Below are 70,930 nucleotides of genomic sequence, written 5' to 3' on the forward strand. Positions count from 1 at the left end.
CGGCCACTTCGATGGTGATCTTCATAAAATTGAGAGTCGAGTGCATCAACAAACATCCTACAAAGGAAGATGGCATCTTTAAGAGATCGTTCAATGAGAATAGCAATTCAGGGGACCAATCTCAGGATTCAACTACAATTTGCAGAGACAAAAAGTGTTCAAACCTTGAAAACATTACAAATTCTACGAAGGACTTGGTAGGCAAAACCCAACTGTGCATGACAGACCATGTGCCTCCATCCACAGGCATGGGAGGGAGAGAGCTCAAATTCTGCTTTAAGCCATACATCTTTTTGAGTGCCTCAGAGAAAGCAAAGCTTCAATAAATGACATGAAAGACATTAGGTAATACATAACCAACAGTATCGAATAAAAGTTTTTTTTTTTTGAAGCAGGGTGTTGCATTATGGGAAATAAATTAAATAATGTAGGTAGTCTTACCGGCAATTTCCAGCATTAAGAGCATCACAGAATGACCAGAAATCTTGTTTGAGTGGGTTCCTTGGATCCACATCCATACGAGCCCAAAAATAGAGTGTGTCACCATGCCTTCTTGCTTCAATAGCATCAAGTAGTGACTTTTCAGCAGTCTTGGACAATGATTGCTGTTTAAGTAATAATGTTAGTGTAGATTGTAAATCAAAATAAAACCCGATGGGTACAGTAATGCGATTTGCACTTAATACATCAAATGACTTAATTCAATGCAAGACCAAACGATTAAAAAGATGTTCAAAAACAGGTCGGCAAGTTACTCCTTGTTTTGTTCAAGGCAGAAGATAAGAACCTCTGGCCATTTAAATCTTGACAAGCTTCAGCTGGAGCAGTAAAGAAGGTAAATGGAGATAGTTGCCACCAAAACTCGTCCATCGAAAAGGTAATTCATTAGTGTTGACAAAGAGAGAGAAATCTAGACACTCCTACCCTCGTACAACGAAATCATGCTTAAAACAACCTATTGCATAAAGGCATTCAAGCCGCATCTAAACTAAATTAAGGGCAATAGCTCGTGCACTACACTCCCTTCTGTGGATATGCTATCAAATTTTACCACGCTAACAAAAGAACAAGTTAACTAAAAAAAATGAAAACAGAAACATCCATGAATAATATATACCTGTCTTGCTGTTGCTCTCCAAGATTGAAACCCTATCCAGGTATTTTTGTGTATCCTATCAATCCTGTTAGCAACAGCAAAAAAAGCTCCATATTCACCAAGAACATCTCTATAGTAAGGGTTATTTAGAAGTGAAAGCCGAGAAGGAGCATCGACATCATCATGACCGGGTCGTCGCCATTTGCTTGACTGCAAATGAGCCAATTCAGATACACATCAGACTGATGAATTACATTTTTTTTATCTACCAACTTCAAAGATATAATGAATCAGACTACCAAAAATTTTGGCAGTAAATTCACATCGAAAGATCATAACTGAATACATCTAGATGAAAATAATAGCCAACTTCCACCAAGCAGGGATAGTACAATGTCATTTTGCAAATTACGTGATATTTTCTCTCTTGCTCAGGTTGGTATCCAATTTCAATGGAGATAAAGTTATGAACTGATAAACCAAAGAAACAACCCTCACATAGAAAATTGTCAATTCAATTTTTGAAAAGATTTACCACTGAGGAATTGATAAAAGTGAAAGAAAAAGAAAACCACCAGATATATATAGCAATCTGGTGACACGCTTTACAAAAATGTCATATTTTAAAAAACATATAAAAACTATTGCTAATCTTCAATTCAGTATTCTTTCAGTAGCAGTGTAGCACAAAATTTCAGGTTTCCTTGCATATGGTTCATTAATAAATGAAAACTAAGGAGGGAACTAATACTTTTTGCTCCCATACATAACCTGTCAACAAGCAAGATATACAGAAATGTGAAGCAATTTGAAAGCAAGATAACTCACAAGTCCAAGGCCACGATAAAGTGATGTACTATGCAAGAAGGGCCAGGTCCCTTCTCCAAAATACGGCTCATAAATGCACAATGGTTGACCAGTTCTTTCAAGCTCCCCTTCATCCCTTTCATGCAAATCGTTCCTAGATCGATCAGCCCTTTTGGCACTTCTATATACTTCTTCCCATGTTCCCCGAGGTTGATCAGTTCTGCCCTTCAACTGCATTGAAATTAAATGCAAAAGATAAAAGTAACATTAATCTCCAGAACTTTCCAGTTACAAAACAACTCCTTTAGCTTTGTTGGTAGAAGTAATAACCAGTCACAAAGCCAAGTAACTAAGGGAGATCAAACAGAAGAAGTAAAGGAAACAAGGACAAGTCCTAGAATCAACTACCTCCTCGTCTTCTCTTCGCTTTCTCACATTAGCTATCTCAGTGTTTCTGTGATCCTCCCAAATGCTGTACAAAAAGTCCTCATTCTTTTCCACCACAGCTGCAAAACCCTCTCTTTGAGTCAGATTCCATTGCCTTTCAAACTCATTCAAATATCTTGAGGTCTTCAAACTGTTGTTCTGAGAAGATTTTGTCTCGATTGCTTCAAAAAGTTGCCATTGCCATTCTGTTTTTGTTTTTTCAGGAATTTTAGTGACAGCCTTGGGATATGCAACTTCGGATGGAAATCGGAGAATGTTCTCCAATAACAGAGCATACCCTTCCACACTTTCTGAAACCATAAGGTTCCTTGCAGTACGTTGTCCAACTGAAGCAGCCTGGCGGGCTAGAAGTGACAGTTCACCATTTGATACTACTTGCACCATGATCTGTGCTAAAACGTTGACATATTCTTTGGGAAAAAGATAGCCGTTCACCCTGTCATTGACCTAATAATAGTGTGAAAATAATCAGTCTTGCTTTAAAAGTCAAAAACCATCCTATCATCAACCTGATAATCGAGTAAAACATGTAGTCCCTTGCTTTAAAAGTCGAAAACATATCATTATGCATTTAAGTCAGTGAAGACATAGTGATTGTCAATTGTTGCCCGGCAAGCACTGGGTGAGATAAATGACAAAGGATAAGGATTACAATCTTAGTTATCAGTGCATGAGATATGTTTAATCCAAATGCTTTGTGCATTGGGTGTGATAAAGACAAATTAAACATGAAGTCTTGAGTAGGGTACAAGAGAAACTAAAGTTAGAATTAGGCCAAAAAAAAGCTATGAGTTTCTTAAAGAAGACCAGATACTAACCATTTGGAGTCTGCCAAAAGAACAAGTGTGAGCAGTTATATATCTAAATCATTTGTTCCATCCTTGTAAAAACTAAGTTATCAGAAGGGAAAGATTTTTTTAGGTGATCATCTTCAAACACTTCCCCACGCACGGGATGAATTCTTGTAGTTGAGCTAAGTGTGTCATGATGATGGATGAAATCAAAAATTGATTCAAGGAAGCCTCAAAAATAACTTGACAGTAGTAATACATGTTCTCAACCACATCGACGAAGATGTACATGTCAACCAAGAAAAAAAATTGATATCCACTGAACATTTAATGAGTTAAGATACCTACATATTTTTTTATCATTGGTAGATCTGGAGCTACTATAGGTTTCCCAAGGCACATTGCCTTTAGCAAAGTGTTTGGAAAAGATTGCTCCTCACGGAAAGATGCATATATAACAAGGTCAGCCACACTCAAAGTTCTCTCTGTATCTTCGGCAAGAACAATGTGCTTCACCATTCCCTCGGGATATCTTAAGTTCCGCGCAATAGCCTATGGAAATCACACTGCCATGTTACTACAGTACATATGAGAAGAACAAAAAAAAGAACTTTAAGGACTTTCAAATTGCTAAATTATGCAGAACAAGAAAAGGAAACAATTTACTCAAGAAAAAGAAAAAAAAGATCCTTTACCTCCACAACCACACTGTGGTTGGTATTTGAACCCTCTGTCAGTACAACAATCTTGAAACGGGAATTTGAATTGCCATCATTCGTTAATTCCGGAAATACAGGTAATAAAGCTTGTAAAACAAGGGCTTGTTCTAGCCAGAGGCCTTTATATAAAAGCTGACTCCCCACAACCACAATAACAAAGTCTTCAGGTGCATAGTCCATCTTAGCTCGTGAATTATCATTGGATACAGCCATGAAGGTATCAACTTCCCACACTTCCTTAGGAGAACCCGGAATGATAAAGTAGTTTCCAGTATCGCACACTGAATAACCTATCTAAATAATGTACGACTCGTAGTCAGCATACAGATAATACTGATTCCTCATTAACGAGAACTAAGAATGAGAATGCAAAAGGGAGTATGAATAACTCACCCATTTCATCAGGAGAATAATTTTAATATTACATTGATGACGAGAACATACAAATTGTATTTACTTAGAAATGATTGAGCTAGGCAGAAATTAAGGATATCTAATAATTACTAACTCCGTCACAATTTATGCGACACTCTTGCCTTTTTAGTCAGTCACAAAAAGAATGCCTAGTTTTTATGCGATTTGCACTTTGTATTTTATCCTTAATGAGATAACTTATAGCGAGACAAGTATCTATGCCTTGTTTTAGGCCACAAGTTTCAAAGGTCTTTCTTTCATTCTTAAACTCCCTGCCCTGTCAAACATCTTCACATAAATTAGAGGGAAGGAGTATTACTTTTTTTTTTTTGATGATGATGTTGTCTGGGCCAGCTTACCCACACCTAGACTATTTCACCGTGTTCCTGCTACCATCTACCAACACAAGTACCGGACAACTCTACCCACCAAGTCTTAGACAGAAAGGGAAAAAATCACCTAGTGTCTTTTGCTTCCATTGAACTTGAACCTGAAACCTCATGGTTCTCCTCTCACTTCATTGACCACTAGACCATACTCCTAGATGCATGTTACTTCCTTCTTGGGAAGGTAATATAACGTGTCGAGTCGGTGAGATGACCTCTACCAAGACAACTCTATGTGAATTACAGAATACCAACACATAAAATGAGTGCAAATCATCTTTCACCCACAATTTTCAGTATTTCGACATGCATGGAAACTAGACTCATATCAAGACAAAGGAGAGATCTATCTTTGATTAAAGAACAGTACCGGCAGGATGTAGTTTGGGAAGACCACAACGTTGGCACGACTAAAGACTTTTCTCCAGTTGTCCACAAAATCGTTCTGCTCACTTGAAATATACTGCTCCAACCGAGAAGCAAGTGTAAGTTCATTAATAGTCCATACCAGAGGTACATTCTTGAAAGGCTCCTGCATTACACTGTCACAAATATCATTGGAAAAAGGCACGAGAAAAGCAAGTGAAGAGAAAGGAAAATGAGGCACATCAGACTTCTTATCACCATAGTTAAGAAAGTGCAACATAAATACAAATGCTTTGAAAAAGAGATATGCAAGAAATTGGCAATACTTATTAAAACATGATCATTTTGAAGTGACAAAGTTATCTAAGAAGACTTCTATGCCTATATCACATGTGAGATACATTGACCAAAAGTTCAATCTAAAATCAAACCTATGTCTGGAAATCAAAAATTATCAATTCTTCAGAACAAGACATAATAGTTTGTTTTATAAATTAAAGCAAGGAAAATATACTAGTATATACTAATAAACATCCACACTAATTCTAAAATGCATGGTTGTACAGTCTAGGATCACACCATATATTAATAGGAACTAGCCTAAAGCTTGAGAAAATCCAGCCCTAAATATTTAAATTAGAAAATTACACCAGATGCACCTCACAAACCAAAATCCAGATTAGGTCATTTTCCACCTAAACAAAAGGGAGTTGAAAATCTTCAGCCGACGAAATCACGGAAACACCCACAAAATCACTCCTGAAGAGCCCCAAATTGGAAATCATCAGCAATTCCGGCAACCAGAACCAGAACATAAATTAACCTGAATTCATTGTTTGATACTCTTTTGTGTATCTTTGGTAATCTCAAACAATCATGAGTTGAATTAGTTACATAGATACTATCAGTATCAGGTAAGACAGCAATTTGCATGCTCCACAATGAAAGAAAGAAAATCATAAAAGCATCTAACCAACAGGACACTTAAGAAAGATATCTGATACTGAAAAGAAAAGAAGTGCTTACCAAGACAAGACATGGACAGCTTCAAGAGAGTTCACAAGTAGGCCATCGTAGCTACAAAGAGCATGTAAAATAATCAGAAACTGTGTCACTCCAATTTTTTTGGTAATAGATGGATTCTTAATGGTGAAATATTTTAAATATCTAAGGCACAGGGAACTACAACTCAGCATGCCAAGTACTCTAAATAGATACCTAAGGAAAAGTAGACAAAATTACGTATGAGAATTTCAAGAAGCTTCATAAAGTTATATAACAAATAGAAAAATGATTCTTGAGCTACAGACAAAAAGTTTTCTTTCATCAGCAATCACCAACATTAATGAAAAGTCATCCACTTGTTAGAAAATAAAAAAAGATACACACTTTAGCCAATCTAAGGAGATCTTTGTATGCCCATCGGTGTTCATGATGATGACTGGAACTCCTACATCTTTCCAAATGGACCTCACTGGACCATCTTCAAGTGAGAGCACCTGCAGATTTTTGGAAGGTCATAAGTGCCCAAAGAAATGATCATCTCTTGTAAGAAGGGGCAAACTTTGATTTTTTCTGTAGCTTCTGATACTTATAGCCTAACAGGGATGCCAGATGTAAAAACCAAGCAACATTCATGCCTTCTTTGTGGTAGATTTTTTTTAAGGAAACTAAACAGTAACTTTTTTAGAACATACATTATTGACATGAACTCATGTAAAGGTCCTAATGTATTGCACGAAGCATCTTTTACAGTGACAAACATAAGTTGAACAGTTTCAGGTTGCTCATTCTTAAACCATCAAGTGTCAAACAGCTGAAATTCAATTATCAAGCATCTTCGTACAATAAGCTAAGTTGATGTTAGTGAATTCTGTCAGTTTTTATTTTTCTAGTGTTCTAGCAAAGTCTTCTTCAATCCTTTTTTACCAACTGCAGATACTTGATCATCTCTCCAAGTATATACAACAAATTTGATCACTTCTTCTTTGATACTTGATTTTTGTATCACACTTCTGATTCCCATGGATTACAAGATTTGAATGTTAACCTATTTCAATAAGATTGCATAACAATGTCCCAAACCACGCCCAAATATTTCCCTGTGTAATTCTCCTTGCAAGCTAAAAGAAAAGTTGATACAAAAAAAACCTGGAAGTACTCTTCAACAGATTCAACAAATACTACAGTTCAACTTCTGCAGAAGATGAAACCAGTATCAAGATAATATTTGTCTTTGATTTCAGTAATCAATAGTACTCTGAGTTGAAACATGTTGCATCGATTACCAGTTGTACATGAAGAATATTATATCCTTAATTAGAAGTCTAAAGCTAGAGGAAGAAAGAATCCAACATCCCTAATTGTATTATCCACGACATCCACAACCTAGTTTAACTTCATAGAAGCTGGCATTGCCTCCATTTTTATGAGCCTTCGGTACTAAGTAAAAAACACAAAAGTTACCTCAATTTCATAGCCAATCTCCTGTAATGCAGCTGCAACATTAGCCATCATTATTTGATATGGATCAACCAGCAGATTTGCAAATACCTATATGTAGCAAACAGAATAAATCAGAAATTACTTCAAAGGAACAAAAAAAAACACAGAAATACTTAACCAAGTACACAAAGATTTACTTTACAGAAGTAAGAATTGAACTGGAACACTGATGCTTACCAAAGCCAGCTTAGGTTTTCTATAACCAAATCTGACAACAGTCCTTGAAGCAACAGTTCCATTGGCTTCCACAGCCTCTTCATGAAATTTAGCTAGAAGCTTCAAAGGTTCAAACTTGACATCTTCCCCAAAATCCAAAGCCCCCAACTCTTTCAATAAAGCTAAATCCCCAGACCCCACTTCACTATGTTGAGTTAGATTCCCAGATTTTTCCATCACAGAACCAGGCAAGAGCATCTGGAAGAGAACAAGAAAGAAGAAAAAGACAGCCACAGTACAAATCCATTGTAGATAATTGATCTTCTTAACAAACAAGAATCTTGCAAATCTCGATCTGACTTGTCTTTGACCAAATGCATTCTTCCCAGTTGCTGATGAAGAACGAAGCAAGTTCTGATCTTTCTTCAAAGAAACCCCATTTTCAAGAGACCCCATTTACATCCCGTCAAAAAAGAATCACAGACCAACTCATACAAGCAAAACAACCAAAGATTCAAAGAACACAGTTACACCCACTTCACCTAGTAGTGTTCTGGTTTTATTTTAGTCCTAAAATATTTCTTGTGATGTCAAAAAAAAGAATTAGCAGAGTGTTGTTTGTTTTCTACCATTAAAGAAATCAAGAAGATGCTTGTGAGTTTTATCTTTTTTCCTTTTTTAAAGAAGTAGCTTCGCATTAATTCAATATATAATATAATTAAAATTAAATTTAAATATGAATAAGGAAAGAAAGAGAAATACAGCTATTTATGTCTATGCAAGAAAGATGAGGAACAGAGCAGAAGAAAATATCAATAGACTAAGATAGACCCATGCGGCTGTTCTGCTACCGTGGCATTGTCGTTATCGTTTGATATTCTATTTATTAATTTATATACGCAAAATACAATATAATTTTGTAAGCTATTTTATAAGAGCCAATGTACAATCAACGCAATAAATTATCATAAGTAATTTTTTAAAAATTAAAAGTGAGTTTATATTTATATAATAACCAAGAAAAGATGAAGGTAATTGAAGCTTCAAATGACATTATGTATTGGATATAATTCAATCAAATTAAAATTAGAGGAAAATTATTTTGCTAAAAATAGAAAATTTAGGACAAAAGACTGTAATAGATGAGAAATTGAAATGGACGCGATATTTTGGATTTCTCAATGCGATATGAGATGGATTTGTTTGTCCGTAAAGTGAAATTGAAGACCTATTTTCTTGCTACATATATATATATATATATATATATATATATATATATATATATATATTAGGAAATAGACTAAAATACACTCCTTGTGACTACTTTTAAAAGAAGAAAAAAAATATTATGGAAATTCTTGAAGATAATAATAAAAAAATACCCCATTTAAAGAAAATGCCAATTTTTACATTTTTTTTGTTTTGCAAAGCCCATTAAATAATGAAGAAGGAGGGATGAAAATGACGAAAACATTAATTCTGCGTACCTTTAATAATTATTGAAAAAATATTTGCTAGTTTATTTTTGGGTAAATATTGATTGAAGTTGGTGAAATTAGATCCTTAGAATGTGAAAAGTTGACCCCCATTAAATGTTGGAAATGCATTTAAAAAATTGTCCATTACATTATGGATAATGAAAAAAACTATTACAACATGCATCTATTTAATTTCATCTATGGTAAAATGATTAAATTTTTCATTAGAAATTGAGTGAAGTTGTGGCATGAAATAATTTCCATTCATTCATTCAAAAGTACCTTAATTTTACAGGGTACTTGAAGTTGAATCTAGGTCCTTTCTAAATATTAATAATGTTAAAACTCAAGCTATTAACATGGGTTCATTATGGTAGAATAATTAAGATCCCTTCACTTTTATCCGGAGTCTCGGCTTCAAGCCTTAGAAATAGAAAAGAAAATTGTTGGGAGTCTCGCCTTCAAATAAACCCTGCAACGTGCAATTCAAATTAGTTGAGTTTTAATATAAGTATCGGACATCGAGTGAAAAATTAAAAAAAAACACTCAAAATTTAATAAATAATAAGTAAAAAAGTTTGGAAAACTAATAAATAATGAAAAAATAATAATAATAAGGTAGTTGAACTTAATGTGCTATCTGAATTGAGTAAAATTTTTGTTGATCTTAATTTGATAAGGTAAACAAAGAAAGACGTTAGGTGTGATACCAAATATTAGCTAGAATTTCAACCATGAATTTTAGAATACATTTTTTAATGATTAATAGAATCTGGAATATTTTACTATTAATTTGCATACAACTAAAATAGCACATTTAGTTAGTACAATCAAGCTATTAAATTAAAAGAGTGTTGAAGTGACAAAGATAATCATAATATTGTATGTATATTTATAAGTTCGACTCTCTCTTTCAAATTATTAACCACCCAAAAAAAAAACTTTCCACATTTTGTATCTGCAACTTTTTATTTTGTGTAGCTATCATACTACTAGTTAACATATAATTTTATGTCCACCGTCAAAGATTATATTTAATTATAATTGGAATGGTAAATACTCATTCGTCGATTTTAATTAAAGATTGAGATTTGAATCCTTGATATGGAGTCAACTTTGATAGGAAATATTTTATTTCGAAAATAGGATTTCTCGATGCAATTCTAAACTGCTCAAGTCCCAAAACAGATAGTTGATGGGAAATCCAAAAAATATATAGTTATAAGTCGGATGTTTTTCAATTCTTCTTGTTTCTCAATAATTTAATTAGATATTTTAAATTTTATGAGGTTGATATTTGTCTTCAATTTATTGAGTACAATTCTACAAATCATTTTGTTAATTATGTTTGTTATAAATAAAATGACAAATCAACTTAAGAAGAGGAGGAGAGACCAAATGAGTAATTTTATTGTTTTCTTCTCTTTTGTGTGTTCATCCATGCTTACAAGAATGCCTATTTATAGGCCTAAAAGAAGAAACAAAATGTGGTGAAAACACATAGTAGTGAAAATAAATTATGGTGGAGGATAAGATATAGTAAAAATAAATTATGGTGGAGAATAACATGGACATATATTATTTTGTAACATTCCCCCTTAGATGTCCATATAAAATAAAGGTTCTAATGAAATAACAAGTATTTATCTTTATTCCCGATACACATTATTTGCTGCCTCATTAAAAATCTTATCAGAAAAAATTCATGGGATAAAAACCTTAATTAAGGAAAAAAGAGTGCAACGCGTATTTACTCTCCCTGATGAGAACATCACTTAATATCATGAAGACGATGCATTCCAATTTTGTATTTCATTTTCTCAAAGGTTGAAGTCGGCAATGCCTCGATAAACATATCTGCTAAATTGTCACTTGAAAAAACTTGTTGGACATCTATTTCACCTTTCTTTTGAAGATCATGAGTGAAAAAGAATTTTGGTGAAATATGTTTTGTTCTGTCTCCTTTGATGTATCCTCCCTTCAGTTGAGCTATAAATGCAGCATTATCTTCATACAATACTGTTGGAGCGTCTTTTGTGAAAGGAAAAGTCACATGTTTCTTGAATGTGTTGAGTTATTGATCTTAACCAAACACATTCTCGACTTGCTTCATGAATGACTATTATCTCTGCATGATTTGAGGAAGTGGCAACCATAGTTTGCTTTATTGAACGCCATGATATAGCTGTACCACCACATGTAAATAAATAGCCTATCTGCGACCGACCTTTATGGGATAAATATCCTGCATTTGCGTAACCGATCAATTGTGACATAGATTCATTTGAGTAAAATAATTCCATATCAATGGTCCCTCGGAGGTATCTAAATATATGTTTAATTCTATTTCAGTGTCTTGGTGTTGGAGAAGAAATAAATCTTGTTAACAAGCTTACAGAGAAAGCTATATCTGGTCTAGAATTGTTGGCAAGATACATTAATCCACCAATTGCACTAAGATATGGTATCTAAACACCAATAAGCTCTTCATCATTTTTATGAGGTCGAACGGATCTTTATTAATATCAAGAGATCTCACAACCATTGGGGTACTAAATGGATGTGCTTTATCCATATAAAACCTCTTTAAAATATTTTCAGTATATGTTGACTGATGGAAAAATATCTCATTTGTAAAATATTCAATTTGTAGATCAAGACAAAATTTTGTCTTTCTAAGGTCTTTCATTTCAAACTCCTTTTTCAGACATTTTACTGCCTCTGAAAGTTCTTTCGGAGTTCCAATAATATTCAAATCATCAACATATACTGCTATTATTATAAATTCAGATCTAGACCTTTTCATGAAAATACAAGGGCAAATTGGATCATTTCTAAACCATTCTTGTAGCAAATATTTACTAAGACGATTGTATCACATGCGTCCTGATTGTTTCAACCGTATAAGAATTTCTAAAGCTTTATTGAACAAGTTTCTCGAGAATTCTTGTATGCTTCAGGCACTTTGAATTATTCAGGAATTTTCATAAAAATATCGTGGTCCAATGAGCCATATAAATAGACAGTGACCACGTCCATTAGGTGCATTTCAAGCTTTTCATTAACTGTCAAATTCATTAGATACCTGAGGGTAATTGCATCCACAATAGAGAAATATGTTTCCACATAGTCAATGTCAGGCCTTTGCAAAAAACCTTGGGCTACAAGTCATGTTTTATATCTTACGACTTCACCTTTTTCATTTCGTTTACGCACAAAAACTCATTTGTACCCTACTGGTTTGACACCTTCAGGTATTCAGATTATTGATCTAAAAACTTTATGTTCTTCGAGTGAAGTTAACTCTGCTTGAATTTCATCCTTTCATTTTGTCCAATCATTTATCTGTCTACATTCATCGATAAATTTTGATTCAAGATCCTCATCTTGTTGCATTATTTCAATGGCAACATTATAAGTAAAAATATCATCGACCACAATATCATTTTGGTTCCACTTTTTTAAAGACGAGACATAACTTATTGAGATTTCTTCATTCTCATTATTTTCAGGTATTTGGACCTCCTCGGTGGTATCATGATTTGTTATGTCTCTGGGCTCTTCTTGAGCAATTGCCTCCAAATTATGATCATTTATTCTTTTCTTTTTTTTCGATGTTTTTTATCTTTGGAACCAGTTGGTCTTCCACGTTTTAAGCGTGGCCTAGACTCATTTTCCTGAATAAGTTATTCTACCAGAACATCAACTCAAACTTGAACATTAGTAGCTGGAATATGCGATTTAGTAACCCGTGGAATGTTAGTAAATGCATTCGGTAGTTGATTTACAATATTCTGCAAAGAAATCAACTTTTGAACTTCTTGCTCACAATGATTTGTTCGAGGATCTAAATGAGATAGTGACAATAAATTCCAATTTATCTCATTTTCCAATTGCTTATGTTCTCCCCCTAATGTTGGGTATACTGATTCATTAAAATGACAATCAGCGAATCTTGCCGTAAATAAATCTCGAGTCATAGGTTCTAAATATTTTATAATAGAAGGAGTTTCATACCCAATATATATTTTCAATATTCTTTGGTGACCCATTTTTGTGCGGTGCGGTAGAGCAATTGAGACATATACCGCACATTCAAAAATTTTAAGATAAGATATATTTGGCTCTCTTCTAAAAGTCAGCTGTAATGGGAAAAATTCATGAAAATTTGTTGACTTTATACGCATAAGTGCTGCTGCATGCAAAATAGCAGGCCCCCATACCGAAAAAGGAAGTTTTATCTTCATTAGCAATAGTTTAGCTATCAATTAGAGACGTTTAATCAATGACTCTGCTAAACCATTTTGAGTATGAACACGAGCGACTAGATGCTCAACTTTTATTCCAACCGACATACAATAATTATTAAAAGATTGAGATGTAAATTCACCTGCATTATCAAGACGAATTGTCTTTATTGTATAATCTAGAAATTATGCTCTTAACCTTATAATTTGAGCTAACAATCTCGCAAAAACCATATTGCGAGTTGATAATAAGCACACATGTGATCATCTTGTAGATGCATTTATCAAAATCATATAATATTTAAATGGTCCACATGAAAGGTGAAATGGCCCACATATATCACCCTGTATACGTTCCAGAAATACAGTTGCTGATAGTTTAATAATCAATTTTTCTTAGAAACAAGCAATACAGAGAATTCTTTAGATTGAAGAATTTTCCGATTCTTCAAAGTGTGCCAATGTGAATTCTCAATAATTCTACGCATCATATTATAACCGGGATGACCCAACTGGTCATGCCAAATGATAAATTCATTGTGGTCAATAATTTTTTTATTTACCATGGCATGATTCAACCAAATCAATACTTCTGTGGTATAACTCAGAAGAAAGTGCAAGTAATTTTCATGCACAAATCTTTTTTCTGCTTTTATTGTAGTAATATAAAGGTACTCAACCTTTATTCATTAGCAGTCTCAATATGATAGCCATTTTGACGAATAACCTTGAAACTTAATAAGTTTCTTTGAAACTTACTACTATACAAAAGATTATTAATAGCCAACATCGTTCCCCAGGTAGTGAGAAGGCTGCTCTTCCAGAGCCCTCAATTATTTTTGTACTATCAGATATTGTATTAATATTGACCCTTTTCATAACCAAATGAGAGAAACATTTCTTTTCTCTTAATATAATGTGCGTTTTAGCACTATCCAAAAGGCACATATCTCTATTACTCATCTTGAATCTAATTGAAGACTGAGAAATTTATTTATCTTCATAAAATAAAAATACATTATAAGAGATAAAATAAATAGCAATATTGCTAGAAAACATAAGCCTTTTTTTTTAAATAGATAAAAGTAAAAACATGATAATCAAAAGTATATAAAAACGACAACATATTATAAATCATACAATAAAATTAAACATCAATTACAATCCCTAAAGAAGTCTTCAACCTCCAAATGAATAATATCATTGAGGTCATTAAAATCGTCATTCTTCAAAGCCAAATTTGTTTCAATATTATCATTATGCGAAGGTCTTGCCTCAACATTATTTTTAAATGTCAAGTGTGACTCTATCCGAACATTAGAAGAAGAGGCACCACCTTTATTTGCCTTTCTTTTGAAGAAATTTTGATAAAGCCTCACAAAATGCTCAAGCGTCCGACATTTATTTTTTCAGTGGCCTTTCATGCTACAACGATGACAGTACTTCTTGAAGGACAGCTTTGAGAACTCATATTGTTCTCCCTTTTATGTTGACCACCACTACGACGATTATTAAATCGTCTTATACCATTGCCACGTCCACGCACATTATTGTGGCGTCAGTTTTTATTTTGTCATGTGCTTCTACCATATTTGCTTCCGGTAATGGAGCAGTTCCAATGGAACGGGCTTCATAATTTTTCATTAAAAGAGAATTATGTTGCTCAGCCATCAGAAGACATGAGATCAGTTCAAAGTATTTATGATTATTTTTTTCACGGTATTGCTGCTGTAATATCATATTAGAGGCATGGAAAGTAATTAGTGTCTTTTCCAACATGTCCTCATCATTTATATTTTTCCACATAATTTTAATTGGGACGTTATTCTAAATACAATATAATTTTAATCAATTACAATTTTAAAATCTTAAAACCGTAAGTGCATCCACTAATAACGAGCCCTTGGCAATACCGTTGCCCTGAGGTGGTCATACCTTCCTTTAAACGTTTCCACAATTCAAGTGGATCATTCACTGTCAAGTATTCAACCTTCAGGCTATCATCCAGACGATGACGAAGAAAAATCATAGCCTTCGCTTTATTCTGACTTGATGCTGTATTTCCTTCAATTATAGCATCATCAAGACCCTTAGCGATAAGGTGGATTTCAGCATCAAGTACCCATGATAAATAATTTTTTTTAGAAATATCAAGTGCCACGAACTTCAATTTTGACAAGTTTGACATGATGAAAACTATCATAAAAATATTTAAATTAGATTAAACTTAACTATTGAAAATTAAGAACAACTTATATGGTATTTTAATAAGAAAATTGATTTTCATTAATTAATAAAGTCTACTACCACCTTATATTATATGAATAAGTGAATTACATTTCAAGAAAATATATCTCAAACTCCATGTCATTTAATAAATATGTCTCCTGTAACACCCCAATTTTCTTTTTATATTTTTTTCTAAAGGATTGTCATGTGCTAGGTTTATACTTTGACTTGTCATTATGCACAAAGGAAGATAATAGTTTTGAGATAATTACTAGTTTGAGTTTTGTGTATTTTATGGACCCGCAATGGTGTTGAATTGGAAATGGAATTTCAAAACAAGTTTTCTAAATGTGTTGACTATTTGAGATTATAAAAAAAAACTATCTTTTGCTTCGTAAGTGACATCCTCCCAAAGGAGATGCTACATCTCCAGTATTAATAATCGACCTTTAATTTTATTTATCTTTTATACTTGTCATAACAATTTATTGCTATGCATAATTGGATATCTTTTTTTATCATTCTTAGAATACACTAAATCTCGTGCTTCTCTTATTTTGCACTTCATGCAGTATGCAATGAATCTTCCATTCAAAAATATTAAAATGAAGATAACTTCACATACCTTATAAGAAATTTCGTGCTGATAACGCGTTATAAATAAAATAAAAAATCAACTTAAGAAGAAGAGGAGAGAGCAAATGAATAATTTTATTGTTTTCTACTCTTTTGTGTGTTCATCCATACTTACAAAAATTTCTATTTATAGACCTAAAAGAAGAAACAAAATATGGTAAAAACATATAATAGTAAGAATAAATTATTGTGGAGGATAAGATATAGTAAAAACAAATTATGATGGAAAATAACATGAACATATATTATTTTGTAACAATGTTCTCTTTAGACCTTTTCTAAGTGGATACTACTTTGCTCTGAGGAAGAATCTACTAACATAATTGCACAAAGTCAAGCTTAGTATTTAATAAAATAATAAATAAACTTCACATTTTATTTGTTGATAGTGTTCACAGTGTCATGATTATCTTGAAAGTCACTAGTGGCCATGTATATATATATGCGCTTGATTACCTTCGTTTTCTCTTGAAATTTCAACATCTTATTGGCTGTATTGCAGATTAAAAAAAAAGGACCAGTAAGGAAAAACAGGCTCCTCATTTCAACTCAAAATACACTTTTTCAACATTAATATTAAATATATACATTAATTTCAATTAAATATTATCCAAACTCCTAAATTAATTAGCAATTGACAAATTGAGTTACGTTGCTTAAGAATCTAACAAGGAGACGTATTTAGTTTTAAATAATAGTGGGCAAGTCGTCAATACGATTTTATCCAGTAATTTAGATATAATTCTCTTAAATAATTATTATTCTTCAAAAATATTTTTTCAAAAAACCTTCTAACAAAAAGTAATTTTTAAAATAAGCAAATAATTTTAATTAGAACAAGTAGTTAGGTTAACAAATAAAATATTTGAACAATTGGGATATGACAACTCATATATATAAATATATAATATGATAATTGATATGATGTATAATCAATCTTTGTGTGAACCGACCCTAGTACTCTACACTACACGTATAGTTCAAATTGAGTGCATGATAAAAAATCTATAATTAATTAATTATCATACATTGATTCAATAGCGACCGCATTTTGCTAAGATATATTCCCTATATGGCTATATCTTTTCACAATCATAATAATAATATATTTTATATAATTTTAGAAGTGAAATTTGAGAAAAAATAATTTATACATAATTTTAAATTTTAAAGTGTTATTTTAAATAAACTCTCTGTATTTTACTAGAAATGATTGAAAAAATATTGATTGGTTGGTTAGCCTTGTGAACATTTGTAGAGTTGTTGATAACAAGAATAAAGAATTAATTAAGATCCGCCACTATTTGAATGAATCATTTGCTTTATGGAAAAAAAAGTGCATTTTATAATGATTTATAGTGTACATAATGTGTAATAACATATTCAGTAGAAGTATACAAGTGAAAAGTATATTTGTATTATATAATAAAACATGTTAAAATCTGTAGTCCAATGGTTAGGATAATTACCTTCCAACCAATATAGGACCCGGGTTCTACTCCCGGCAGGCGCAGTTCCATAAATATTTTGAAAGTTATTTATTTTTAAAAAATAACTTCAACCCAACCTTCTGTTCATACATAATATGTACCAGTTGACATCAATAAATATTCATTTAAGAAGTTTCAAATTCAGGTCTCCTTCAAATGACAAATTAGATGTCTAAAGAAAGCCACGTATTCTTAATCATTCATTATAGGTAAACGAAGTCAAAAAATATTTGAAATTAATTAATAATGCTAAAGAGCAATATTACAAAACATTTCATTCAGTATTTCACGAAGTTACTGTCTTATACACTGAATAGATACAAATCAATACTGGAGTAAAAAAAGAAGAAGAGGAAGAATAGAACAATTTTGGATTCCCTAATGCAGACTCATTTTATATGAGAACAAAGCAAACATTAGATAAACAATAGCAGAGTTCTCAATAAATATAAGGTGTAATTACAAAAGGGATAATTACGCCACATAGCCATTCGGCAAAAATAATTACCAAAAAAATGGCATTCGCTGTATAGGTATGTATAATCGGTGTATATTTCATGTATAGTTAAGCTATATTCAGTTTTTGAGTGTATCATAATGTATATTCAGTGTATAACTCATGTATAAATAATGTAAATAAAACATGACTATATTTGTTGTAAACTAATTAGTTTATTATATATATTTGAAATTGTCGCATTACAAAATCTATGCATTTAGGAAGGAACATTCCGGCGTGCTTCGCTTACCAACCCAGAATATCAACTCAATGAAATGATTGAGATACTGGTAATGCATGTGCACCAGCTGCTAAAACTTCCAAAGCCTCAAGAGGAAGAGAGAAATTTCGCCTGCTGCGGTTCAAATTACTGCTCCGGTGGTTTGCCAAAAGGACATCATTGGGTCTTTTTTATTCTTTCCCTATCTAGTCTAATCTGCCAAGCGGGGATTCAGAGCTAAAATCATCTACCAACCGAGACCATAATCACGGAAACGGTTTGAAAAAGTCGGTTGTCGAAAAAGTTAGTGAGGCTTTCTCCCAAGGGGGAGATGTGATACTTCATTTCCAAGGTCGCTTGTGTGTCCCTAATGTGGATGGTCTAAGGGAATTGATATTGAATGAGGCCCATAGTTCTCGGTATTTGATTCATCCGGGATCCACTAAGATATATCGTGATTTGAGGGAAGCGTATTGGTGGAATGACATGAAGAAGGACATAGCGGAGTTCACGGCTAAGTGTCCTAATTGTCAACAAATGAAAGTTGAACATCAAAGGCCGGGAGGTCTAGCTCAAGACATTGAAATTCCTATTTGAAAGTGAGAAGATGTGAATATGGACTTTGTCACGGATTTGCCTTGTACTAAGAAACAACATGATTCTATTTGGGTTGTTGTGGATCGAATGACTAAATCGACACATTTTCTACCGGTTAAAACTTTCTATAGTGCTGAAGATTATGCTAAGTTGTATATTCATGAGTTGGTAAGACTTCATGATGTCCCCGTGTCTATTATATCAGATAGAGGTACTCAATTCACTTCACATTTTTGGAAGTCGTTCCAAAAGGGTCTTAGTACAAGAGTCAAGCTAAGTACCGCTCAAGCCGGAAAAAAAATTCAAACTTTAAAGGATATGTTGAGGGCATGTGTCATTAATTTAAAAGGAAGTTGGGATGAGCATCTACCGTTGGTTGAATTTGCATACAACAATAGTTATCACTCAAGCATTGAAATGGCTCCTTTTGAAGCTTTGTACAGGAGAAGATGTAGATACCCGGTCGGGAGGTCTAGCTCAAGACATTGAAATCCCTACTTGGAAGTGGGAAGATGTGAATATGGACTTTGTCACGGATTTGCCTCGTACTAAGAAACAACATGATTCTATTTGGGTTGTTGTGGATCGAATGACTAAATCGATACATTTTCTACCGGTTAAAACTTTCTATAGTGCTGAAGATTATGCTAAGTTGTATATTCATGAGTTGGTAAGACTTCATGATGTCCCCGTGTCTATTATATCAGATAGAGGTACTCAATTCACTTCACATTTTTGGAAGTCGTTCCAAAAGGGTCTTAGTACAAGAGTCAAGCTAAGTACCGCTCAAGCCGGAAAAAAAATTCAAACTTTAAAGGATATGTTGAGGGCATGTGTCATTAATTTAAAAGGAAGTTGGGATGAGCATCTACCGTTGGTTGAATTTGCATACAACAATAGTTATCACTCAAGCATTGAAATGGCTCCTTTTGAAGCTTTGTACAGGAGAAGATGTAGATACCCGGTCGGGAGGTCTAGCTCAAGACATTGAAATCCCTACTTGGAAGTGGGAAGATGTGAATATGGACTTTGTCACGGATTTGCCTCGTACTAAGAAACAACATGATTCTATTTGGGTTGTTGTGGATCGAATGACTAAATCGATACATTTTCTACCGGTTAAAACTTCCTATAGTGCTGAAGATTATGCTAAGTTGTATATTCATGAGTTGGTAAGACTTCATGATGTCCCCGTGTCTATTATATCAGATAGAGGTACTCAATTCACTTCACATTTTTGGAAGTCGTTCCAAAAGGGTCTTAGTACAAGAGTCAAGCTAAGTACCGCTCAAGCCGGAAAAAAAATTCAAACTTTAAAGGATATGTTGAGGGCATGTGTCATTAATTTAAAAGGAAGTTGGGATGAGCATCTACCGTTGGTTGAATTTGCATACAACAATAGTTATCACTCAAGCATTGAAATGGCTCCTTTTGAAGCTTTGTACAGGAGAAGATGTAGATACCCGGTCGTGAGGTCTAGCTCAAGACATTGAAATCCCTACTTGGAAGTGGGAAGATGTGAATATGGACTTTGTCACGGATTTGCCTCGTACTAAGAAACAACATGATTCTATTTGGGTTGTTGTGGATCGAATGACTAAATCGATACATTTTCTACCGGTTAAAACTTCCTATAGTGCTGAAGATTATGCTAAGTTGTATATTCATGAGTTGGTAAGACTTCATGATGTCCCCGTGTCTATTATATCAGATAGAGGTACTCAATTCACTTCACATTTTTGGAAGTCGTTCCAAAAGGGTCTTAGTACAAGAGTCAAGCTAAGTACCACTCAAGCCGAAAGAAAAATTTAAACTTTAAAGGATATGTTGAGGGCATGTGTCATTAATTTAAAAGGAAGTTGGGATGAGCATCTACCGTTGGTTGAATTTGCATACAACAATAGTTATCACTCAAGCATTGAAATGGCTCCTTTTGAAGCTTTGTACGGGAGAAAATATAGATACCCGGTGGGATAGTTTGAAGTAGGTGAGATAGCATCGATCGGTCCTGATTTGGTATTTGATTCTATGGAGAAGGTAAGGCTTATAAGGGATAGGCTAAAGACTGTCCAAAGTTGCCAAAAGTCCTACTCGGACAATAGGAAAAGAGACCTTGAGTTTAGTGTAGATGATTGAGTCTATTCGAAGGTTTCACCCATAAAGGGTGTAATGCATTTTGGTAAGAAGGAAAAGTTGAGCCCTACAAAATCTTAAAGCATATTGGTAAGATGACATATGAGTTAGACTTGCCATTTGAGTTGGCTATGGTTCATCCGGTGTTCTATGTACTGATGTTGAGGAAGTTTGTAGGCGATCTAAATTCTATTGTGCCATTGGAAAATGTGGGTATTGAAGAAAGCTTGACTTATGAAGAGATTCCGGTGGAAATTCTAGACCGGCAAGTGAAGAGGTTAAGGAATAAAGAGGTTGCATCCGTCAAAATATTGTGGAGGAATCAACAAGTGGAGAGTACTACATGGAAAGTGGACGCGGACATGTTTAAGCGATATTTGTATCTCTCTCCTTCCACTCAAGCTTAAGGTATTAGTTCTTGCTCAAATCACCTAAGTTTCTACGTTTTGGTTTTTCTCATGCCTTTCATATGCATGCATGTTCATGAAGTTGGTTTTAGAGACACATTTTATGTTGAGTTGAAAATCTCATGGTTTATACATTTTTGTCATTGCATTCATAATTGGGTTGCTAGTCCTCTTTCTGTGTCTTTTCCATGCTAGTTGAATCTCATTGAGGACGAATGTTCCCAATGGGGAGATATTGTAAGATCTCCGAGCGTTTAAAGGTAATATAATGTCTAAATGACCTTGATGGGTTTATTGTTGGGTCAAGTATATTTTTGAAAGTAATAAAATGAAATGGAAAAAAGTAGGTTTTCCAAGTGTGTGTATATATATATGTATGCATTAATATATTCATTAAGGATATTATGGACTTTTTCTCTATTTTTTTAGTAGGGAATGAATCTAGACAGTTTTTGGACTACATTCCTAATCTATATAATGCCCCAAAACCCCACCCCTTCTCATTCTCTCCCAATCCTTCTACTACAAAAATCTTCTCTCTACAAAAAGGCTTTCAAGACCTTCATTGAAGACCAAGCTAGGATCCTCTCAAAATCTCCGTTGATCTTCAATTTTCCTCAAGCAATTTAATTAAGGTATGTGGGTTTCATCTATGGGTATCTTTCACCATGGAGATTAAAGAACTCTTCAAATCTTCCATGAATTTCAATTTCATCTTTGAATCTTCTCAATTTCAATTTTGATTGCATGGACTGTGATGTATCTTGTGAATGTAAATCTATTTTTGGCATAAATTGATAAATAATTACTTGGGATTGATAGATTCTTCATATATATTCATTATATTACAAATTAGGTCTTAGGATCTCATTATAAGGGATGAAAACTCATAAAAAACGATAAAAAATTTAGAAATTTTCTTGGGAACCCATGGGGCGACGAGCCACCATAGCTCCAAAGTAGTCCCTTTGAAGTTTAGAGGCTGAGGCCGTGCACCAACAGTGCTCCATGCCCTGGTCTCTGAAGTTTCAGGCCTGGGGCGGCACGCCAACAGTGCGCCACCGCATTTGAGTCCTACCCCTCATCTACTTTTTCAAGTGCATGAATTATGTTCCATTTATTGTTTCAACTCTCATCTAAGCATAAATTACTACCTGATTGCATGATGTTATCTTAGTTTACAAAGATTCATGCATAACGATTTCATTCAAGTATGACTATTCAAGTGTAATTTCAAGTATGTTATGAAGTATGATTATGAAAAGTTATGATTTACGCAAGTATGATCTACTACTATAATTATGATTATGATTATGATAGTATTCTGTGGGTTGATATACTTAGCACTGAGAGAATTTGAGGTGGGGGCTCGATCTAAGCCTTAGTAGCAATCTCTAATCCCTTAAACTACGTCGTCATCATAGGTTGATTTTATGACCTAACTAGTGGATCCACATATAGCACTTAATGATGATAATGATTGGACGGAGCCTACCTTGGCAAGTAGTCCCCCCCTTCTCGATATGGGGATCATCGAATTTTATGTTATAGCTCGCATGGTCTTAATATCGGTTATGGTTATCTCCCACATATGTATACTCTCTTGTATGCTCTTGATGATCTAAATTATGTCTCTTAATATTTTGATCATTACAGTTTCTCTCATGACCTTACTTATTCTCTTCAATATCATGTAAATTATTTTGATCATTGCATCTTATGCTTTACGTTGCATGGCATGTCCGCATACTTAGTACATTCAAATGTACTAACGCATACTTTATTACCTATATTGTATCAAAATGTAAGGGTCGAAGATCATATCTACCTTTCCAAATATGGCTAGTTGAGTTGCTATCCTACGAAGATTGGTGAGTCCTCATCTTATCGAGGGCGAGTTATGAGTTTGTTCCTTTCTAAATACTTTCGTTACTTTGATATGAGGGTGAGCTAGGGACATGTCTTGGCCCCTGCTCATCTTGATTAGTAGAGGCATCGTTGGACAAATTATGTAGAGTCTATGTTGACATACTCCTATACTTTTATGAACCATGTGTTGAGATTTTCTTACGTCATTTCTGATTTACTTTACCTTATGCATGCTTACGATATGTCAAGAGGCTTGGCTGGAGCTCTTCGGGGGTTCGATCGTCGTGTCACAGCTTGACCCTAGTTCGGATCGTGACAAACTTGGTATTAAAGCAAAAGGTTTAATAGTGTCCTAGAGTGTGCAACATGCCGCGTCAAGTAGAGTCTTATTCATGGGTGTGAAGCGCGCCACATCTATGAATAGGAGGCTATGAGGCCTTTGTTTAGGAAATCCTCACTTCGTTAATGATCTATGTCGTGCGATAGAGTATATTATACTCTTTAACGATTGTTCTTTGCGATTTTCAGAGAATGCCTCCAAGAAGAGCACCTATGCAAAGAGGGGTCGATGCTAATGGAGACCAAGCTCCTCCGGTCCCTCAAGCTAATGGTCCCCTCCCCGACCAAGTGACTAATGCGGAGTTTCGGACCGCTTTTACTATGCTATCCCAAGTTGTGGCCAACCAAGGAGTTGTTGCTCTTCCTAATGTTCCTACTCCGGCTTTTAGGGTGAAGGACTTTGCAAGGATGAACCCTCCCGAGTTTCATGGTTCAAAAGTTGATGAGGATCCCCAAGAGTTCATTGATGAGGTGTATAAGGTAGTGAACATTATGGGGGTGACTTCGGAAGAGAAAACGGAGTTGGCGGCCTACCAACTCAAGGGTATTTGTTATGACCCGTATTTTTCACATTAGGACAATTTGGGGATAATGGTAATAAGTCAAGGGCAAGGCTATGCTTGACCTTGTTGGATACAAAATTCTTAAGACTAAATTGAGATGTGGAAATATTGAAAATTTGTTAAGGGTAAAAATTGAAATTTCTCATGTGGAAATACCATAAAAGATTAAGGACAAAATTGGAATTACTCATGTGGAAATACTATAAAAGGTTGAGGACAAAATTGGAATTTCACATGTGGAAATACTATAAAAGGTTGAGGACAAAATTGGAATTTCACATGTGGAAATACTATAAAAGGTTAAGGGCATAATTGGAATTTCAACTTGGAAATATTAGAAAAGGTGAGGGGCAAATTGGTAATTTCACTTAGAAGTCTTTATGTCTTCCAACTCTTAGAACTTTCAAGACAATTCAAGAAAGAAGAAAAAAAAAACAAAGGAAAAGAAAATAAGGGGAAAATCGATCAAGGAAAAAAATAGGGAGAAAATTGAAATCTTGCTCCAAAAATTATTTTCTCCTAGTATTCCTACTAATTCAAGGATTCTCTACAATATGATAAAGTTATTTTGGAAAATAGGAGGCTTGTTTGGTTGATTTGAAGCTTTGGTAAAGTGAAGAAGTTGGAAGGAAAAGGTAAGAATTAATCCAATTTCTTTGTGTTATGAAGGTTGTTTATGTTGTAGTATGTGGAGATGTGTAGAATTTATGAAAATATGGAAGTTTTCATGGTGGGTTTTACATATGTATAAATCCATGTATATGAAGATTGTGGGGGGAGATGAATTAAATTTTTGTGTAGTATTTTTGTGTAGTATTTTTAGTGTAGTATTTGAATAGTAGTATGATAAATATTTGATGTTGAAAATGGAAGTTGGATGAAATTAATTGAAGTTGGAAATATGGGTTAGGTGATGAAATGGAAAAAAAAAAAAAGTTTGTATAATTTGTTAGTTGTTGTTATGATTTTTGGGATATAAATAAAGTTTATATGGTGTAAGTTGGTATTAAAATGGTTTGTAGGAATTATGTAATTTTAGTATGATATTATAAGAATATGGAGGTAAGTTATTAAAAGTATGGATTCTTGTTGTTGATTATGAAGTTGAAAGAAGGAAATGAATTTGATTATGAAGTTGAAAGAAGGAAATGAATTTGATTATGAAGTTGAAAGAAGAAAATGAATTGTAATAGTTTTGTTGCATTTATGGAATTTTTGGGTGAAATATGGAATTGATGAATATTGAATAGTTTACTTGGAATATTTTTCACCTATGTTGGAATGAGTTGAAATTAATTATGAACATGAAATATTCATATTTATTTGGAAATGCAAAGTTTGGTTGAAAGTTGTTACACTAATTGGAAAATTACATCAATTTATGTTATGGTGTGTTTAAGTTGATTATTGATGGAATTGGTGTTGATGTTGGCTTGGTTGTTGATATTGTGGCCGAGTTGTAATCTCGGGGTTGTCATATATATAGGGGAGATGCTGCCGAAATTTTTGTAGACAAGTATTGGAAAAATTGAGTTCTTAAAGTCTTATGAATAGTAATTGGTAAATGTGACCAATTGTAGATTTTGGAGGAAACGGGAATTGAATTTGGACAACCGTAAAACGTCAAAAAGGTATGTAAAGTTTTACATTTTCTTCTCTTGGCATGTCCTAGATGTAATAGGAGTGAATACGAACCTCGGGGATCAATCTACTCTTCGAAATCGACGCTCGAAAATTTCCCTTTTCTATTCAATAGAATTGAATTAGGTAATTATGAATAATTTTTAAAAAATTGTCTAAACTTCTAGATTTTGCACAAATGAATTTTGAATACCTTGAAACTCTTCTAAATAATATTATGAAGTCTAACGCACGTGATTTGTATGTGCCACCTCATTTGACCGAGGTGGGCCCCACTATTCCGAATTTTTCGTTGTTATTACGTTTGGATTATGTTAGGGAAAATTTGAAAGAAACTTTTTGCTATGCTTCCTAATATTATATAAATAATTACTCCGTTAAATTTCCATAATATATTTGGAAGTATTTGTACTATTATTATTATTCAAGTTTCCTTTTATGATTTGTTATCGAAATTATGCCATCGAGTCTGTATAAATATTTTGTAATTTAAATTGCATTTAGTTTTTCACTACTCTATTCGTGCATACTGTAACCATTCTTTCACTGAGCCTGGGCCAGGATATGTTTTCGTGCGTATTTCTCTGCATTATTCGCCGTGTCCCGACGTGAGGGGGCAGGTATGACATGTACATGGGGTGGTAAATGTTATGCCACGGAGTTATGCTGTGCCATGTACATATATGTTTGTGATATGATATGATTTGATATGGCCATCTGATATGATATGATTTGTTACGGAGATATTCCCTACTCTGATGTTATGATGTGTTGTGGCGCCAATGACAGGAGGGCGACCACGTTTTGTTCACCGAGTCCCATAAAATGGGGCCGGATACGGCATATGTATTTGCATATATGATTTGGGATTATGAAAAGTATTTTGAAATTCTAAACATTTATTTTATTTTTTGCACATACTATTTAGACTATGATTTTATTTATTACAATTCATACTTTACATATTCGGTACATTTTTCGTACTGACCCCCTTTCTTCGGGGGGCTGCGTTACATGCCCGCAGGTACCGAAGTTCGATTTGCTGATCCACCTGTTTAGGATATTTGCTGCGTCGTTGACAGTGCTCCCTTGTTCGGAGCTTGTATTTTGGTACTGACTTTATCTCTGTATATTTGGATATGTTGGTCAGGGGTACGACGGGGCCTTGTCCCGTCATATGACTATGCTATCATCTGTAGAGGTCTGTAGACAGAGTTATGTTGTGGGTTTTGTATATATGGTTTGGGTTTTGTGTGTTTTGTGATGGTCTATCAGCCCTCGTGCCTACATCTATTTTTTTTGATCTATTTAGCAATTTTTTTCTAATCACTACCTTTATTTATTCGGTTAAAAGGTTAATTTGGGATAAGGGTACGTTTGGGTGCTCAAAATTGGGCACCAGTTGCGGCCTACGGGGTTGGGTCGTGACAGTATTGCCCAAGTTTGATACACTCAATGAAAGTCCGAGAGAATTGATGAAGGTCCTATTGATTGGGATGTCTTCAAACTTGCTTTTCTTGATTGTTTCTTCCCACTTGAGCTAAGGAAAGCAAAAGTAATGGAGTTCATTAATCTCAAGCAAAGCCGTGAGGGAGTATGCCCTCAAGTTCACCAAGCTATCTAAGTATGCTCCTTCTTTGATTGCCGATCCCCATGCCCGAATGAGTCAATTTATATCGGGAATGTCCGACTTAATTGCTAAAGAATGCCATCAAGCGATATTACATTGAAAGCATTCCACGCATATCATTTATAATTTCATCTTCTTGTGGATGTATTTAATAGATGCACTCCATGAACCCTTACAAACTTTATCAAATGCATAATATCACTTTCATATGATATTTTAAATTGTCTGTAGTTATCCTTGGCATGTAAAATAACATGCATTGGCAGGTCTTCTATAAAAGTCAAAACTGATCTAAAAGATCACGATTAGCTAGAAATGTAAGATGAGTTTTACCTAGCACCTAACTTCTTAAATGTCAATATTTGGATGAGTTCTCCTAAGCCATAATGCATTTTATTTGGCTAAATATAATGCAATTGCAAGTAGTAGTTTGGAGCATGAAGCGGTCTTGTGGATAGTTCTCCGGTTTGGGTACCAAGGAAACGGAGCAAGAAAACGTTTGGAGATTTGATCGATAAAAATACAGATAAAACAAATAGTTGCATCTAAAAAAATACATTATTTTAGTTAAAACTATTTTTATTTGTCTTTGAAAAGTGAAGCTCCAGCCATATATATAGTTTTAGCCGCCTAAAAATATAAAAATAAAACGCGCAACATGAATAAATAACCATTGTATCTAAAGAAGAAATAAAAGAATACACGTTTATGAAAAATATATAGTATATTAAGAAGAGACAATAAGCATACATAATATAAAGAGATGAGTGTCAAAAATACACTTGAACTATGAAAGAGAGAGTGTAGTACACATACCATGAGAGTGGAATAAAAGAGCGATGTGTGTTTCTCAAACTAATAAATGATAGTTTAAGTATGAAACTCACACTTCCAATAGTTTAAATATGAAACTCAAAAAAATGGATAGTTTAGATGTATTTTTGACAAATAGATAGATCATTATCTAAACATACAAGTAATAGTTGAGAAGTATCTCATTTGAAAGATGATTTTTCACTTTTTTTCTTTCATGTATACCCACTCGCCTAAAAGAGATTGTAGTCACACTTCTTGCTATATCAATGGGGCGAAGGTATCAAATTGCCAACTCAAAAAGAATAATTCATACATGCGATAATTAAGATGCGCAAGAAATAAACATGCACAAATTCAGAAAGATATTGATGTGTTATGCCTTTTACCAATTTAGGTGTTAGTTCTTTTTCGTTTCGATTGACCATTATTGGTTCCAAGGATTCGACTTTCGATTGACTTATTAGTGATTGCAATACAGATTTCTCCCATTTCTTTATCAAATATGAAGTTGTGAATTTGTAACCGATTGGGCATAGTTTCCAAAAATTTAAGAATAAAAGACTTTTAAAACTTAAAATTTAAAACAAATCATAAATATTTATGTGACTACCTACTATTACTTATTTAGAGTAATTGGAAAGTTTTGAATTAAATTGTTTCAAAGTGTTTATTTTTTTTTTGGACCAACTTAAAAAGTGTCACATCATTTAGAAGTGGAATACTTAAAATTATCAAACTTGAAGTGTTACCCGATACTAGAGCTCTAAACCTACCCAGCGTCGTGCAGGAGATAACAAACTGAAAAATCTGAAGACTTGAGCAAGGATGAGCGTCAAACTATCCCTGTATAACAATCTTTTAATTCTTCTAGTAAGAATTTACCTACTAGCTGGTCTAACCCAATACATGAAGAACGCAGAAGAGGAAAATGTAGACTGACTTCATGATAACTACCAACTTGTTACAAAATTTGAATCGACCAATCATCTGTAATACGCACATTAGGCTTGCGGATGGTGAGGACAGATCCTCTATTTCCTTGAATGAAGAGTGGCCCAAGCTCAATTTCCACTTTCTTATTTCCTGGTTCAATAAGGGCTGTTTTAGCTCCAGTGGACAATCCTAACAACATTATCCTCTCTACAGTGCACTCGGAAGAAAATAAGTCACTGCCAGCTGTAGAAGGGGCTGCATTTGAAGATATAAGCTTCCCATTTGAGAATGTGAAACGCCGATGTATAAAGGCACCTTGTTTGAACTCAAAGCTCTTCCCATCATCGATATAAAGCTCACCTTCAGCTGCCTGGGAACTATTAAGAGCTATAACCTGCAGTACAAAACATGCTGGCTGTTAAAGATGCTCCAAACACTATCACAAAAAGTAGCAAAAGAGTAACATGGGACCACTAATTGATGATGTGGCATGACCATAAAAAAATATGTTATTGGTGGGTAATTCCTCGTTCCTAGTCCGGAAAACAAGGTGCCATTGAAGGAGGAATTTTGGATTGACAAGGAAAATGCATTGAATTGGATATAACGAGAGAGAAGTCATTAGCGAGTTTTTCTTTATTCAGTCTAAAAATATTAGTTATGTGCTTAAATGTCAGAACTTCGGATTCATAAAGAAAGATATAAGTAAAATTAGTTACATGCCCTAATGCCAGTACAAAGGAAAATATATCAGTTAAAGAACAGATATTCCCGAAAGATTCAAGATATAGATGTTACCAGAGTATAAGGATCATTTTCCATCTGCGTCGAGCTCCGACGTAAACGATCTTTCCTTGGTATGATAGTTCCGGCCCTTTGAAAAGAAGGAATACTATCTTCTGAAACCTCATACTTGTGTGTACGACCTCCTTTGTATGCATATGCACTTCTTAAATCATACCAGGATTCCTCCCCTGGTAGATATACAAAAACATGTTTTGCTCTCTGTATGGAAGGATATGAACTTTCAGGTAATAAAGAAAAGAAAAGAGGCTGATTCAAGAAAGAACACTACTGAGAATGAAAATGAGTTGCTCCCTGCATTTTATTTTTTGTGACTGTTCCACTGGAACATAAGAATTATGATGTTAATTTGACTTTAATAATATGCTAGTGATAATGAAAGAGAATATTAAAGTTGTGGTTGAAAAGAGAGCAAACATCACATCAAAGTTAGAGTGACCAGTTTCATGAATTTAAATTCTTGCAAGTTCTATCAAACATTTTGGGATGTCGCATAATGGAAAGAGTGACATAAATTCGAACGGAAGGAATAGTTGTTGAGTTAGAACAGAACCTCTGTATAAACTCCTTGCACCAGAAGACCATTCCCAACCATGAAAGCCTCATCATTGCTAAAAGATTTTTCGTCTCCAGGGAACTCCATCCAAAGCGGACGAGCAACTGGAGTACCACTAGAATTTGCTTCTCTAAATAGAGTGTAGAAATAAGGAAGATACATGTAACGGACATGGATCGCTTCCCTCATCAATTGTGTATTTCTTTCTCTGTAATGGACATAACAACCTTGATAAATAATAACATCTTACATAACATGTAGGTACTAAAGCCCAAAAAGATTGTATCAGCATTAAATAACTACTAATAAACATTATACATTGTATTAGACGAATCCATATGAGATGATATAATTCCTTGCAATTATTAGTACGCATCAAGAGTTGTTGCACAACCACCAGATGTTGTTACAGGTTAACAATTCGATCACTACTACTATATCATTTGCAATCATCTATGATAACACTTAATATCAGCTGACATGACAAAAATAAACAAAAACCTTTCTGACATAAAGATATTGCTTTAGCTGGTTTAGCACTAACGTTTGGATCAATAGTAATAAATCTGTTAAAGTATTGAATATCAAACATAAATATATTACATTTTCAAGTTGAAAAGATGCACGGGAATATTACATGATAAACTTCATCAATATTTACACGTTGATCTCATATCAAATGGGTAAATAGTAAAGAACTGACAACAATCATGCATGATAGGTGACCTCTATGTTTTTTTTTCTAATAAGTGTGGTGTCCGGGCCAACTTGCGCGTATGTCGACTAATTTCACGGAATACTTGCCACCTCCCACCAGCAATAGGTCTCAGTTAACTCTAACCACCTAGGCTAGGACAAATGAGAAGAAATCATAGTGCTTTTGTCTATATTGGAATTTGAACCTAAGACCTCATGGTTCTCAATTCACTTGATTGACCACTGGCCACACCCTTGGCTAGGTGACCTCTAAGTTTGTGGTTCAGCACGGAATGAGCTACAGGCTGATGATGATGCATCAAGTTGTTTTTGAATTTTTTTAACTACAGGATTGACCTGGTTGACTCAGTCATCCCCTTGCGGGTAAACCTTCCACAACGGCTACAACCCACTAATGCAAGTGTCAGGTAAACCTGCCACCAAGGCTAGATAGATGTGTTTACATGAGTGTTATATAGCTGAGTGTCCAACCTAGAACAACAAATTTTTACTTCTATATCTCAATCACTCAGCCGTCTAGTTACGGTTCTTACAAGCAATTTCTGTTTTTTTAATAAATAGGTTTATTAACAGAAAACTTATGTGGTGAGAAGTTCCACATGACCCTATTTTTATTTGGTAGCGACATACAAGAGCAATTGGTAGGAATTTCATCCATATAGTGCTACATGGAACCAGAATTAAACCAGAAGCCAGCACAGAAAATTTTCACAAAAAAGAAACCCATTTCTACTTAGAAAACCAACTTTTGCAAATTTCTAAAAGAGCAGCACATGAGTTATACAGCTTCCCTTAAATCTCGTTTCGGTCTCTCTGGGTAGTATTCATTCCTTTTAGAACAAGTCTAGGGGGGGTGAAGTGTGTGGTTGAAAAGTGGGACACATTGGAGGGAGGTTTGTGTATCAAAACCAAATGAGAAATGTAATGCTGACATGTGGTGTATAACGATCACAGAAGCATCGGAGAAATAAAAGACATAAATATAAGAATTTGGAGAAAATAGACAAAAAGCACATATGTATTGTATTATGAACTTTTTTCATAACCACGGTATACCAGTCAGGTTGCGCACCTCGAATTATTCCACGGGATACCTACTACCCCCGCCAACACAGGTACCGAAGAACCCTGCCCCTCGAGGCTTGGGCAGAGGGAAGAAAGCACCTAGTATTTTTACCTCCATTGGGATTTGATTATGAAACCACATGGTTCTCAATCCATTTCATTGATCACTAGGTCACACTCTTTGGTGTTGTCTTGTACTCTTAGGGGTCGTTTGATAGGGGGTATGAAAATAATGTTAAATAGAGTATATTAATAATGTTTGTATTAGTTATGTTTGCATTAATTATACATAGATTATTTCTTATGCATTGTTTGGTTTGGTGTATTAAAAATAGCATGGATTGCGTAGTTTTTTTTAAAAAAATATTTACAAAGATACCCTCCACAAATATGGTGGAAAAGATGTAAAAAAGATTTTGAGGGGCAATTGAGTCTTTAACCATGCTAATGCATGCATTAAATCCCATTGCATTACTAATACCATGGATTTTCCATGTATTAGTAGTATACTCCTTAATACACTATAGAGTATTGCATTAGTTATACATATCATGAAAAAGTATACCAAACAAGGTACTACTAGTACATAGAACTAATGCACACATTAGTTTTTGCTAAGGCACTCTACCAAACGACCCCTTATATTATAAGCTTTTAACATTAAATTGAAGAATCATACCCAAATAACCAAGGTTCCCGTCTTTTAGTGTCATGGTGTGCATGCCCCCGGAAAAAGGGATAATATGCACCTAATTGATACCAGCGAACCAACAACTCAGTATCAGGATTACCAAAAAATCCACCAACATCTGCACCTGTTAAAGAAAGATGGTGCAAAACATTCATGATATGAGAAAGATATGGCTGCCTACTCATTGACCAAGAAAAGAGAATATCAACTAACCAGAAAATACTATTCCAGAGATGCTAAGAGTTAACACCATGGGGACTGAAACCCTCAATTGTTCCCATTCTGCTGTATTATCTCCAGTCCAAATTGCTCCATATCTTTGACTTCCGGCAAAGAAGGCCCTTGCCAAAACAAAAGGCCTATCTTTTCCATCTCCGCGCTTTAGAAGCCCATTGGATGTGGCCATCTGAAAATAGTAACCATATGAATTGTGCAACTCCCTGTGCTCTACTCCTCCATGATGTAAAGCATCTCTTGGCATTGTTACCTAGCATTGAGAAAGAGTGAATTTCAATAACATCAATAAATCCACCTGGCTTTCCTAATCATTATCGAGTAAAATAGCAAACTTGTTGAGTACCTGAGAAACATAGGCACGGAAACTAGTTGCAGTTCTTTATCAAAGAAATATTGGGCAATGCCAAACCACTTAATCAAGAACTAGCATGAATGATAGTTTTCATACTGAAGTACATCTAGCCCCGGGGTTAATTATTCTTTTCAGATAAAACATCTCCAACTTCTATCTCACCATTCAAGGTTACGCTCATTCATAAGTAACAGAACTTATGCCTCATTTGTTTTCAATAAGATTAAGACGTCTGAATCTGAATGCACATCTAAATGATTAAGATGTTGTCTCTATATCTAGACACTGAATATTAAGACCGTTTGTTTTTCAATATCTGAATATGCATAATTTACTAATTTCAAATTAATGAATATAATCAAAAAGAAAAAACAATACAATCTCAACTTTAAACCCTAGCCTCCAACACTGGCACTTAGAAATATCCCAACTGGCACTGCTCTTGTAGATCCCAACAAATTCAAAACTTTCAAATATCCACTAAAATCCTTTTTTAAAGCTTCAAAACTCAAATTTCAAACAAAAATAACTAGTTAGATTCAATTTTTAATTTCTTTATTTTTTCAATTTCGAAATCCATCTCGCCCTACTCAAACTATCTGACCCACCATTTTTGCTACTGCAAGTCAACGAGAACCACCACTGTCAAGGTGGTGGTGGGTTACTCCTGTTCTACTAAGGTGGTAGATGATTAGAGAAGATATTAGCGGTGCATTTTTGAAAGAGTTCATGATTTTCTAATCTTGTTTTGGGTTGTTTTAACGATGCAAGTTAATATATGGAATTGGAAATAAGTTGTTGTGGCCATTTTGATTTCTAATACAGAAATTGTTTCTTGTATCATTTGTGTTAGAGATTAGATGATAGTTTCTGTTTATATTGATCTGACGTTGAAGGAAAGTGAATTGAAAAGGCATGTTGGGAAGTCCTGCCATGGATGACATGCTCATGCAGGTAGGGAGATTGATTGGAGAATATTTTTAATAACTAAATTTAATGTTAAAGAGAATAAAAGAGCTAAGAATAGGGTCTGAATGATTTTCAGACTTGGTTTAAGGTCTGACCAAATCAGACATTCAGATGTATTAAGTGGCAAGATCTGGAAAAAAAAATGCACTAAATGGTCTGATATCTAAATCATTTAGATTCAAACCTCCATTAAGTGCAAACAACTGAGGCCTTAGTAGCATTTATACAACCCAGGCACTTATGTAACGAAAAAATCTAAACACTCAGTGGCAACACATCAAGGTACCTGTGTATTTTTGGAGAACAAATCATTTACAATTAGCATGGTCTTTAATAGCTTGAAGATCAAAAGGGAAAATGTCAAACAATAATTAGAAAAACCAAAATGAATACCTTAGAATCATCATTGACAAATCCTATTCTGATTAGCCCTTGTTCCCTTTACTTGCTGCCTTAATTGGTTTTAAAAAATTCCAATAGTTCATGCCTAGTTGGTATGGTACTATTTTGTATCTTCTCTGTTTTCTAACTTAACTTACATACTTTGACAACAAGCATTCAGTTTCAAGTTTAACACATAAAAGCTATGAGGTCTAAATCTACGTCAAAACTGTTACAGTTCAACTCCTCATTATTCATTTTTGTCATAGAATCTTATTTCTAATGCTTTCCACAGGCTATCCTCACAGAAATTAAGATCTTTTTTTATTTCTCTGGCTAAACACGCTTCAAATTAGTCTGGAAACAGAACAACTGTAAGGAAATAATTAAATAAAACAATGGGGGCCTTGAGGGCTCAACCAAAAGAGATATCTTAAAAAACGAAGATGCAAATGGTGTCACACAACTTTTGCCACAGTAGAAATATTATAAACCAATGTAGCAGGAATGATCTCAAATTAAGATTTGAACCAGCAATTCAAGTGATTCATCTGAACCATCTACGCACCGGTCTAAGAAACCATGGAGTACTCTATGAGTTCAAATTATTTTGGTTGGCTTTGCCAAACAGAAGAAGAAATACATAGCTGAGGATTTTGTATGGAACGGGTTGATTCGCTTTGTTAAAACAAAATGTCCATTGATTGTCTGGTGTTGAATTTGAGATATGAGGAAACAACGTTGCCCAACTATTATAAGCATATTACTCAGGATCAAACATGAAACATCTTGCTTCAGGAAGCGTGTTCTCATTAAATAAATTTCTGCATAGTTAGTTTTGGTGTACATTAGAGCATGCAGGAGTTGATTATCATTACCACCTTTGTACTCTCAACCACCGCAACATATATTGGCATCAACTCCAATAGAATGTGTCTACCTGTAGGCCATGTCTCTCCTAATTGACCTCCTAGATAACATATGCAATCATTATGCAGACAAGTCTTGTGTAGATACATCTACTCAACATTCTTGCAAAGGAAAACACATTAAATATATTGGAAATTCTTGAAGATTCAGCAAACAGTATACTCTAAACGGGTGCTTCAAATGACAATACTTATTATTACAGTAGTACTCTACTATTCGACTATTATCAAAATGAACCCGAGACGTGGACATTAGCAAGTGAAAACTGACAAATTAACTGCATTTTTGAAGAACTGCAAAAAATTCTACCTTGCAAAATTTGAAAGACAAATATAAGGAATCTATTTTCTATGGACGGAAAAAGTATAAGGATAATATGCAAGGGACAGAATAATAATCGGAATGTTGGTCCAGCATAACTGGAAAAGCATCAAAAACAGCGAAACAAAATAATCACAGGTAAATTGTATACCTCTGGTCCATTGAAGACGGAAGGTTCATTCATGTCATTCCAGATGTACAAATACTTTGTTGAGCCAACATAGCTATCAAGTGAAAATTTGTCACTCCACCATGACCTAATCTCGGGATTCAGCAAGTCGGTATATGATGAGGAACCAGGCCAGCACCATCCATCATAATCCTTACCAGTAGCATCCTTAACATAGTATCCCTTTTCTGAGGCCTCCTTGTGTATATGGTAGGACTCATCCCTCTTGATATGAGGATCCACAATGGTAACCATGTGTCTACCCTTTGCAGCTAACTTCTTCTGCATTTCTTCCGGGTTAGGAAACAACACTCTGTCCCAAGTAAAGTATTTCTTCCCATCTGTGTGCTCAATATCAAGCCACAAAACATCATAGGGGATATCATGCTCATCAAATTTTGAATCCACATTATAAACATCTTCCTCGTCTCTATAATTCCATCTACATTGATGGTATGCAGTTGCGAATAACTGTGGCATAGATGGCCTTCCCGTTACACTAGTATATTGCCTAACCACATCTTTTGGCCCAGGACCAATGAAAAAGAATGTATCCACTACACCAGACTCACTCATCCATAAAGTATCAATCCTGTGCTTGTCCGAGGGCAACATTATCTTTGAAGACTCATTGGAATTCCAACCAGATCCCAATACATCAATTTGCATTTCCGCAGCATTCAACCAGAAAAAACCCGTACTACCCCTGGTTTTCCCATGCGAAATCATGAAAGGAATTGAACCATAAAGCCCAAAAGGCGACTCATGAAGATACTCAAACACATCAAGATTAAATAACCTATAAGGCTCAGAATATTCGTCCACATTAGGCCCCCTAGTTGATTTCAAAGCAAGACTAGTAGCATGTTCAGGAATGCCATAAACAAAATCTGCACCGTAGAAAGATACATCAAAACTAATTGATTGCGGACCATAAGGCCTGGTATCAGTGTGACTCCTAAACCTCTCCTCCCAATCATCTCCTTCTTTCTTCTCCCTCAACTGTTCAAATTCAAACAACCCATTTGAATTTATGGACAACAATCTCTTCCCACTTCCATTCTCTCTGGCAAAAACCTCAAAGGGGTCATGTCTCAACACCCCTTCATACCCATCAGACAAGTAAAAAACAGACGAAAAACTCGAATCCCCGTCGATTTGCTCCTCCTTTACTCTCGTTAACCACAGCTTGGTGTTGAGGAAATCTTCCTCAATCACCTCAGGAACTTCAAATCTTTTCTTGGGTGGATTCAGATTTTGATCTTCATCAATTTTCACCCTCATCACACCATCTTGGTACACAGAAAGAGTGAGAACCAAAGGCTTATTGGGTTGTTCACTTTCTGGGTTTTCTTCTTTGGGGACAAGTTTGGCTATAAGATCTCCATCGGAGATGGACACATCGGCGACCCGCAGATTGCACGATCCGGGTTTTCGGGAACGAGCGCTTTTGCAAAATGGGGTTTGGTTGCAGTTTCGAAACTCTTCCTTCTTCCAGGAGAAGGCAGAGGTAACTAATAGGAGGAGGAGAAGTAGTGGATATAGGAGTGGTGGAGCTCTCATGGTTACAATCGGAGATCAAGGTATCATAGAAGATCGGAGGGAACTCTGCAAGACTACAACCAAGAGATGAAGTCGTGTATCGTTGGTGTATTTTGCACTGTATACAAACACTAAGGGGCCGTTTGGTAGCTTCTTAAAAGTGATAAAGATAATCATAATATTGTATGTATATTTATAAGGACCAGTAAGGAAAAATAGGCTCCATTTTAATTTTCAATTAAATATTGTCCGAACTCCTAAATTAATTAGCAATTGACAAAATGAATTACGTTGCTTAAGAATCTAACAAGGAGACCTATTTAGTTTTAAATAATAGTGGGTAATTCGTTAATACAACTTTATCCAATAATCTAAGATACAGTTCTCTTAGATGATTATTATTCTTCAAAAATATTATTTTAAAAAAACTTCTAACAAAAAGTAATTTTTAAAATAAGCAAATAATTTTAAATAGAACAAGTAGCTAGGTTAACAAATAAAATATTAGACCAGTAATAATATATTCCCTATATGGCTATATCTCTTCACAATAACAATAATAGTATATTTTATATAATTGTATAAGTGAAATTTGAGTAAAGAAATATATACATAATTTTAAGTTTCGAAGTCTTACTATGGATAAACTCGCTATATTTCACTAGAAATGATTTGAAAAAAATTGATTGGTTAACCTTGTGATAAAAGATTATTCAAGTTGCTTCAATGGGCATTTGTAGAGTTACAACAACTTTACTATAACAATCAATTTACAAAATAAAGAATTAATCAAGATCCGCGACTATTTGATAGTGAAAACTGCATATATATAATAAGGAACTTGTTAATCAGTAACAAAGGCGTCTGTAGTCCAACGGTTAGGATAATTGCCTTCCAAGCAATAGACCCGGGTTCGACTCCCGGCAGACGCAGACATAATTTTCTTGCAATTTTTTATTTTTATTTTCAAAAAACTTCAACCTTCTTGTTCATACATAATATGTAACAGTTGACATCAATTAATATCCATTAAGTTTCAAATTTAGGTCTCCTTCAAATGACAAATTAGATGTCTAAAAAGCCACGTATTCTTAATCATTCATTATAGGTAAACTAAGTCAACAAAATATATGCAACTAATTAATAATGCTAAAGAGCAATATTACAAAACATTTCATTCAGTGTTACTGTCTTGTACACTGAATAGATACAAATCAATATTGAAGTAAAAAAACAAGGGAAGATTAGAGCAATTTTTGGAGTCCATAATGCAGACTCATTTTATAATGAGAACAAAGCAAACATTAGATAAACAAAATCTAAAGGTGGAATTACAAAATCTATGCATTTAGGAAGGAACATTCCGGCGTGCTTCGCTTACCAACCCAGAATATCAACTCAATGAAATGATTGAGATATTGTTAATGCATGTGCACCAGCTGCTAAAACTTCCAAAGCCTTAAGAGGAAGAGAGAAATTTCGCCTGCTGCTGTTCAAATTACTGCTCCGGTGGTTTGCCAAAAGGACATCATTGGGTCTTTTTTACTCTTTCCCTATCTAGTCTAATCTGCCAAGTGGTGATTCAGAGCTATAATCATCCACCAACCAGAGACCATAATCACGGAAACGTTTTGTCTTCTTCTCAAAACCAATAATATAGTTATTATGAATAATAACATGCATTCCCTTGGTTTCCTTCACCCAAGTCTTGTTTCTAAAGTATAGACCACCCGTTGGGAATCCTGACTGAGGAAGCAGATACATGTCAACCTGCAACAGCATCATGTATACACAAACAAGTTAACTGCCTATCTTGATCAAAGGTAACAAAAATAGTATCCAAAAGAAAAATGAAATATAAATAATAATAGAAACAATGCAAAAGTGCGAAAAACTAAAATAAACAGCCCAACAAAAATTGGAAGAGCTGTTGCATATGTCGTGCCCACAAAATAGAAAAAGAAAATGGACAATTGAAGGAGCTATTATCATACTCTGTCTTGCTTTTATTTAGCTTTTTTTTCTTTCAGAAAACCAAATCTGATAATGTTAGTGCGTGCGTTGAAGGTTAAAAATAGCCATATTTATGTTCCAAGACTGTGATAACTGGATGAGATAAATTCATGTGGCCTTTACATAGGGTAGATGCCTTACAACTTTCATAATCTGGTCTGAGATATCCCACTTTTATCTGTGTATCTATTTTGTGATGCATTGTATCACACTATTACTTTAGCTTTGATCCCATCTAATTCCAGTTTGATTCCGTTGAGAGTTGAACAATCTAACTTATATTTTCACAGAAATGGAGCGCCCTGCAGAAATAACATAATAGAAAAAGAGAGGACTAAACGATTCCTAGTTTGGCCTAAAACACAATTAAACTAATCATTTTCATTCTCTTAACCAAACAGAATCTAAATATCCCAAGTTGGACAACATTTGATCCAGTAATTTTAGTTGCATCAGTCTGCCAATAAGTTTAAAGCTAGTTCCATTTCTCTCTCTTTCATCAATCTTAGTATGACTAGCTCACATGATAAATGGAAATAGGATCTCTTATGTACTTTTTTAGCCAGCATGCTGATGATCCATAAGCAACGAGTCGCTCCTTTTTTACTTCTAAAGCTGTCGAAGGTCTCTCGGCTCCTAGGCGAGAGGAAACATCCTCTATCATAGCTTCAAGTCAATTTAGCTGCTCTTCAAAGTAGTAGCACATAAGGCTTTAGCACTTCACTAAGTCTCACAGCTCACCACATGAAGTCCTCTTTTGGCTATTATAGGCATGAGCATACTAAGGCTCAAAAGATTCCTGCGAGTTGCATGTAATCACCAACAACCTATTTGGACCTACATTACAAGTATAACCCTAATAATACTAGAGGTGAGCTTTCTGGAAAAGTTAGAAAAGCTAAATTGGCGCAGATCATTAAAATAGTAATCGTTTTTTCATGAAGAGTTGAAATATCAATCATTATAAAATAGCAGCAAGTAAACAGCAGCTTATTTATTTCAGAAATGCTGCCTAATGCCACAATCAAATAATTAGCCTTCAAAACGAGATCCAAGCAACTGCATTGAACAGATTATTTTCTTACATCAAATTTTCAAATCACTTCTCCAACCTCAATCACGTAAAACTCAGCCTATAATTGTTCAGCCAACAGGGACACACTACAAAGAGAAAATGGGGGGTAAAAACAAGGGACAAAAGAAGAAAGGGAGGGGTTAAAACATAAAAGGTTGGTTATACCTTCCTAAATCATTGGGCTTTAAAGAATACTAGTGCTACTTGAGAAACTAGCTTAGTTTTAAGTTTTGATCATGCTTAATTTTGGATCTGAAGCCTGAAATTTTTAACATGTCCTACCGAAACCACTCAATGACCCATGGAAGAACCAATGCCTACAAGTCATGAAGTGAAAAAGCAACAAGATATTCCAACACAAATGAAGTTTCTTGCAGCAGGTGCTGAAGCATGGAAGTAGAAAATGAAATAAAAAGAAAGCAACACACCTGTTCAACAGTTTTGTTCAATGCCCAGTTGAAAGCAGGCTGGTCATTAGATTTCTTTGCTCTGGACCATGGTTGAATCTGCATTTCCTCAATCCACTTTTTCATAATTAGTTTTGCTCCATTGGTGGGTCGCGCATAGATCATGCAGCTACAGATGTAAGGCCGACCCTTCTTCCCTGGAGGTGGCAAACCATGAGAGTGATTCAGAGGTTTTACCTGGTGTTCCAAAAGAAAGGAAGAGAGCAGACTTTTCATCACTAACAAATCAATCCGCAATGTCAAGATAATAAATATAAATTGATGGAACCAAATGAAAATTATCTTAACTATCAGAGAATGACCTATCTTCCAAATAAAAAAAAGAGAGGAGAAGTTAAAACTTAAAAGAAAAAGAAAATAGTAGTTTGCCACAATGCTTAAATCAGATAATTTTAGAGTGAACCAAGAAGATGCAAGTTAAGAACTTCCACCACAATAAATTAAGCCAGTACATTCAATCATGCACCATAACATTCTTAGTTTAGCTTCTCAACCATTTCTTTCTCAAAAAAAAAAAAAGAACCTTTCTCAAAAAAAACTTCTCAACCATTAGACTTATCAAAACTATACAAGGAAAAGTTAAAGCATTTGCATCCTCTTCAGCACTCACCGCAGCCATGTCATCCATGAAGTATATATCATGCTTTCCTTCCAAATATGGAAATGGATCTGCTAACCAAACCATATCAACATCGTTGTACATGACATTATAACCAAGCTCCAAAATTTGCAGAAGATGCCGAGGCCTTCTGGACGTAAAATTGAAGAATCCCTTAAAAATAGAACCATCAATGTTATTTCAGTAGAAACGAAGTAACTACTTAAGAAAGTACAGATTTCAGAAAGCTCTTGTTCCCTCTTTAATCTTTTAAGAAGGTTTCCTCTCTAAATCTAACTACAAGGTTGCAACTCAGGATAGTCAAAGACAGATAGTGAAGGATTAACGGAAACACAATGTTCATGATTATTATTGCTAGTCTCAAGCGTCAATCATCAGCACTCCAATTTTAAGGCATTAATCAGCTGAATAATGAAGAATTGATAATGCAAGGATCTCGTCACTCTCAAACACATTCTACCTACAAAACTGTAAGTATCTAAATATGGAGGGGGGAAAAGGCATTATGCAATAACTTTACATGATGGACATAATTTTACTTTATTTTTTGAGAAAAGCTTAAGGAAACATGATAAATAATGCCAATCTGCTACACTCAAATTCCAAGTATCTACTTGCACATTTGATCACAGACAAACATAATAGAAACAGAAACTAAAAATTATTCACACCACTGGAAAAACAGAGGGAAATACAACAAATCAGCTGTAAATAAATCAATCAACAATGGCCAATCTCAAATTAGTTGGGGTTTTACAATATGCATCTTCTGTATATTCTGGTTTATTTGAGCCCATTTCATTCCAAAGCTAGAGGTTCTCTAAACACAACAAACCCAAATGTAAATCAATCAACTACCTGCTCCTCGAAAATTTGTGCTCTATTCGGGCCTATTTCATTAGGAATACTGCTAAGTAATTTATTATTTTTAGGTATTAGGGGTTCTCTAAACACAATAAAACCCAAAATGCAAAAAGCTCCTGAAAAGGCACCTGAGATCCAAACTTATGAGCAGTCTGGGACTCCAAAACAGGAGGAATGATCACAGCATGACCAGGCCACCTTTCATTAACCTTAAACAAAGTAGCATAGTCCTCAGCAATGACAAGCACTTTCTCATGATGTTTTTGCCTCACAATGCTAATCAACCAGTTATTCAAGAAGGGTAAGTAAGCTTCACTAACAATACAGACTATAAGGGTATTATTCTTGGCTACAAAGGCTGCAGCTTTAGGCAAGGAATAGTCACGCCACTTGGATTCAAAAGGATTGGATTTTGAAGTGTAGGAGAGAAACCCATTTTGAGGAAACTGAATATATGGATAGAAAACTCCGAGAATTACCACAAGAGAAAGAAGGAGCAAAAGGGTAGTACGACTTTGAAGAAATGAAGTGGATTTTTGGGAAGTTTGAGTAGATGGTGGGGATACTGAATTTGGGTCTGTGAGAGGATTGTGAAGAGGTCTTTGGTGTAAAGATGCTGATGACATTGTTGCTAGATTTAGCAAAATTGAATCCAAGAAAATGCTGAATTATGAGATACGAGCTAGCAAAAAGGGGAAGTTAGCACTGTGAAATTCAATTTCCAAAGAAGGAACTTCGCAAAATTCTATAGATCAGACGCAGATCTCAGAAGGGGACTCGCTGTGTTTAATTTCTTGGTGCTGCCTCAAAGCCATCAAATTGAAAAAAGATTTGCATCAGTGACGGTGAGTGCTAAAGGAGGAAGCGATGAGAAAATATTTTTGAGTTAATGGGCAAAAAATACAGTTAAATTTTATTTTTTTTGAATTTCATAATTAACTATTTATTACTTGATTTATCTACTTAAATTATGATTATTTTTTTCAGGATTATGTATCTCAACTATCATTTTCTATGCATTAAAATATATCTCAATGGCGACTTGCACGCGCCTATTATCGATTGAGAATAAATATTTGATCAACTTAGTATTGAGATGTGTTTTAATATAAAACTGGTAATAATTTAGACTAGTAAAGAATAATGAAATAGTTAAGGTATGAACTTTGCGAAGAATTGATAATTTAGATATGTTTTTTACTTTTCAAACACAATGTTTTATGGAATTCTTGTTTTGTTTGATACTTTGATCAGATTTTCTAGATACAAGTTTTCAGTTCAATACTGTCTCAAGGTATTATATAGAAGATATCAATTATATATACGCTAATATGTACAAAGTTTTACATTTTTCTGTTTTGACAGTTTTGGCATGCTAACAGTCTAACTTTTCAAATAATCAATCTCATTTTTACAACAATTACCCGTAGTTAGTCTAAGTAACGTTTACATTACATGTATAACTGGGTAGAAGTGTAACAAAATAACTACATCTCAAACAAATTAGGATCAACTGTATATGATCCTCACTTCTCTATTTAAAAATATCTTTACATAATTACATAAGCTTTCGAGAAAATAACAAATAGCTAAATACGTTTTTATGTTATTTTTCTCTGGAAATAATTTTTCAAAAAACTTGTCTAAAATTTTCCCACAAGAGATTATCCAAACGGGATTGACATGCAACCATTGAGGAATGATCACTCGGCTAAAGAATACTGGACAATGCAGTAAGAGAATTATTTTTCCAACAATTTGTTCTACAAGAAGACAGATATTAACATCTCGTTTACCTTACAAATATACACACTGCTCTTTATTGATTCTCAAACCAAACAAATTGCCTATGATTATGGGAAACTTGTGAATGATCCTAAAAATAGGTGTTCTCCAGGTGATGGCTTAGTACAACTTCTCCTTTACAGATGGAAAGTTAGATGGATGCACCTCCTGCTCTCATTTTAGCGTACATTACGAGACAGCACTGGTCTTCAACTTAGTTGTCTTATGCTTGGCAAAGAAAGCTGAGAGCATACTCCTGCTGCGATTAGGTGCACGGATAATCTCCCGTCTTGGATTATCAAATGATCTGTATGGTGTTAGAGGTTTGCTACCCTCCAGGGTACCCTGCAAAGGCAAAATTTCATTCAAGCTATAAAAAAGAAGCAATTCAGACGTGCAATCTCGATCTGGTCCTACTAGATGCTCCACATGCAAAGTACGTAACTTCAAACAGACATTAAGACCAAACAAGGTCCAAGACCAATGATGCAATACAAACCAAAATTTCAGAACATACAAGATATTTACATATTAAATTAGACCACGAAAGAGAAGAGGCAAACTGTCTACGCATATAGACAGACGGTCACAAATGTTTTACATCAAAAGAAACAAAATGGCAGACAAACCAACTTCAATACCAAACAAGTTATAGCTCTCTCCAGCAAAAGTGCATATTTACCTCTTGGATTTTTTTTTTAGGACAGATGAAACTGACTAATTGAAATATTGTTAATTGTTATGTTGTCTGATTGATTAACAAGTAGAATGACAGATTGCAAGACTTCGACCAAACTACATGGATGCTCATATTTCAATTATCTTATGATCCTCAGATAGCAATGTTAAACAATGATACTCACATCTATATATTCACCAAGTTGTCTAATACTCTTCCCACTGACTTATATTTCCCATTCTGAAATCCCATAGTTATCACACAATTATCAAGGTAGATAAAGAAAAGTAATAGTGAAGTGGAAAAAGTTGGGCCCGTTAACTTCCTCTAGAAAATAATACATTGTATAACGAGCACATATATCTTTTAGATTATTGGTCATATTTTTGTTGATTGGTAAAAATACTTATTTGGTTATATGTAGGGAAACTGTAGAATGGAAGTAGATAAAAACAACAACTGTGAGAATAAATGTATATTCATAAAATAATTTGTATATTCTTTCTCTAGCTTTAGTTTTCCACCCTTCAAGTGGTGCTTTTAAAAAAAGGGGAAGAAGAAACCAGAGTTTAAATCCCGATACCTCTACAATAAATGAAACTAAATCCTTCTGTTCACCTATCATGCAATGCTTTTGAGGGAAATAAAAAGGAGGAAGAAACCAACTAAATTACAGATTTAAATAGCTAAAGAAAGAAAGAAGAAAATCCCTGGTCCCCTCTATATCCCCCACAAGGGAAACAAGCCAAACCAAATTTTGGAGAAAACCCAGAAATTTTAACACATGAACATCAGTTCTGACCACTACTAAGAGCCTTCAAAGGAGAATTTACTTATGTAGGTGCAAAAATTTTCTGAACAAACTTTGAGCTCAACATTCAAGATCATGCTGCCTATAGCATCATAGAACTTTTAGTTAGACCCTTTTGTTAATTGCATTGCCAATGTTAGACGAATAACATGTGATCACTAACTTTATATGTGAGCAAAAAGACAACTGTTGAAGTACACAGAAAGATAAAAAGAATGCCGAAATTGATACATTTTGTTACTACTAGCACAGAATTTATGCAACGACAGCTATGATCACCATTAATCTTCCTGTACTAACGGAGGTATAGGAAGTGGATCAACATCATTTTCTTCTAAACTACTCATTTAAGTTACTCTAGGAAGTATCAATAATCAGTGAAAGAAGGGCAAGTTGATGTGTCTGATAACAGGATTGACAGCTATATAAAGGCGTTTTATAAGCAGCTGGCATATAACAATACTTGGTGCAGTTTCGGGACGGATAGCATGTAATATAAGGAACAGATAGCATGATATAATTTTTTTTGATATAGATACAGATAGCATAATATATGGAACTGTTCTTCCAATTAATGAAGCTGGCATTACCTGCCGAGTGACACCCAATCTTTGCATAGCTAGACTTGATGCAGGACCAACATTGGGTGACTGTGGACGAGCTACATATGATTTCTTCCGGGTATTCTCTTCATCTGCTGAATGAAAATTCATAGTGAGAAGCCATGAGTCTAATGCATCATCAAGGAAAGAGCAAGTGAACACGGAACCTTAGCATACCTAACAAGTTGAACGCGGCAGATGTTTTTTCAGAACCTTTTGCTTCCTCAGGACTGCAAATGTAAAGATAGATCAGTTTTCTACAACCTCTACAAATTATTTGAGAATATTATCCAGAAAAAATGATAATTATCTCCTTTCCAAAGCTTCTAGATCAATAGCACCACTCACCTCATAAAAGTACGTGAAGTCCCTTTCAATGTCGATTTGGTTTCTGTTGCCAGATGCCAAGAAAGAGTTTTTGCAGCAGGCGTACCTAATTCATGACATATGATAAGAACGATGAGATACAATGCCAAAGAGAATACCAAAATGAGACAGTATCATCAAGAAGTCAGGCCACCTGAAGGATAAAGGTGGGATCTTGCTTGTAAATGTTGCCTCGAATCCATCTTAACTTGAGGGCTGAAGTGCACCTTCTTACCAGCAGAATCTAATTGTGCATCAATCAATCAATCATGAGAGAGAGAGAGAGAGAGAAGTGTGCAAGTCATGCAAAAAGGATGAGGACACAACCGCAGAAAACAGAACGAGCTTTAACAAAAATGCAACAAGGACTAAAAAGTAGCCGTACTTGGTAAAATATAATGCTTGTGATGCCTTGGGATGATAGCTAATAGCTGTTGCTGCCTGAGGCCTTCTTTCTCAGTGTATGTTTTGCATGTCAGAAGTCGCTGAAATAAAAAAGCTAAGTTCCATTCTATCCTGTTTAATTCTCAAATAGGCAATTTGTATTAAGGAAAGTTCCAAAAGTTACCTGATCAAGACAAGTGACCTTTAGCTCCATGGTTGTGACATCCAATGTTTGTTGCTCAAGCAAGTCGGTTAACTTATAAGCAACAGTTCCCAGGTGGTCGACAGCATTGACAAGAGCTCTTACAGCATAGTCTTTCAGGTTATCAAGAACCCTGAAAACGTATCAGAGTATGAGCACAAAGTAGCAACGAAAGAATACAGCATGACCAAAAATAAATGTTACCAGCATTTTGGAGATTGCCCTAAGCATAGGAAAGATGCTTGCTGAGAAGGCTAAAAGAGCCCATACAGCTAAGGATCAAAGAGCCTACACACATAATTTGTTTCTACCTACTTTTGTTATGACTTCTGTAAAACCAAGGAGAAGCATAAAAAATTGACTGGAAAATATTATGTTCATGGAAACACTCTTACATTTGTTTCTGCTCGTTTTGAAGATAAGACTTTTCACAATATTCTGCAGCAGAATAGAGTTGAGGCCTCAAGTTCTTGAGTTCCTGATACATGAGACAGGCAACACGTGATCATTGAGTTAGAACGCGAAGGTTGACAAATGTTAAAGATGGAAACAGCCTCTAGAAAAAATGCAAGGTAAGGTTGAGTACAATTGACCCAATGTGATCGGGCTCTTCACTGAACCCCGCTATAGTGCACCGGCTATCCTATATTATGACTAACAATCAATCACTTATCGGAAGAATATCAATATCAATCAACCAAAAAGTCCTCAATCCTAAAACAATAAGGTTGGTTTGCCAGTTATATGAATCCATTGTATCTATTCAGCCATATTTAAGCCCATTTTTTAACATGTCCCAATGGATTCAAAAGATGCCCATAGCTATAGGATATACTAGCCATCAACCTACCACAACCCTCATCTTTTAGCCTAACTTTGAACCGGCTACACTTTTTTACGAAATGGTTGGAGCTAAAAGTCTATACACATGATACATACAAGTAACTAAACAGCGAAGAACACCCTGAATCAGTCAGATTTAAGGTACTCTAAACTTGTAAAGAGTATTCTCCATCAACTGAGCTATCATCATAGTAACAATGTATTTTATGGTTTGACCTTTTCGTACAGCAGGCGAAAATTGTCATTGCAAAGTCAATTATATTATTTAAATAGATAAAATATTGTAAGCTACTACACAACTAATATTGTACTAGCAAACACTGAACAATAACCAGATCTGATTTCGAATTTGGCAAAAGAGTTTGAGAAAGGAGAAGCGAAAACCTGTAATGCCTTAACGAAACTCTTGCTTCGCTCCATTGACACTTCATCAAACGTCATTGCCGGAGAATTTCCAAGCTTCAATTGTTCTACTTCCATAACTTCTCTCTTTCAACAATCGCACAAATTCTCAAAAAAAAAAAAAAAAAAAAAAACACCACTGGCTTCCAGATCAGTGGATCAACAAATCATATGGATATACATTTTATATTCAAAAAACGGTAATTAAAGATTGAATAATCGTTCGGAGATGGATTAGGAGTTAAGGAAAGGGGGTTCCGGTAGGCCACGGCGGTGGGAGGTGGTGGTGGTAGGAGAATTTATGAGTGTGTGTGTGAGTGAAGCAATCCCGGGAATTGTTTATTATTGCTGGAATTTTGAAGGAGTTAATTGCAAGTGAAAATGACGTCGTATTTATTATAGGCAGATAAGAAGGTGGTTCAACTGATACTGTGCTGCTCCTCCCACCTTGACTCGGGTGATGTTGGACCCCAATTTCAAAAAAAAATAATCATCACCCTCTTTTATACCAAACTAATAATTAAATAATACTACAAAATATTCACTCTGATTTTATAATTATGCAATTTAATAATTACCAATTACTACTCACTAATTAACTTGAGAAGTACCATTCATAGTTCTCTACCTGCTAGTAATATAGCCATAACGACTTTATTTTCTACTTGAGGTGATAATAGCTTAACAATTAAATTCTTGATGGGAATCATCAAGGGAAAGAAAGAGCCGGAAAACAATAAGAAAATATTATCTTTCTCACTTCATTCGAGTTGAATTCATTGGTATATGAAATAGTCTTATAAGGTTTTCTTTTCACCATTTTTTTGGAGGTCCATTGAAATAATAAAATCAGCAACAAAAAAATATATATATTATATTTATTTAATTATAAACAGGGAAGATGTTGAAAAAAAAAAATGAATAGAAAATATAAGGTAAAAAATCAAACTCTCACCAAATAAATAATAGTCCATCAACTAGACTATTAAAAATTTTCAAATTAGCAAATCGTTTGACAGTGAGAGGAAAATAGTCTGCACAAATTAATTAAACATAATTAAGTGCAATGTTTATACGAAAAACACATCTCATACATTTATCAATTCAACCGTTTAAATAATTAATTCTTCAACAATTACTTTTAAGTATTTGTAATATCAAATGACCTCTTTTATACTTTTACTGAGCGGGGGTCTTTCAAAAATAGTCGTCCTACCTTGTTAGGAGTAAGATCTGCGTACATTTTATCCTTTCCAGATCCCACGTAGTGGAATTTCACTGGATTGTTGTTGTTGTTGTTTGTAATATCAAAAAAATCATTTATAACAATTTTCATATGATTTTAATATGTATTTTTTTTTTCATGGATTGTCTTGGTCTTTGAATCTATGTATTTCAAATCTTATATTGTATTTTTAAGATGAAGGAATCAATGGAATATTTTATTTATGAGGTAAAGGGAAATATGTCGTTTTCGGCTTTAGAGCATCCACATGGCTAACATGCATATATGAACTAGTTGGTGAAGATACTGAATTATCATTAACAACCCTATAGTTTATGGGAGCATTAAAAGCACCCCGACATTCAACTAACCTTCTTGACATTTAATACACCTCAATTCGATTAACTCTGAATGTGTTGAATGAATGCAATGTAAGTTGACTGACTAAACCGTACTCTATATACTTTTCTTTTTTAATTATTGACCATACGCAGTGTGGGATTTATCTACATTTAATTTTAAGTAATTTGAGTGTAAATTATGCTTTACTAAGCTCTAAATCATATGGTCACTGATGGTTTAGGATTTTGACATTATTAGTTGGTTGTTTTTGTGCTCTTTCTACGGCTTTTTAGACTGCCGTAGCACCGAAGAAATTACAACAATTTTTTTTGTCAAACATCAATGCTTTGTTATTAAGAATGGTACCTAACTTTTTTTTTCCTTGTGTAAACAATCATGCTACGCAATTCCATTTACTGTTATAGCTAGGTACATATTTGTTTTTCCATCTCCAACCTCGGGAGGATGAATATTGTTTTCACTTATCGGTGTTCAACACTTGAGCAAGTCTCACTCAACAAATACATACTATTCGATAATCAAGCAGTGAGATTACTCCAAAAGTAGTAATATTTATCTTTTACTTTAATTTGACTGTTATGAGGAGAATTAGAGTGTGTTTAGATATGAATATGAACTGCATATAATTTGCAACTTGCAAATGCAGCTCTACATCTGCCAGTATATTAATTGCTTGGTGTCTATGATCGAAATTGGGCTGTCCAAACACGGCTAATATTGAAGGGACCCTTGGAGGATGGGGTGTCAAATCATTCATTCCTTAGTTTCTAATTCATTAAGGAGCGGCAATATTGACTCAAAATTTGGGTAGAAAGAGAAGACATGTAGTATATAATTTGCGGGGATGAGTAGTACTTCACAAAATGCAGAGTAAACACACCGCAACGGGAAAACAACCACGTGGTATGCTATATACTATACACATATTTACAACATTCAGAGTTTACAAACACAAGCCAGTAGCTGGAGCTCAAATGAAGCATACAGTAGAGAGAAGTAGATGCCCTCCTGAAAGAAAAAAAGAACACCAGATATGTTTTTCTGCCTGCCGGAGTATATTAGTACATATATACTTGTATGTATGGATTATTCAATTTTGGAATCTAGACTCTAGAGCGGAAATTCATCAATTTTTTTGGCACTTAACTTGCTATGTTTGGTGGTCTGATTGTTCCTCTTCATTTCTCGTTAAGGAGGCTAGAATTGATCCCAGGTGCCGCCTCAGCCATGAAGATTTCATTACTGGAGCAATGTTTCTCGAGGTAGGGGAAAAGATTTCAAAGAAAGTAGGCTTTGGTGTTGAGGCACCGCTAATGTATTCGATTAATTCCTGCACAGCAAGTACATGGAACTTTGGAGGTGCATTCAGAGCAATATTGTGAACCCGGTGCTCATAAATCTTCCCATCTTTATCAAGCTTATACTCTGAAGTGCCATCGAACCGACCGTGGCTCTCCCATGGAACACGGGGAATGCCATGAACAGTCCACCGAACTATTATCATATTTTCCACTGGCTGCCAAACACTAACAATGTCAATCCACAAGGTCCTAAATAACATCCTGCCATGGAATCGTAGGGCCCAGAAGATTGATTTATAATTATCAATGCCAGTAAACGTGTTGATTGGATCTTTGAAGACAATATCATCCCTGCAGAGAGCGGAAGAGCACTATTAGCACCTAAAACATTATTTCATTGAAGTCACAACTGGGTACAATGCCATCACACTTGCAATAATTCACAACTAAATTAAGTTTCATAGTACACAATTACAATTTACGCAGCATCAAGGAGGTGGAGCAAAATAAATGAAGGGTAAAAACTTACCCATACTGGATATTTTCATCAAACCAATAAATGCATAACATGTGTTTACACATACATTTCTATCACTTAACCATGGTTAATTAATGCAAATTTACTGTAATATTTTTCCCTAAAACTGCTTCTACAGCATCTAGATAACAATAATCTTAAGTTGTAATTACATCCTAATTATGTAACCTCTGAAGTAAACTACTAGAAAGGGGCCTAAGCTGAGACAACTGCTCAACCCAAGCTAACTGGAGTGCAATCCAGTTCAGAAGAAAAATATAGAAGATGTGAAAGAGATCATTCTTTTAATACTTTAAGCCACGGGAAGTCTCTCTGTGGGTTACTGGATGGAAGTGTGACGGGTGAAGCCACAGTGGTTTCACAAAGCAGCTATTGCTCACCCGCCATGATCATACAACATGAAAATTCCCCCAACATGAGAAATTCCATTCGCCATAATCTCCAAGAAAGGACTACCATGATCTGTTTGTTTGCAAATTTGTGTTGGAAGAACACTTATTTGACATGATCAAACTAGAATCTACACGATCCTCCTTACGAAACTACGTACATCCCAAATGGTTCAATCATCACTCTTGTTATCTTTATTATTATTTGTTTGATGAAGTGATGTTTGATGAACTCAGCTTAGGCAACCCCGTTCAGGTGACCAAAGCCCTTAAAGACTTCTGTAATGAAAGGACTTAGTTCAACTGCTACAATTTATACTGAAAGTGAACTGCAACAGATCACAATAAACTATCCCAAAAATCAAAATAGCATTTTTAACCCAATAAGCTTAAAATGCACTAAGCCATTAGTTCATTAGACTTCTCGCAATCTAAAATCTTCAAACAAAATAAGAAGGAAAGAGCCATCAAATTGAAAATTCACAAGAACCATATAAATGACTTGAAAAGGGAAAAGTGACTGTTTACTTCTCTCCCACTCGTATAAATTCTCATTTTCATAGGGAGCTTGAGTTTCGAAAAATATGCAAATTTGAGTTGTAAATTATGGTGCTACTTCTAAATAAAAATCCTTTTTCTTTTCTTTTGCTTTGGTGACTTAACGCTGAATTTTTTTGGTCTAGTTTGCTGCAAATGCTCCTCCATTAGATAGTTGTCTAAGACTCTGAGTCACTTCTCACTAGGATCTTAAAATATTGACATTTTTTCAAATATTCTTGGTCACTTCTTTCATAGAAAAGTTCCTTTCCTTTGTTCCAGATCCTCAAACAAATGTAAGAGACCGCTTTACTGAAAAAAGAAAGGGTAGCTAATCTCACCATCCTTAAGTTCTGCGGATACTTTCAAATAGTTTAATGATTCTTGCTGCAATTCATACAAATCTAAAAAACTCAAATTTTCATTTCTCACCTCTAGAGTTATTACTAGCGCAAGAAAACCAGATCAGCAGCTGCATCAATCTACTTACGCGTCATTTTCAAGATAGTTAAGGTCAGCTATACGAACCTTATGAATTTTCGGCTTCAGTACACATGTTTCATCATAATCACACTATTTTTTTAATACTAATTGTCAACCTATTGCAACTAAAATAAGCTGAGATTAGGTCAGAAAGCAGGGATATTTAAAAAGAATGGTAACATCATTATTAACAACTCCTAATCACAACAAAATAGATGATTAAAAACTCAAACCTGTAGATATCAAAGCTTAGCTCCTTATAGAAGAGGAAAGGAAACTCCTCTCGGATTGTCCTAATAGCATAACCCGTATTCAGATAGTAATTCCGCTTCTCCTCCTCCTCTTCCTCGTTCACTTCCGTCGATGAAGACGTGGTGCTAGTCTGCACAGGAGCAGAGAACTGTGCGTAAAACCCCAAATTATTCTCGGAATTCAAAGGCGGGGACTCCTCCAAATCCTTCACATACGAAAAAACCCTAACCCTAGCACCCCTATTTCCAAACCTGGAAACAGCGAGCTTCTGCGTATTTCTAGGGTTTATGTAAGAAGAAATCCTCAGAGGAAGGCGACCGGCGGGGAATGATGAAACTTCCAGCGACGGTAAAAGAGTGGCCATCGGAGATTAGATTTTGGAAGAATTTTTAGTTTGATATGTGCAGACATATTTTCCAATTGGATAATTGAAAATAGTTATGGGGTTTGGATCGTAGAAAATTCTCCTATTGGTCCATGAGGGGATATTTTACACTTTCTATGATTGTTGCGTATTATTTCATAATGTATCATATCATATTGTATTCTGTTATATTGTATCGTATTGTATTGTTTTAATAAATATAGTATTTGAATAGATTATATTGTCCTCCATCGTTATATAATGTCACACATTCATGATAAAATTTATAAGAAAAATAGAGTATAAGGTACCTTGAAAAGGTAGCATAAATGATGAAATAATAAATAAATAAAAAAATTAGAATAAAATATTAAGGTAACGAGTGAACACACCAAATCGGTCGTTACATAAAATGGATCTTTTCGTTGTTACCTAACGATGGATGTAAACAATATGATACAATACAATTTAAGTAACAATCAGAATAAACATTGTATTTAAACTAACAATACAATACAACGGGTAACAACCATCCAAACAAGCTATTAGGAATTAGGACTGTTTTTCCAACGTAAATAATAATTATCTTGAAAAAATGTCCAAGATGTTATGAAGGTGGATTGTCCACCTTGTAGGCATCATTTTCACATTGTTCTTTTCATTCCTATAAATGTCATATTTTGACATTGTAATAGAATGAACAAGAAAAACAACTTAATCTTCCTTTCTCATCTTCATATTTGCTACTTCTTGAATTATGAAGTTATTTAATCTTTTGCTTCTCTATTCTCCTCCTACTTTCTCTAAAATATTTTGCCACAATAATTTTTATAACACAAGAAGAACTTTTAGGTAGCTTTAATAGGATGGAGAAATTATCAAATGGCTAGCAATAGCATTCCATTAGGCTTGATAATTTTTATTTGAGAGTAAACAAAAGATTAAACTTTCGTCATATTAACAGTAGCATGACTTTTGCACCAAAAAATAGCAACAGATTTTACATTTTAGCCAATTTTTAATCTAATGAAGATTCGACCCAACTTGGAAAAAAAAACTTAGAAAATGACTAGAATAGTCCCATGTGGTTAAGTACCAACGAGATTATGGACAAAACTTAAAAGTCACAAGTTATTACACAAGCTTTAATTGACAATGAATTTCCCTTTAGATACACATAACACATGAATAATTACACAGGCTATTATATTATATATGTATAGTACCAAATCATATTTGGTCACAAATAAGGGTTGAGATATAGCTCAGAACTTCAGACATCACTCTTGATTGAAGAACTATAATTGGTCTGATCATCATAGTATTTTGACCACAGCATCACACCACCATACTTGGAAGAGTTCTTTATTGATGGAAGAACCTGAGAAGTGAGGTCATCAGCAGGGATGAATCCGCTTCCCGCAGCTGCTGGAGCTGCTGGCAATCCAAGGAAAATCTTTTTGGCAGGGATATCTGCTGTCCATTGTTCCCATGCAGCTTCAAGATTGCTAATATCACTAGAACTGTATTGACAAGGAGGGTTGTTATAGAATTGAACCCAAACATAGTCGAAAAGGCCTGTTTTTAAGGCGTTTCCAATCCAAGCATCAGGGAATGGACACTGAGGTGCTGCTGTTAAGTAAATTTTCTTTCCCATACTGCTATATGCAGAAAGAGACTTGGCAAGAACATCCCAGTACAGATTTGTTCCTCCTTCAATATCAAAGTCTATTCCATCTAAAACAGCATCACCAAGTGGACGTGTTGTCGATTGTCCCCCCAAGAAGTTGTTCCAAAGATAAGTGGAAACTTGCCTAGCATCATCAGCAGAAGCAAGATAGTAGCTCCCAGCACCGCCTCCAATTGACAGCATGACTTTAATACCTTTCGCTTGGCAGGATTTTATATCTGTGCTTAATTTGGTACACTCACCAACATTTGGATTACAATGACCAGATAGATCTATCATTGGTTGTTGACCATTTCCAAACGTTGGCAAAAAAGCTATATTCACAAAATCATAGTTCCTCGTGGCACAGGTTTCCGCCAAAGTTCCTTCACCTCCATTCTGACCCCAGTAAATAGCTATTCCACCAGCATCACAAGAAGCTGCTAGTACTAGAATTACCATAGAGAATAATGCAAGTGATCTATTGGATTGGAGTTCCATTCCTTGCTGATTTTTTATAAATGTTGAAATGACCTCTATAGGAAAAACTAAAAAATCTGTTCTGCTTTAGAGAGCATTAGATCATTGCTTTTTATAGGATGAAAATTTTCTTACTCAGACTGCAACTTTGTTCTTATAATAAGTAAACCGTGGCTTCACGGTTAAGTAGTTATCAATTTTATTTAAATTAGAGGATTAATCTGCGGTTTGTGCTTCTGGATTTGCTATTATGTTGTCTTTTCCCCCTTGTCTTATCCCAAAGTCTTGGTGATGTTAAAACAAAGGCAAAGTTTGTCCTTCTAAATAAAACTAGTTCACTTGAAAAACTAGTTTTTAATGTTAATTCTTATAAACTATGAAAGAGAACTATGAATTTAATAGGGCCATTAGCCTAGTGTATTGACTTAGTGCTTACATATTTAATTTACTACTATGGAAACTTATTCTAATTTTCTACATCCACTGTTATCATTAACTGTCTGTAAATTAAGGAATGCAATATTGGTGTAGTCTTCTGATGTTGACTCTGTAAAATTAAAAATCAAATGTTGAAACAAAGCTTAAAGATTTAGCATAGCACAGGTGGGATAATTGTTGAGATATGAATTCTTGAATTGCATACAGACAGAAGTATATAATACGGAAAAGGGCCTAAAATGCCCTAAAACTATTGGAAATGGTACAAAAATGTCTCTCATTCATTTATTGGGCTTAAAATACCCTTGACATCCACCTTTAGGTCCAAAAACGATCTTTTCTTTTAAAGGAAAAGGATATGAGGGGCATTTTTGTACCATTTTCAATAGTTCGAGGGCATTTTAGGCCCTTTTCCGTAATTAAAATTCTGCTAAATAAATTATTTTGATTTATAATTAATTTTAAATAATTAAATTGTAACCAACAGATGGCTGTCGTTCTAAAATATTTCAAAAATCCCTCTTTTTCCTCCAAAACCCCACAGATCCGGATACATCACTTCCTATTTTCTCTCTTTCTATTTTCATTCCTCCAATCTTTCCTATTTTTATTCCTCAATCAATAGTTACTTTATTCATTACAATTTTAAATTTCAAATTTATTTTCTCTCAAGTCAATTGATTTCAACTTCTTGAATAAGTAATTTTTCATCTTCTCCAAATGAAAATTCATACATTTATGTTCTTTTTTTTTGATTTTACGTATTCTACCACTAGACCCTGGCAGAAATGCAAGGCAAGGCTGCGTACAATAGACCCTTGTGGTCAGGCCCTTCCCCGGACCCCGCGCATAGCGGGAGCTTTAGTGCACCGGGCTGCCCTTTTTTTTTTTTTTTTTTTTTGATTTTACGTATTCAAGTCTTGACACATAGGGATGATGCTCCTTCTTTTAGCATTGGGAGTACCCAGTTAAACTTACCTAATATTAATCGTATTTATGATTGATCTGACCAAGAAGATTGGGCTGAAAATAGATCAAACAATTGCACGATCCATTATCAATGACGAATCAGAAAGTTGAGAAGGTGAAGTCGAACAAGGATGTATCTTCATCCTTTAAAGTGACTGTGGAAAAGACTCCCCCAAAAAGGGGTAGAAAAGTTGATTTTTTTTTGCCTTCAACAAATCAGTTTTTTTTTTTTTGATTTTTGTTGTTCATCTTTTTATGACTCGTATAGATTCAAATTTTAATGTATCTGGTTGATTTTGTTCCTTAAATTAATGTGTAATGTCTTCGTTTCAACATTATGATACATTAAATATGAATTGTTTTTTCGAGATGGATAGCTTTATCATGATACATTACTATTTATGTATCTTGTTTAAATTGATAAGTATTATATCTCTACTAGATACATAAATAAGTAATTATTGGCCATAAGATGTTAGATTTGATATAGATACATTAATGTGTGATAGTCGCTATGTATCAGATACATTTATTATAAATTTAAATTTACGTATCATGTCCAAAAAAATAGTGCATGGTACATTACTATCTATGTGCGTTATTTTGTTTGAGAAATATAATTGTTACCAATAACATTTTTTTTGTGTGGTACATAACACACTTGTGAGTTCATATGTATATGATACATGTAATAAAGTTTGAAACTGTTGAATTTTAATATATATTATGTATCATGTACATATCAATTAATTTGATACATAGTGCTTTAGCTATAGAACATTATGGTTTATGTATCAATTGCATTTTTTGGGTAATGTACACGGACACTTAACCTTCTAATTTGATTAAATCTGAACAAAAATTAAAACTACAGATACATAACAATAACTGATACATGATAAATTATACAATATTTAATAATTATGTATCAGGTAAATAATTAAAGGCATGAATACATAAGTTTAAATATGAAAATAGATTAGAACTCATATGTATCAGAAAAAGATTAACAACAAAAATCACAATAAAAAAATCAATCAGTTGCTCTATTAATGTTGTTTCATATACATAACTATGAATATGATACAAACTAATATTGTTATAAAAACATTAATGTTTATTTATCAACAATTATGTTTGATAATGTCTACATTAATGTTGATAACTGATAAAGTTGCTGCCATGTGACCAGGAGGTCACGAGTTCAAGCCTTGAAACAGCCTCTGGCAGAAATGTAAGGTAAGACTGTGTACAATATACCCTTGTGGTCAGACCCTTTTCCGGACCCTGCGCATAGCGGGAGCCTTAGTGCACCGGACTGCCCTTTTTTAATGTCTACAGATACATAACATTCTAGTTGGATAAGTTTGGGTGTATGTATCGGTTAGTAAAAGATAACAAATTTTTTAATAATTATGTATCAAAAACATATGAACATGCTAATTTGTGTTTCAATAAATTAAACATATTAAGGTTATGTATCAAAACTAATATTTGAAAACGATACATTGCGCATGATAAAAATATAATGTATCATAGTGTTGAAACGAAGGCATTATACATTAATTTAAGAAATTTTTTTTGATACATTAAAAATCTGAACCTATATGTATCACAAAAAGATGGACAACTTAAAATAGAAAAAAATAATTAACAATCTGATCTGCTGAAAGCAAAAAAAAAAAGGATGATGAAATCCTTCTACACTTTCTTCTTGCTCTGTATCAACTCCCATATGTTATTTTTCACTTTCAACAATAGCGTCATCCATAGATCTCGACTCAAAGTCTTTATTGGAGCCACCAACAACAAAACTTTTTACGGATAAAACTTTGTAATCATAAGATATAATTAAGTTTCTAGGTTAATTCAAAATATTATTTCTAGATACATAACCAAAACTTATCCATTTTCGTAGAATTGAAAAATAGGTATCAAGGAAAACAATGTAGAATTAAAAAATGCAGCCGATTTGGTCAATTTTGAGCTCTGAAAAAGTTGAAAATCAAGATCTCAATCGAATTCAATAATATGAAAAAAGAAAAGGTATATTTTCATATTATCAAAATTTGTAGATGAAAAGCTATAAAAAAAATTGATAACTGATGACTAAAAAGAAAAAAATGGATGAAAAAAGAAAATTTGTTAAGATTTGGGATAAATTGGGGAGAAGAACATTTGAAATTTGAATTGTTTGAAGTTCTTAAAATTTTGGAAGAGATTGTTATCAATTTGTTTTGCATGATTTGTGGAATTAATATTTAATTTTACCTTTATTTTTTTTTTAAACATAACAACCAAGCTGTCTAATGTATCAGGATTAATTTATCCGGATGGCTCCTATGTATTTGGATGATACCAATTTGAAGGGACTTTCGTAAATTAAAAAAGAATAGGGATAGAATGTAATTTGCTCCTTATATAAGTTATACATTATTTTTTTCTAATCCTTTTCTACGAATGGTTAGGACTCTGTCTTTCCATATCAAAGACTGGTTCAATACCAAAAAGGAAAATTTACTCGTTCAGGCTACTTACTTCACGGATAGTAAGTCTGGTCTCTGGAATGGATCGTAGTAATTTAAGAAGGAACAATTGTAATTTTACTGAACGAGCTGCTCTTGCTTCAGTAGCAGAAGTACCGGTTTATATTTCTTGTTATTCACTTGTTCAATTCAGCATCACAGAGATATAGACAGTAAGACAGATACATAATAACTTGACCAACTACTTTTGAAACAACCAAGATACGTTTTAATTAATACAACACCACGTTAATTTTAACAATAACTTATTATAACATTGCACACAAATTTGTAGGATATAGCAGGTAAGAGTTCTGCTAGACTTTTTGGTACATTTTCTGGTGTTTACGTCATGGCATAACAAGATGATAAAGCAGTGTCAAGACTGTGGACTTTAAAATTGAGAACATACTGCCTCATGAACTAAGTCGTCATGAATGAAGAATATTGGTTAACGTATAAGGCATGTCTTGCACCGTTCTATCACAATAAATCATTTTGAAGCGTGCAAGAACAATATATATATATTTTTTATAATCCTTTCTTTTTTCTCGAAACTTACTTATAATCTTGACCATGAGTGAACCATGAAAGGATCTACATCCATTTTATAAAGACTTTTAAACCCCTATATTGTGGATATTTTGTTAAATAGATATCGGAGTAATCTAATGGTAAGACGATAAACTAACGATCAAAAATGTCTACTTCCTGTGAAGATTTCACTGTCAAGATGAGTCTTGTTTTGGTGTACATAAATCCCTTATTCTCCTCAAACTACACTTCACCAATCTTGTGTTGATTATTGTGGCCTTAATCATGGTACATAAGATTAACAACTTTCTTTTGTTTGGTCAGAAAAGACAATTATGAATTCTTATGATGGAAAATGTCTGAATGAGATGACTGATATTTGGCCTTTATATTGCCATATGTTGTTCTATTTTAATTGGCACGTAACTAAGAGGCAATTAGTCAACAGACAAGTCCTGTTCCTTTGTGCAAACCAGTAGGGAACCTTTGTAAATCAGTTTCTATGTCAGTTTCTAGCATCTGATTCTGCTTTTTTCTCCCAACAAACTAGGGACCCCAGTTCTGTCTCTGTTTGTTCTTTTCTCTTTTTTCCTTTATTTCTTTTCCTTTTAATACAATTTTCAAGATTCTTTTAGTTTTTAGTACAGTAACGTATACCGGAAAAAGATAAAATCATCACAACTCCAGAGCTTATTTTCATTAAAGTGAGTCATTTAACTGTTTAAAGCATCTTCATTTTTCCCTACAAATGACAGGATTCCTCGTCCTTAACTCCACCTGTAAGAGCTCATTCACATTGCTGATCTCAAGCCCGGATAAAGGAGGAGGGTTGTCGATGATTAATCGAAAACAACTTCTCTACCCATATAAAGTTAGGGGTAATGCTACATACTTCTTACTTTTCCCGGATTCCTCATCCTTGGCCATTGACTAAAGATCAGTGTAATAAAGCCTCAATACAGAAACATAACAATAAAGACTGAGAAGATTGACTGAAGAACCAATTTCATTCTGAGCTCCGTCGTATAATTTGAACCTAACCATTAAGTAAGAAGGGATTGAAACAACGGACGGAACTTGTGAATGCAAAAGATTCTATTAAAAGGATAATTGCATTAAAATGCTGCTATCAAGAATTTACTTTGTTAATTCTGTGGTATCAACCTTAGCTAAGTTTTAATAGTTTCCTTTAGTTGCATTTGAAACCTTTTGGCTACATTCTGGGGTCATTATCTCTTGGTCTTTAAATATTTCATTGCTCTTTTTTGCTAAACTATTGTTTCATTGCTTTCTTTTGTCTATTTAAGTCCTAACAGTCGAGAGACAGATAATATTAATACTTTAAAATAAATCATTTTTCTACCAGAAGCATGTATGAAGCAGCAATTTTATTGTATTAAAAATGACAAAGGGCCAAATAATATCACTATCTAAAGCATGGCCAATGGCTTCAACATGTCTGCTAATACTTGCAAGTTTTTTAATAATATCTCTTTTTGCCATTCCTGCAGAAAACGAGTATCATATGTCATCAAATTGGCCTTTAGTAAAATTTTGGTCAAAGAAGCCTTTAATAAATCTCTCTTACATGACGAATGAAATTTAAATAAGTACTAATACATTACTTAAACATATTCCTAGAACTAAAACACCTCACTGCATTTTACTAATCCATATTTTTTTTCTTAAATAACTTCATAGCTCCAAAGTGGAGCTACACTAGGATTTTATTAAATTCTAAAATTATTTGATTTAGGATCATGGATTAACAATTATTTGCATTTATGCATTTGTTTTTTTGCAAATATTAATATTTTATTAGTTGGACGGCAGTGATAATATTAGGTGCTGCATATATACCAAAAAGACAAAGAAAAAAGGAATTCAAAAGATGAAATAATTACGTAAATATGATGATTACTTTGAGAAAACAAAACAAGAAACAAAAAGAGATGAATTGTCCAAATTAGTTGCTTGTTTGATATCAATGGTGTCGTGGAAGCCGAATACGTAGAGAGTGATGAAAATTACTATTAATATATCTAAAAACAGTTAATAAATAGTAAATAAGACAATAATAAAAAGAATGACAGAAATTTACGAGGTTTGACAAAAATTTATTTTCTTTTGCTTAATCATCGGACACAACCAACCAATATTTATTTCACTCCAAAAGAATACAAGTGAAATAATACAAAAGAGAAAGAAGATCAAATGTCAGATGAGAAGGCAAGTGAGAGGTGTATTACAAATGAACCAACACATCACTATGGATTAAAATGTCAAGATTTATCTTGTGAAACCATTTAATAGTTTACCAATATTTCAACTATAAATTTTCTATCTTGATTTTGTATACCAAAAAAAATTATTTTTCTACCAAATCTTCACATTATTTCAACTAGAATCTTGTCAATTTTAACAAATGGAACATGTGTTGCTGTTTGAAATTAAAAAAAATAATCTATGCAATATTGTATTTCTGAAATTACTGTAAAACAAGCTCACGTGAGTCCGTCTATCCTCAGCCAAGCATTTATTTTTATACAAATTTAACTTACATACTCGGAGAGTTTAAAGAATTTTAATAGCAAGTGCCAGTGTATTTTAATCAGCTATAGCGGGGTAACCTGTAAACTCTTTATATAAGCATCTCATTTCCCTTTTCCTTTCTTCACATATTATAGTACTATTCACCATGGAAAATTCCCAACCACCTCTTGCCGCAGAGAGTTTTTCATATAGCTGGTTGTTGAACAGAAAACCTCCAATTGATGGCCTAACAGAATCCCCTAGACACTCTTATAGTAATGATGATCATGATGATGAGGAGGAAGATACGAAGTTTATCGCTTATTCGAAAAGATTTCTAGAAGAAGCCCAAAACTTCAACTTTGATGTTCATCCTGTTTCTGAATCTGTTCATGCTGATGAAATCTTCTCTGATGGACACATCATGCCTCGATATCTTGATAGATCAAAAATTGAATCTTTTCGCGAAGCCTTCAATGATTTCAACACAAATTCAATAGTACCATCAAGTAGTACTCCTCCTACACCAATCTCCAAACTTTCTGATTCTACAACTAGTCAAGCTGAATTTCTTGAGAAATGGAGGAAATTTTCGCGCAGAGTTTTGGTTAAGTGGTTCGGATTCATCAGGCCAATTTCCAAAAGGCTATCAAGTTCAAGAAAAAGTACTTCAAAAGTTGATGATCTTCAAAGAAAAGTAAGTGAATTTCAAAGCTGCAAGACTACTGATTCTTCATTTCAGGGATCTCCTCCTCGTCTAATATTGAAATCTTATTCTGTTGTCGATTGGGCTGTAAATGGTGACGATCAAAGAAGTAGTAGTACTAGTAGTAGAGTTAAGAGTTTGAGAAAGGTGAAAAGCTGGAGCAGTATTAAATCACCACAGGCTTATAATTCCCCTATAAAAAGTCCATCCTATGATCATTCTAATGATGTTTGGCGCGATATGGAGAACGCGGTTTCTGATGCAATTCTTCACTGTAAAAGATCATTTGGTATGTCAACAGAGCCTGATATAGATCTTGATGATCTTTTTGTCCAGAAGAAGCAACACTAGCTGTTTAATTTCATCCTTAAATTCTCTTCTCAGATGTATATTTAGATTTTTGTCTCTTCATACAAATAATCTATCATGTATCACTCAGATTCAATATTTTGTACATTCCGAGGTGAAAAAAAAAGTTTCTATTACGACTTATTTAACTGCTAGTACTAATAATTTGGTTTCTCTTATCTTAGTTTATCATTTTGAAATCTCTGAACCAATTTTATCTATGCTTGAGGATACAGCTATTCCATAAAAGTATCAGTTTTTAGATATATCAAAAATGAAGAATGGTGCTACAATTGGAATGAAAGAGTATAATTATACGTTGTTATACACATATTATACATAGATTATACATATATATTATACATTCACCGACTATTTTTAGTTTTAGCGGTTGAATAGACAGATTATTTAGATCAATCCTTCTTTTTTCTTATGGTGTGGGGATAAGGTTGTAAAATGCCATCAGGACTCTCAGTCCCTCACATGGTCTCATTTTTTTTTTCTCTTTTTGTTCTTTACTGGAGATGGTCTGTGCCATTTTGTGGAGTAGCTGGGAGGATTTTGATAACAGACCCACCACTACAAGTATAGTATACTACATGTTAGAGTTTTATATTGGTTGAATTAATGGAGTATGATATCACATTTTCAATGCCTAATTTTGCTTTAAAATTTCACATACTAACCTTTTGATTCACAAAGTAACCATATGACCCACCTCATAAAAAAGAAATTAAGAAATGTTCGGGGCAATGGCAAATTCAGAATTTAGATGCAACTAATTAATATTACAAGAAAATCATCATTCTCACGCTTTAGAGACACAGGTGCAACAAAAAGTACTCATAATGAGCGCTAGAGCCCTCAAACTCATCTCGAGTTGGAGAATGAAATCTGGTTCTATCAAAACCTGCTACATCAAGTCTAGATCCTCTATTGGTTCCAGGATATTTATGATAAAAATTTATCCGTGATGTTTACACCAATCCAATGAATATATTACACGTCTTGACATTATTATTGCTAAATCATAGTTAATTTATACATATACTCATCTTAATTCATGACTTAATCATGATAAATTAGTATAATTTGACGTAATCGTATGGAGTAAGCTTTTATGATATTTAGAGTACAATTCCAAAACATTTATTCTTATAGAGAAATGACAAAAAAGGGCCTTATGCTTAGGGATAGATTCAATATGGTCTCTCTTAAATATATTGCTAAGCCTTTTTGTTTCTTTAAATTTGTCAAAAGTGAGAATTTTTTGTCTCCATCAAATAACTTTGATTACTTAGTTGATTTAACAGAAAAGGTGAAAAAAGAAAGAAGGTTAACCAGAACAATACAAAAAAAATTCAGCAAGAATATAATTCTAGGTGAGAAACGGTGTGTGTTCACAGTAAATTATCTGCATAACTTGTCCATTTCTATAATAGTACTGAAAATAGACAACAAGAATTCTGAATGTTCTGTAATTATTTCCTTATTAGTTGGCATATTCCCTTCGCTTCCATATTTCCTTTTCATAACTACTTGGATTTGTTACATTTGAGTCTATGATCTTTCGAAAACAACCTCTTTACCTTCACGAGATAGCAATAAGGTCCCGTACACTCTACCCTTGTCAAATTTCAAGAACCACTCCACGACGTTTAGCCATTAGAAATCATATTTTAATTCCAAGAAAACTAAATCTTCCTAATTTTTTTAGTCCTCCGAAATATGAAGATGTGAACTTGTAACTCCTAACTGTTTTGCTATTTCAGAGTGTGACACTGAACCCAAGAAATTCTTCTAAGCTTCTTAAAAGAGGAAGTTAATTCTGCATTGAAACAGAAATCATGTTCAATTGGTAAAGGAAACAAGCAAGACACAACAGGGTCCCAGGAGTGGCATTTGTTAGAAGAAAATCCAAGATTTTATCTCCATCATTTTTTTGTTTCTATGCACAAGTATTTGTTTTCTTATCCTTAAGACATATGTACAACTATGCACTCCTATCAAGAACGGAAACACCACAAATTTGACTCTTTTTTATGGCATTTGAAATTTGGAAGAAAACATTGATTTTGGTTCTTTTGAGATTTTGAGGAGGGGACCAACGTAACGTCCTAAGCTACTTGTCCCCGCTAAATGTTTTTAGCATCCTACTCTTTGTCTCAATTACCAGCTCACTTTAAGTGGTGCACCTTAAAACATGCCTTTAATTTGTCTAATGTGGAGTAAAGCTCTTTTATTAGGGTGTGTTTGCTACAAAGGAATATGTTTATCAAGAAAATAAGTTAGTTTCTTATTTATTTCTTGTATTTGGTAAGTAAACAAAAGATATTATCTTAAAAATAATTATATACATATAATCTAGACAAATACTATTGAATGTGAGAGCTGGAGGTGAAGGAATTGAATACGGAAATGATACAATTAATGTGGAATGCTATTTGTGGAACTTGTTTTCACTACCTTCACCATGAAAGCCATTTTCTTCAAATTTTTTTAAAGATTTATTTTCCTAGAGAATATATTTTTCAAAAAATTTGACAAATCGAATATAAAAAAATGAAGAAAACATTTTCCACATCATTAAATCCAAATGAACTGTGTTGCTTTTTATAAAGCATTTGGTTGAAATTCAGAGTTCTACTTTATCAAAGTAATTCTGATTTGTGTAAATGCCATGTGCTCAATATGTTCCAGCAACAGCAAGATGAAAGTAGCTTTGCCAAATATTTGCCATTTTTAAGTTCTAGGCAAAGCGGTTTCGTATACGTACGTAATTATGCTCATGTTATTCTTCCGATTGTTTGTGCATAATTATGAAACGACATGAAACAACACTATTTATCTATCCAAATTAATGTTGTACATACGATATGTGATAGTGATCCAAACAAGTTGGGGGATCAAAATACATAGAAATAAATACAAAAATAAGCTAAGGAGTTGAGTTCAACATACATATTGTACATATATTAAAAGAATTATCTAATTATACGATATAATTTTTGGACGAAACTTTGGACAATGGTGGGTTCGAGTGTGTTCGTAAAATATGCATTGATCTGGTAACCTGTATGCCAAATCCCATTCAACAACTACCTTGATAAGCAAAAATCAAGAACCATGTCTTCTTGAAGTTTGTGTAATATGGTAGTGTGCCATTTTGACATTTTATTAAATTGCAATTTTAGCAATTGTTCATTGATGACATTTAATGTCATCTTTATTCTATTTTGCATTAGTGCATATATTCCTCATGTTTTTTAAACATAATTATCTCTAGTAAGTGGTGCACTAAATGATAATTTCTTTTAACATAATTATCACTAGTAAGTGGTGCACTAAATGATAATTTCTTTTAACCTAATTATCACTAGTAAGTGGTGCACTAAATGATAATTGTGCACTAAATGTTAATGATGGCATTCCATTATTTTTTCATCTTTTGAATGCTTTCCTCTCCTATAAATACAGAGGTCTTCTTTGTTTTGAAATGGAAGAAAACATTGAGTGCATTAAGTTTGTCAAAAAAGAGAGTTCTTATTAGCTGAAGGGAGTTGTTCTTTTTTGTGGAGCTTTAAACTCAACTCTTGTCCAGAGTTTGTTGAGTTATATTTTGTGATAAGACTATTGTATTCTGGAGGGGACAAGTCAAGAGGACTACTGCTGTACCGGTGAAAAGATTTGATGCAAGAATGAGATATCCGCGCCTCAGCCAAGAAGTGAATTTATTTTCTTCATTTTATTTTTCAATTGTAATTTTTAATCTTGTAATTTCATCCACATAATATAATTAACAACTACTGTCTTTGCTTGTTGGTTTGTCATCCTAAGAACAACTAGGAAGTAGCTAGTAACTATAGCAGTGCATATTTTTAGTAAAAAGAACTTCATGGTATCGATGATCAGTTAATTTTTCGAAATTAGGGGGACCAAAGACATTACTGTTTGTTGATGTCTTTAGTTGTCGGGTCATATTTTTTTGTCCAAAAGTGTTAGATTCGTTGCATCAACAATAATATGAACTAACTAGAGACTAGAGAAGGAGGAGTTGCAGAGTAATAGTCGTTTAAGATGATGACAAAACTACAGAAGGACTTGTAGGATTCGCAGTTGGGGACCAAATGACTCTTGTGCAAATGTTAGCTTGCTCAAGTCACATCAGGTTCAATATGTACAATTTAACACTAGTCCATCTCCAATGGGGAAAAATGTAGAGGCGTCAGCTTTTCAGTAAGTCCAGAAATTCTTGTCAAGTATCTGGAGAACACAATGAAAATGAAGATGAAATGAACAGATTACCACCTTATACTAGAAAACAATCTTCCTACAAGAGGGAGTTGGAGAAAAGAAGTATGAAAAATTCGCTAAAGAAAGAGTTCATTTCAAAAGTCACTTTTTTTGTTGTTCAAAATATGAATCAAAAAGAAAAATATCTTTTTGAGATAATAACATATAACTGTTAAAAAAATGATTATTGTAATGATTGAATGAACCAACATTTCAAAAAAAGACTGATTTATTCTTTTCAAAATTTGCTTTACAATATTGATGGATCTGTAAGTAAATAATGTTTATATCCCATAGATCATTTAAATCTTAATTAACTAGTAAGAAATAAGATAGGGATTCATATCACGTAAGCATAGTTTATAAATATATATATATATATATATATATATATATATATATATATATATATATATATGTATATAAAAAGAAACACGTAATGCATTTATTTGTTGGACGTAAATGCCCTAGTAAGCTTTTACCTTTCCATTGATTACTACTATATGTATGTATTCTTGTTCTTGTAATTTGACTATTTAGTTAAACACTTGAACGAACAAACATCTTATTTTTTATTCGAATTTGGTCAACGAAGTAGAAATGGCAGTAGAATAAGATAGAAGAGTGTGAACAAGTTGTTATAGCTCTCCTCTGCATCATTTAGTAGAATAAGGTAAATATCACTCGTGGCATTTTAAAATTTCATACAATGATTCAATTCGATTTTAGCCGTTGTTTTATGAAAGGAGGTATGATTTCTAAAGTCAAAAGATTAAAGGTTACAAGTAGGATTTATCAAAAAAATAATAATCAAGTAGAATAAAATAAAATATATGAACAAATTATTACAACTCCTGAATCATTTAATTTAGGATATCAAGTTAATCAAATCTCATCCGTTCTTTCTATCATCCTCACTTATATTTTACAAATTCATTCTATTTATTAAAAAAAAGTAAAAGAAAAACACATAAATAAAATGGAAGTCAGATTTGAACACACTAAAAAAAAGGGAAAAGTAAAAAACACAAATTAAATTGAAAAATAATATTAGGAGTGAATTTTGAACCCAAATGAAAATAACGTTAAAAATATGTCAGAAGTGGGATTTGAACCCACGCCCTCTTACGAAGACCAGAACTTGAGTCTGGCGCCTTAGACCACTCGGCCATCCTGACTTGACATTTACAAAAGGATAAATTATTTTAATATACACTTTGTATTCTTAAGCCCTTTTTTTATTAAGACACCAAAATTCAGAAGGCGCCAACGAAGAAACAATTTGCTACCTGAAATTGTCGATCGACACATCTGCTAGGGTTTAACACTTTCCGTCGAAGATGCAGGTATTTTAATTTAATTTTACTGTATGTTCAATTTTCTAACATTTTCAGCTGATCTTAATTTCTCGGAAAAAATTTCTAGTACCCAATGAATCCACCGGGGCCACCACCATTCGGACGACCGTTACCTCCGCCATTACCGGCTTTTCCACCGGCATCTAGTACTTTCTGGAATACCTCCACCAATGTGGTTGATCACCTCAGAAACTTACACGACACCGTGAATCTTGCAACAGCTTTGTAAGTACCATAAAGCTTAAATTTTTGAATGATGAAACAATATTATATACATTATTGAATGTGAATTCGTATGTGTTACTCTTTGGGTCTTTCTGGGTTTTTATCAGTCAGACGGAGCTGGAAATGATACTCGGTTAAATT

General features: G+C 33.9%; 8 protein-coding genes, 1 long non-coding RNA gene and 2 other non-coding genes across 13 annotated transcripts in view; 4 read left to right on the forward strand and 7 right to left on the reverse strand.

Annotated features, from left to right (window-relative positions):
* LOC129886502 (uncharacterized) overlaps positions 1–8,460 on the reverse strand; it is a 9,677-nt gene extending 1,217 nt beyond the window's left edge. Inside the window, exons 1-13 of the mRNA XM_055961210.1 lie at positions 7,709–8,460; positions 7,493–7,579; positions 6,416–6,525; positions 6,053–6,103; positions 5,031–5,202; positions 3,837–4,154; positions 3,490–3,693; positions 2,312–2,797; positions 1,925–2,134; positions 1,118–1,306; positions 442–605; positions 165–317; positions 1–57 (exon numbers count right to left, since the gene is read on the reverse strand). The exon at positions 1–57 is cut by the window's left edge and continues 22 nt beyond it. Of these exons, the coding sequence (XP_055817185.1) occupies positions 1–57; positions 165–317; positions 442–605; positions 1,118–1,306; positions 1,925–2,134; positions 2,312–2,797; positions 3,490–3,693; positions 3,837–4,154; positions 5,031–5,202; positions 6,053–6,103; positions 6,416–6,525; positions 7,493–7,579; positions 7,709–8,143 (2,636 nt within the window). The 5' untranslated portion in view covers positions 8,144–8,460. The remainder of the gene's footprint in view (positions 58–164; positions 318–441; positions 606–1,117; positions 1,307–1,924; positions 2,135–2,311; positions 2,798–3,489; positions 3,694–3,836; positions 4,155–5,030; positions 5,203–6,052; positions 6,104–6,415; positions 6,526–7,492; positions 7,580–7,708) is intronic.
* A 16,059-nt stretch (positions 8,461–24,519) lies between these two features.
* On the forward strand, positions 24,520–27,299 carry LOC129886504 (uncharacterized). 2 transcript variants are annotated; one of them, XR_008766223.1, is made up of 3 exons: positions 24,520–25,029; positions 25,881–26,025; positions 27,060–27,299. It is a non-coding gene; the product is annotated as an uncharacterized LOC129886504 (long non-coding RNA). The 2 variants fall into 2 exon arrangements; XR_008766224.1 differs by having other exon boundaries at positions 24,524–25,029; positions 25,975–26,025.
* A 2,008-nt stretch (positions 27,300–29,307) lies between these two features.
* Positions 29,308–38,316, reverse strand: LOC129886505 (probable glucan 1,3-alpha-glucosidase). The gene is made up of 6 exons (XM_055961212.1): positions 36,589–38,316; positions 33,461–33,734; positions 33,236–33,371; positions 30,772–30,982; positions 30,213–30,419; positions 29,308–29,808 (listed from the first exon to the last, which is right to left on the reverse strand). Exons 1-6 carry the CDS (start codon positions 38,167–38,169, stop codon positions 29,443–29,445), a joined length of 2,775 nt encoding a protein of 924 aa, XP_055817187.1. The 5' UTR covers positions 38,170–38,316; the 3' UTR covers positions 29,308–29,442.
* Positions 38,317–39,008: 692 nt separating this feature from the next.
* TRNAG-UCC (transfer RNA glycine (anticodon UCC)) lies at positions 39,009–39,080 on the forward strand. The gene has a single exon. It is a non-coding gene; the product is annotated as a tRNA-Gly (tRNA).
* Positions 39,081–39,262: 182 nt separating this feature from the next.
* On the reverse strand, positions 39,263–44,074 carry LOC129886506 (UDP-D-xylose:L-fucose alpha-1,3-D-xylosyltransferase MGP4). Its single transcript, XM_055961213.1, has 4 exons — positions 43,315–44,074; positions 42,314–42,475; positions 41,665–41,880; positions 39,263–39,918 (listed from the first exon to the last, which is right to left on the reverse strand). Exons 1-4 carry the CDS (start codon positions 43,810–43,812, stop codon positions 39,706–39,708), a joined length of 1,089 nt encoding a protein of 362 aa, XP_055817188.1. The 5' UTR covers positions 43,813–44,074; the 3' UTR covers positions 39,263–39,705.
* Positions 44,075–44,886: 812 nt separating this feature from the next.
* LOC129886507 (protein ABIL1) lies at positions 44,887–49,721 on the reverse strand. 2 transcript variants are annotated; one of them, XM_055961215.1, is made up of 9 exons: positions 49,243–49,721; positions 48,411–48,493; positions 47,998–48,148; positions 47,815–47,914; positions 47,584–47,673; positions 47,412–47,496; positions 47,241–47,293; positions 47,052–47,155; positions 44,887–45,316 (listed from the first exon to the last, which is right to left on the reverse strand). In XM_055961215.1, the coding sequence occupies exons 1-9, from the start codon at positions 49,336–49,338 to the stop codon at positions 45,161–45,163; spliced, it is 918 nt and encodes a 305-aa protein (XP_055817190.1). In that variant the 5' UTR covers positions 49,339–49,721; the 3' UTR covers positions 44,887–45,160. The 2 variants fall into 2 exon arrangements, with proteins under 2 accessions (XP_055817190.1, XP_055817189.1); XM_055961214.1 differs by having other exon boundaries at positions 47,052–47,158.
* A 2,014-nt stretch (positions 49,722–51,735) lies between these two features.
* Positions 51,736–54,833, reverse strand: LOC129886508 (uncharacterized). The gene is made up of 2 exons (XM_055961216.1): positions 54,330–54,833; positions 51,736–52,500 (listed from the first exon to the last, which is right to left on the reverse strand). Exons 1-2 carry the CDS (start codon positions 54,710–54,712, stop codon positions 51,999–52,001), a joined length of 885 nt encoding a protein of 294 aa, XP_055817191.1. The 5' UTR covers positions 54,713–54,833; the 3' UTR covers positions 51,736–51,998.
* A 1,128-nt stretch (positions 54,834–55,961) lies between these two features.
* LOC129884732 (acidic endochitinase-like) lies at positions 55,962–56,892 on the reverse strand. Its single transcript, XM_055959019.1, has one exon. It carries the CDS (start codon positions 56,880–56,882, stop codon positions 55,986–55,988), a length of 897 nt encoding a protein of 298 aa, XP_055814994.1. The 5' UTR covers positions 56,883–56,892; the 3' UTR covers positions 55,962–55,985.
* A 6,938-nt stretch (positions 56,893–63,830) lies between these two features.
* Positions 63,831–65,065, forward strand: LOC129884733 (probable membrane-associated kinase regulator 6). The gene has a single exon (XM_055959020.1). The coding sequence runs from the start codon at positions 64,026–64,028 to the stop codon at positions 64,914–64,916; it is 891 nt and encodes a 296-aa protein (XP_055814995.1). The 5' UTR covers positions 63,831–64,025; the 3' UTR covers positions 64,917–65,065.
* Positions 65,066–70,300: 5,235 nt separating this feature from the next.
* TRNAL-CAA (transfer RNA leucine (anticodon CAA)) lies at positions 70,301–70,384 on the reverse strand. The gene has a single exon. It is a non-coding gene; the product is annotated as a tRNA-Leu (tRNA).
* A 62-nt stretch (positions 70,385–70,446) lies between these two features.
* LOC129886509 (U11/U12 small nuclear ribonucleoprotein 59 kDa protein) overlaps positions 70,447–70,930 on the forward strand; it is a 6,733-nt gene continuing 6,249 nt past the window's right edge. Inside the window, exons 1-2 of the mRNA XM_055961217.1 lie at positions 70,447–70,552; positions 70,632–70,789. Coding sequence (XP_055817192.1) covers positions 70,547–70,552; positions 70,632–70,789 — 164 coding nt within the window. The 5' untranslated portion in view covers positions 70,447–70,546. The remainder of the gene's footprint in view (positions 70,553–70,631; positions 70,790–70,930) is intronic.

This window comes from Solanum dulcamara, chromosome 4, assembly GCF_947179165.1.
Source record: "Solanum dulcamara chromosome 4, daSolDulc1.2, whole genome shotgun sequence".
NCBI lineage: Eukaryota > Viridiplantae > Streptophyta > Magnoliopsida > Solanales > Solanaceae > Solanum > Solanum dulcamara.

What these genes read in the sequence shown, in the direction of transcription:
- LOC129884733 (XM_055959020.1), top strand. Translation starts at nt 64,026, where the DNA reads ATGGAAAATTCCCAACCACCTCTTGCCGCAGAGAGTTTTTCATATAGC.
- LOC129886506 (XM_055961213.1), bottom strand. Translation starts at nt 43,812, where the DNA reads ATGTCATCAGCATCTTTACACCAAAGACCTCTTCACAATCCTCTCACA. An exon ending in TCATGGATGACATGGCTGCG is followed by an intron (nt 41,881 to 42,313) that starts GTGAGTGCTGAA and finishes TTGGAACACCAG; the next exon opens with GTAAAACCTCTGAATCACTC. An exon ending in TGAACAAAACTGTTGAACAG is followed by an intron (nt 39,919 to 41,664) that starts GTGTGTTGCTTT and finishes ATGCTGTTGCAG; the next exon opens with GTTGACATGTATCTGCTTCC.
- LOC129886508 (XM_055961216.1), bottom strand. Translation starts at nt 54,712, where the DNA reads ATGGCCACTCTTTTACCGTCGCTGGAAGTTTCATCATTCCCCGCCGGT. An exon ending in CTAAGCTTTGATATCTACAG is followed by an intron (nt 52,501 to 54,329) that starts GTTTGAGTTTTT and finishes CGCTCTCTGCAG; the next exon opens with GGATGATATTGTCTTCAAAG.
- LOC129884732 (XM_055959019.1), bottom strand. Translation starts at nt 56,882, where the DNA reads ATGGAACTCCAATCCAATAGATCACTTGCATTATTCTCTATGGTAATT.
- LOC129886505 (XM_055961212.1), bottom strand. Translation starts at nt 38,169, where the DNA reads ATGAGAGCTCCACCACTCCTATATCCACTACTTCTCCTCCTCCTATTA. An exon ending in CTCTGGAATAGTATTTTCTG is followed by an intron (nt 33,372 to 33,460) that starts GTTAGTTGATAT and finishes TTTCTTTAACAG; the next exon opens with GTGCAGATGTTGGTGGATTT. An exon ending in TGCAAGGAGTTTATACAGAG is followed by an intron (nt 30,420 to 30,771) that starts GTTCTGTTCTAA and finishes CCTTCCATACAG; the next exon opens with AGAGCAAAACATGTTTTTGT.
- LOC129886507 (XM_055961214.1), bottom strand. Translation starts at nt 49,338, where the DNA reads ATGGAAGTAGAACAATTGAAGCTTGGAAATTCTCCGGCAATGACGTTT. An exon ending in CAAGCATTATATTTTACCAA is followed by an intron (nt 47,674 to 47,814) that starts GTACGGCTACTT and finishes ATGCACAATTAG; the next exon opens with ATTCTGCTGGTAAGAAGGTG. An exon ending in TGCCGCGTTCAACTTGTTAG is followed by an intron (nt 47,159 to 47,240) that starts GTATGCTAAGGT and finishes ATTTTCATTCAG; the next exon opens with CAGATGAAGAGAATACCCGG.